This window comes from Euphorbia lathyris, chromosome 3 (genome assembly GCF_963576675.1).
Source record: "Euphorbia lathyris chromosome 3, ddEupLath1.1, whole genome shotgun sequence".
Taxonomy (NCBI): Eukaryota; Viridiplantae; Streptophyta; class Magnoliopsida; order Malpighiales; family Euphorbiaceae; genus Euphorbia; species Euphorbia lathyris.
In genome coordinates this window covers 35,092,056-35,164,144 of record NC_088912.1, presented here as the reverse complement: position 1 = coordinate 35,164,144, position 72,089 = coordinate 35,092,056, and the positions used below count along the sequence as shown (strand labels likewise).

General features: G+C 38.3%; 2 protein-coding genes, 1 long non-coding RNA gene and 1 other non-coding gene across 7 annotated transcripts; 2 read left to right on the top strand and 2 right to left on the bottom strand.

Moving 5' to 3' along the window:
* Positions 1–7,409: 7,409 nt before the first annotated feature.
* On the bottom strand, positions 7,410–7,516 carry LOC136225121 (small nucleolar RNA R71). Its single transcript, XR_010686855.1, has one exon. It is a non-coding gene; the product is annotated as a small nucleolar RNA R71 (small nucleolar RNA).
* Positions 7,517–43,656: 36,140 nt separating this feature from the next.
* LOC136224045 (uncharacterized) lies at positions 43,657–47,208 on the top strand. 2 transcript variants are annotated; one of them, XR_010686261.1, is made up of 4 exons: positions 43,657–43,905; positions 44,584–44,675; positions 46,432–46,474; positions 46,614–47,208. It is a non-coding gene; the product is annotated as an uncharacterized lncRNA (long non-coding RNA). The 2 variants fall into 2 exon arrangements; XR_010686260.1 differs by lacking the exon at positions 44,584–44,675.
* A 7,251-nt stretch (positions 47,209–54,459) lies between these two features.
* Positions 54,460–57,003, top strand: LOC136223842 (NEDD8-specific protease 1). Of its 2 annotated transcripts, none has more exons than XR_010686157.1 (3): positions 54,460–54,743; positions 55,587–55,751; positions 56,182–56,322. XR_010686157.1 is itself a non-coding variant. In XM_066012011.1 (3 exons), exon 3 carries the CDS (start codon positions 56,133–56,135, stop codon positions 56,847–56,849), a length of 717 nt encoding a protein of 238 aa, XP_065868083.1. In that variant the 5' UTR covers positions 54,462–54,743; positions 55,587–55,751; positions 56,083–56,132; the 3' UTR covers positions 56,850–57,003. The 2 variants fall into 2 exon arrangements, 1 of the variants encoding a protein (XP_065868083.1); XM_066012011.1 differs by having other exon boundaries at positions 54,462–54,743; positions 56,083–57,003.
* Positions 57,004–58,164: 1,161 nt separating this feature from the next.
* Positions 58,165–63,888, bottom strand: LOC136222399 (arogenate dehydratase/prephenate dehydratase 2, chloroplastic). Of its 2 annotated transcripts, none has more exons than XM_066010132.1 (12): positions 63,498–63,888; positions 63,324–63,391; positions 63,139–63,231; positions 60,438–60,638; positions 60,274–60,354; positions 59,887–59,982; positions 59,726–59,803; positions 59,537–59,626; positions 59,382–59,446; positions 59,153–59,234; positions 59,007–59,083; positions 58,165–58,470 (listed from the first exon to the last, which is right to left on the bottom strand). In XM_066010132.1, exons 1-11 carry the CDS (start codon positions 63,778–63,780, stop codon positions 59,024–59,026), a joined length of 1,197 nt encoding a protein of 398 aa, XP_065866204.1. In that variant the 5' UTR covers positions 63,781–63,888; the 3' UTR covers positions 58,165–58,470; positions 59,007–59,023. The 2 variants fall into 2 exon arrangements, with proteins under 2 accessions (XP_065866204.1, XP_065866203.1); XM_066010131.1 differs by having other exon boundaries at positions 58,165–58,477; positions 63,498–63,887.
* Between the last annotated feature and the right edge of the window lie 8,201 nt (positions 63,889–72,089).

Sequence of the window (72,089 nt, the reverse complement as noted above, 5' to 3'; positions counted from 1 at the left end):
GCCCCTTTGAGCCTTATTTACTCCTTTTCTTTGATCGACCAAGTTTCAAGCCCTTAACCTTCATAAATATCCTTTCTCACCTTAGTTAATTGACTTGATTCCGTTTAGAAAAATACTTGGGCACACACCCTTCGAATTTCTGTTAGCTATAACTTAAAGGTTGTCATTCTATATAGAAGAAGTAACCCACTCGATTGACCTTTCGTCCCCTCGTCCAAATAAAAAAAAATATAAATAAAATTTCATATGGTTCGAAACTAAAGCCACATAAATTGTAGAGGAAAGGATGGAAGGTGTACTTCAGTTGCTTCCCATGCTAAAAAAAACCTTGAGCTTTTATCTCGCACACAGAGCGGAAACGGTGCCAATTTGCCAAATTCTAGCTAGTTGAGTCATTAACTTTTTGCCTAAATTCCCTTTTTCCTACCCCAAACCTTAAGCCTATGTTACAACCCTTAAAGACCTATGATCTTGTTTAATTGTGATGATAATTTCGATCGGATGGATGATGCAATCCCAACGTGACCATTTTGTGTAATAAACTGTCGAGCGTTTACCATATACAAATTCTCCCTAAACACTTGAGTGTAAGAGCGACCACTTGTGAGCTAGCAGTCCTAGTCCTCGCCGTTCGTTTCTGTAAAGTGTTGGTCGATAAAATTACTTGATGAGTTTTGGAGATTGTTTTTGAGGTTCATGTCATTTTTTATTGCAACTTGAGTAGACTGAAACCGTACGGATAATAAGGGCGCAATGGATCCTTGTCCATGTACGGGAGCTATTTGTTGATGTTTCACTGCTTTTGATTCTCTCTTGCTTGAGGACAAGCAAGGTTCAAGTGTGGGGAGGTTGATAGCTCCCATTTGTATAGGGTTTTTAGACCGTTTTAGCTCATTTTCGCTTTAGTTCCTCTCCATTTTATCATCGTTTTGTGAGCTTTCAGTTGATATTAGTAATTTCGATTACTTACGGCCGTTTTTCTGTATTCTCAGGTATTTTAGGACCATTGGAGCATTTCCGGACAGTTCGGGGACAGTGAGAGCAAATTCTGGGATCCCAAGGATCGAGACGGAGAATTTCCAAGAGGAAGCCCTTTGTTCAGAGCCTGTCTCGCCGAGACAGTGCTTGTCTCATCGAGACAGGCCCTCGTCTCGTCGAGATGTAGCATTTCTTGACGAGACGAGGCGGGTGATGGCTCCCAAAAAGGGAACCATCACGTGGTGTCTCAACGAGATGCCCATGGTCTCGTCGAGACACCCTCTCGTCTCGGTGAGACATCCCCTGTCTCGTCGAGACGAGACGCTAGGAAGCGATTCCCAGCGTTTTCTCACTACCTGGGCGCGGATTCTAGCCTAAAAATATCCTAAAAGCCCCTAAAAACACCTACCACTATAAATAGAACATTTTGCCTCTTTTGTTAGGGTTGGCTTTTCTTTTCTAAAATAGTTTTAGCTCTCTCTTTTTCCTCATTGGAGATTAGAGCAGTTTTTCACCATTGTTTTAGGAAATTGATTTGCTGGAAGTTCTTGGAAGATGAGCGGAGGAGAGGACTGTCTTACATTTGTTTTGTAATCAGAATCAGACACAACCGGGTTTTAGAACTCTAATTCCTTACATTGTCTTTCACTTTTGTTGCTGGATTGAATGGAGATTTATGCTAATGAACTGTGTTTAATCCACTTGGTGCGTTTAATTATGAACTAATCCCCATCCTATCTGGGATGGGGATGAAATTGATTGCTTGACCATGTGTGATTAGGGATTTTGTGTAAAAGGTCACTTAAATTGATTAGATTGTGCAGGCTTTGTAACCTAGATTTCTCAGAACTAGGATCATGGCTAGAATGAGACTCGATGATATCAACTAGCCGGAAATTTTGGAACCTGACCCCTAGATTCTGGGACATCTAGTGTCTTAGATAGACCATAACCTGACCAGGGTGCTGCCTAATCCAAATTGGCACAATCCAACCTCGCTAGAGACCACTAGAGTGCGGTTTAAGGGCTGGGCTACGGCTTTGGCTCAAATCACCATCGATCTTAATGCTTTGCATGCACTAGGTTTTCTGCCAACTCAAGCTGTTAACCTAGAGCATGGAATTGGCCGCAAGCGATTGACCATATCCTTGCGGTAACTTAGGTGATCACCGTCAATTGACTTTAAAACCTACAACCGAATCCCAGCTTGTTACACATGGGATGCAATTAAGAGCATCCCTGTCCTAGATTTCTTCCCAACTGAACTTTCATCCAACTCTTTTATAGCTTTTTCCTTTTGTTTTGTCACTTTAGCTTTGATAACAATTCTACCCTATTTATTCAATCTTCTGAACGATTACGTCTCTTCGCTAGACTAATTAGTTGTAGCAAATAGTCCTTGTGGTTCGATCTCGTGCTTAAGCACTATACTACTTGTTGCGATAAGATACACTTGTCCTATTTATTGCTATATATTTTGCGAGCATCACTAACTTGACTGTTGGAGTATCCATAAGGACCATTCTCGGTGCATGAGGAGAACCAGTGGAAGACATTGCCCGAAAATCTCATAACCTTATTATAACAAACTTTGATATTTATCTTGGTTTTTCGCGTACGAATTTGAGATAATTGGATAAATTATTCCCAAAGTCGATTTTTGCATCAAAAATAAAACTTCGATTTCACATTAATTTTGTGTGATTTTAATATATTAAATTATTCAAAAATGTGCATAATGTAATTAGTTGTAGCAAATGTTGTAGTTTTGTTTTCGATCTTTCTTTATTCTCAGATCTTGCGCTCAATTTTATTTACCTACAATTTGGAAAAGAAGATCATTGTTGAGGATTTGAAGGTGAAATTTCTCTAAGGGTTTAGAAATATCGGTTGCATGTCCATCGTTGTCCTTAGCTTACAAAACATATAAAGAACACGTCTTCCTCATTGTGATTGAATCATTGAAATTAAATAACTAAATGAACACTTTACCATATATTTGAGACCATCTTGTAGTTACTAGAACTTTTGATATATGAAAAACAATGTTCAATCTTAATAATTTTTTAAAAAAGATACACACTATTTATATACAACCAAAAGTATGAGTTTTCCACATCGGCTAATAAATCTAACAATAATTACTGCCAAAAATAACCAACTAACTAAACTAACAAACTTTGATATTTGCTTGGTTTTCCATGTAGGAATTTGAGACAATTGGATAAAGTATTCCCCAAACTCGACTTTTGCATAAAAAATAAAACTTAACTTTCACATCAATTTTGTATAATTTTAATTTATTAAATGATTCGAAAATATGTATAACATGATGCATTTCGCAAAGTTTCTAAAAAATTGATCTAGATCCAATGCATAAACAATTTTGGAAAGGTTGTAAAACTGAGATTTCATCGCATAAGCATTCAAGTTTCATAAAAAAGATTTAAACATTTCCCTAAATGATTTTTCCAAGTTCTTTTTTAAGATGAAAATGTTGTAATTCATTGTTTTCTCCAAATTGTTGTTGCAATTCTATATGAAAAAGCTCTCTACCCAATGTTGCACACAAAAAATACTAGATATAGATTTAATCCCAATGTTTAAACTTGGAGAATTCTCATATGGTTGAAGATCTTAAAGGACGAAGTTGGTACATCTTTTTGCATGCAATTCACAAGTCATATAGTGACTTCATTGAACATAATTGTTTCTTCCAGTAAGAACAATACTGATGAAAACTAAGCTTCAACTATCAGGAACTGATGTAGTGACTTCATATCGATCGTGTGCTCAATTTGATTTATCTGTGATTTTAGGACTTGGTTAAAAAGATAATTGTTGAGGATTGAAGGTGAAGCAAATTGATTGCTCTGATGATTTGGAATATCCATTTCATGTCCATAGTTGCCCTTAGCTTACAAAACATATAGAGACCGTTGATAGGGGTAAAAAAAAACCCCTTTATTACGGTTTTAGGGATTATTCTGTATCTTTTATTGTCTATTTAGTTATTTTAATAGTAGTTTATTATTATTTTGTCAATTTTAGGTTTTTAATTACTTTTTTATTATTTTGTTAAATATTTCTAACTTTTGTTAAGTATTTTATCACTTTTAATAAATTAGTCTTCTATATGTTATTTTGAGCTTAATCTGTACCCAAAATTAAGAAATTAACCTACAAAAAATAAATCAATTTCGACTTAGTAATTAAAAAGGATTTTTGGTAGGATAATTAATTAATTTTGGGTGAATTATCTAAATAATATTTTATGAGATTATGTAGATTTTTAGAGATAAATGTGGAGATTTTTAAGGTTCAGAATCAGGAGCCTTTCTGACCAGATTCATTGGACTCAGCCTTTTTGACCAGATTCATTGAACCTACTCAAGAGTTCAAATTCAAATAAAAATCCTGCTGATATACTTTGGCAGATTTTTAGAGATTATCTTCAGTTTCTTTTTATATATATTTTTTTGGTAGGAAGTTTCTTTTTATATTTAAATAATTGGATTTTCCATCTTCAGAGATTAAATAGTTTTGATTAGATAATTTTTATTAGAGAGTTAGTTTTTCATTAGAGTAGTTTTTCATTAATTAGTTTTCATTATAAATAGTTTTTATTAGTTAGTTTTTTTGCTAGTGTAATTTCACCTCCCCTTACTTTGAAAATCCAATTTCCTTCTGTCTTCTATTGAAGAACTCCACCTCCAAGCTTCAAAGATTTACAAAGTTCTATCTTTCAGTCCTAGGAAGACGACTGGTTGGTTGACAGATTTCTATTCTCTTTTATTTCCTATTTGCTTTAGAGTTTTCCTATGTATCCTAGGTTGATTGTATCTTGTGACATACTTTCTCCATTTTTAATATAATTTTCAGTATTAATTTCTCAATTGATTGTTATTTGTTTTTTTTATGTTTTACCTAATTGATTTAAATCATTCAATAATCCAAATATAATCTAGGTTCACATTGCGAGTCGAATTTGATTATCCCTAATCGAAGAACCTATGAAATTGACGACCTCATAGTTGGTAAGACCCAAATTCCTGAACCTTAGAGCTAGCTCGGCCTATAACAAAGGAATAGCTGGCTAGGAACCCTAGAAGGATAAGTAGGTTTAATCGCCTTAGGCCTAAGCAACTCAGATTAGATTATCAATTAATTGTTAAATTAGGTTGAAATTAGTATTATCGTATCATTCCATTCACTTCCGAGTTCAATTGCTGTTAAGCCCAAAATATACCTAAAATATCATATATAAATACGTTAAATTTACATTGAAATCGTGCTAATTATATTCATTTAGAATATTTTTACGTCTTTATATACTTCTTTGATGCAAGGTACTTAATTATTTGGTTAAATCCAAATAGGAGCTAAAACGGAGCTAAAACGAGGGAAAAACCTAAGTTACATGCCAAAAATACGTATTAATCAGAAGACCGACTCAAGGAGATAAGAAGCGGCCGAGAGACGGGGAAAACGTCCATGTCTCGACTAAGATTCTCAAAATCTCAATCGCGACACGCTAACCTCAGTCACCAAAAATTCGACTTTCGTCAGCCTTCTTCCGTGCCCCCTGTCGCAACTGAGATTCTCAGAATCTCAATTGAGATAGCGAAGAATTCTGCACAGCTTTCACATGTCAGAAATCCAAAAAACACGTCTGTTCGTTTGGATAAAAGCGACCCTTCACCAGCGGACACGACCCCTCAATTACAACCATTCACCAACTATAAATAAGTGATTCATTTCAGAATTCAAGAGTTGGAAAAGTTGGAGAAATTATAGTTTAGAGAGTTGTTATTATGTTCTGATTTAGAAAAGAGTTAGAAGTTTAGATACATTTCTGTAAAAACAAACTTGATGTACACAAGTTGTTCTTAGATTAGTTATAAACACAGTAGTGATTAGTTTAGTTTCAAAGATTGTTCAGAGACAAATTCTCATTCTGGTAGTGGACCTAGCGGTCTCTATTCCGAAGATTCAGCGAGAAGAACTAACGGTTGAAGCGCAAAAGGGTCTGACAAACCTACGGAGTTTGAGGGAAAGATTGACAACCCGGATCTCAAAGTTTTCGTCAAAATGCTATCCATGTTTCTTCCTTTCTGTTAACTTGTGAAGATTCACAATTCATTAATAATACATTTATCTTATTCAATATATTCTTCCTGTTGTTATTTTGATGTTGTTCTGACAAAATGATTTTCAAAATGATAAACTGGTGTTTTTATTAAAACGTTTTACACAATTATATTTACAAAGAAACTTTGTTGAACACTTGAAAGAATTAGTTTTTACGGATGGTATGATCGTTAGCGCGGCTTATCGGATATAAAATACTAATTTGATTAAGGTAGAAATATGCTCTGATCCAGAGAGATTTCTACAGTTCGAAGCCATTTAATTACATAAATTCTTGAATTATTACATGTTCATAATCTTACCAAAGTTATAGTTGCTTTCTTTGCTTAATGCGAATAAGTTTTATACATATTTGTCTTTCACGAAAGCTTATGGCTTGTGATTAATTCTCAAGACAGAATTGTACTCTAAGTTAATATAACATTCTCATCTAATCCTAATTAATCCAAACCAATACAATTAATTAAACGATTTTCTTAAGGTTAAACCTAAAGACGTGAATAAAACTGAATTAAAATAATTTTACTTAAAAAGCGTTCCCTGTGGGTTCGATATCTTTTATTACTACAAGCGTATACCGTGCACTTGCGAAAATCGCTCAACAAGTTTTTGGCGCCGTTGCCGGGGAACGCCAAATTTTTTAACAAAAATTTAAATTTTTCGTGTTTTATTTCGAATCTAGGTTTATACATATTTATTTTAACTTTTGCAATTTATTAATTTTAATTTACTAACATATTTATTTTTCAAATTCTGTTTTGAAGGTAGTTTCGGTTCGTGCACGATTTCAGGTTCATGCGCAGTTCTCGAAGTTCAGGCATTGCACCAAACCCATTAGACCCAGAAATTGAAAAGACCATTAAAAAGAACAAGAAAAACAAAAACAAAACTCCATTAAAGACAAATACCGAGCCAGATATTATAGCAGACCCACCAACACTTATGGATTACGTTAGGCCAGGGGTGGCCGGTGTAACCAATAGTATCGTTAGACCCAGAATCACCGCAAACCAATTTGAAATTAAGCTAGCATTGCTTAATATGTTGCAAAATAATGTAATATTTTACGGGTTACCTAACGAAAATCTAACACCCATTTGACAAATTTCCTTGGAATACCAGATGTGACTGCCGACGCAATCAAACTTTGCCTTTTTCCTTTCACTTTGAAGGATAGAGCCAAAGAGTGGTTAACTTCAATGCCAGGCGCAACGTTTGCAACTTGGGAACAATTAGCCCAAGCATTCTTATCAAAATATTTTCCTTTAGCAAAAACCGCAAGAGTCATAAAAGAGTTAACATCTTTTTCTCAAAATGATAATGAAACCCTTTATGAGACTTGGGAATATTTTAAAGAACTTCAACATTTATGCCCACACCACCAATTGCCCGCTGAACTTCTAATGCAAACATTTTATAATGGACTAAATCCTACAACTAGAGGTTCATTAGATGCTATGTCGGGAGGGCTATTTATGAAGAAGACATCAGCCTAAACGAGAGAACTTTTGGAGGAAATGGCAATCAACAGCAGTATGTGGCCCGCGGAACGTGGACATATACCGGTGGCAAAACCATCATCCTCAACCACATCATCGTTAAAGGTATAGTGAACCTTGATCCAGCCGCGATGTTACAAGCCCAATTTTCTACCTTATCGCACAAAATTGATAGGTTTATGGCACCGTGCGATACCAATGGTAATCCGATCCAAACAGATGTGGACTATGAAAATATGAGTGAGATCGAACAGGTAAATTTTGTCCAAGGGCAAAACCAAACTAATAATCCTTATTCTAATACTTATAATTCTGAATGGAGGAATCATCCTAACTTTAACTGGAAAGATAACAATAATAATGCAAATGCTAATCAAAATCGTACCAGTAATTATCAAAATCAGTCAAGAGATACGATTAGAACTTTATCTTCTAAAATCGACAAATTTATAGATGCTATCAGTGGAAAAATAAGTAATCACGACGATGGTTTTAAACGGATCGAAAATAAATTCGATCAGCTTATTAAAAACCACTCATCTAGCATCCATAATTTGGAGGTCCAAATTGGTCAACTTGCTAAATCAATTCCATCCCGAAAAGAGGGAAGTCTTCCCAGCCATACGGAAGAAAATCCAAAAGAGCAGGTAAAGGCTATCACTCTTCGTTCAGGGAAAAATTATCTAGGTCCGAAAATGCCCGGAGATGCAACATTACTAGGAACTGATTTACCAAAACCCAAAGAAGATATATCAAACATAAAAAGTTCACCAATTGACTCAAGTACAAAAACTTTTGTACCCAAGCCACCTTTTCCGCACAAAGTCCGAAATAAGGACCATGACAAACAACTTTTAACATTTCTGGATAAACTTAAAAATTTGCACATTAATCTAACATTTATGGAAGCAATTACGCAAATTCCTAACTATGGTAAGTTCTTAAAGGATTTAATTTCGAAGAAAATTAGTTGGGAAGGAATTTCATCTATTTCGCTAACTGAGGACTGTAGTTCAATAGTGTCGAGTACTTTGCCCACTAAACTCAAAGATCCCGGATGTTTTACGATTCCGTGTGAGTTGGGAGATATTGAATTCCCAAGTTGTCTTTGTGATTTAGGAGCAAGTATAAACTTAATGCTGTTGTCTATTTTTAACAAGTTAGGTTTAGAAGAAGATATCAAACGTACCAATATGGTTTTGCAATTAGCGGATCAAACCACTAAGAGACCATATGGTACAATTGAGGATGTTTTAGTTAAAGTCGATAAATTTATTTTTCCTACCGATTTTGTTATATTAGATTTTGCATATGACGTTAATTGTCCACTAATTTTTGGTAGACCGTTTATAAACACGGGACGTGCTCTAGTTGATGTGTCGGAAGGGAAAGTAGTTTTAAGGATATGAGAAGATAAGATCGAGTTTAATATGAACAAAGCGATGAAATATCCTATGGAGGAATTCGCTTGTATGAAACTTGACTTAGTTGAAGAATGTGTCAATGATGTTATTCAAAATGAAGAAATAATAGAACCTATAATGGGTGAAGAATTAGAAGATAAGGACCCAAAGCCTTTGATTCGAGAAGATGGACCAGTTCCGCCTTCGATTGTAATATCCCCTAAATTAGAACTTAAAGAATTACCCAGTCATTTGAGGTACGCTTTCTTAGGCGAAGGCGATTCTCTACCTATAATTATCTCTAACAAATTAACAAATGATCAAGAAGAAAAATTGAAAGAGGTTGTTAGAAATAGGATAGGAAGTATGGGATGGCAAATTTCAGACTTAAAAGGAATTAATCCTAGTATCGTAATGCACAGAATTCACTTAGAAGAAGATAAGCCACCTAAAGCGGATAGGCAAAGACGCTTAAATCCGAACATGAAAGAAGTAGTAAAAAATGAGATTACTAAACTTTTAGAAAATGGAATCATTTATCCGATCTCGGATAGTGAATGGGTTAGTCCAATCCATTGTGTACCTAAAAAGGGAGGCATAACTGTTGTAAGGAATGAAGAAGGTGAATTAATACCTACGCGAACCACCACCGGTTGGAGGGTTTGTATAGACTATAGGAACCTAAACAAAGCAACTAGGAAATATCATTTTCCTCTACCTTTCATTAATCAAATGATCGAAAGGATAGCCTGTCATGCATTTTATTATTTCCTAGACGGTTATTCTGGATTCTTTCAAATTTACATTTACCCGGATGACCAAGACAAAACAACCTTCACATGTCCTTATGGAACATTTGCATATAGGAGAATGCCCTTTGGTCTATGTAATGCACCAGCAACATTTCAACGTTGTATGACAGCCATATTTAATGATTTCATTAAAGATATCATGGAAGTTTTTATGGATGATATCTGAAAAAGGTTTAGAAGTGGATAGAGCAAAGACTTCAGTTATAGAAAAATTACCCCCACCAACTACTGTTAAGGGAGTAAGGTCATTTTTAGGTCATGCAGGTTTTTACAGGAGATTTATAAAGAACTTTTCTGTAATTTCCAAACCACTTACTAATTTGCTTATGAAAGATTCAACTTTTGATTTTAATGAGGATTGTTTACAAGCTTTCAATACATTGAAAACAGCTTTAGTCAGTACACCTATAATATCGAAACCCGATTGGAATTTACCTTTCGAAATTATGTGCGATGCAAGTGACTTAGTTGTAGGATGTGTATTAGGTCAAAGGAATGATAAGAAACTTCATGTTATATATTATGCGAGTCACACATTGTCCGGTGCACAGTTAAATTACACCACAACTGAAAAAGAAATGTTAGCGGTAGTGTTTGCATGTGATAAGTTTAGGTCGTACCTGCTAGGATCTAAAGTCATCATTTACACCGATCATGCAGCTTTAAGATATTTATTTGCTAAGAAAGATGCAAAACCGCGTCTTATTAGATGGGTCCTGTTATTACAAGAATTTGACATAGAGATTAAAGATAAAAAGGGAATCGAAAACCTTGTCGCCGATCATCTATCAAGTCTTGAAGATGAAAACGGTCCCATCGGTGAAACATTAGGCATTCGAGATGATTTCCCCGATGAGTATCTCATGCAAGTACAAAGTGTCATAGCACCATGGTATGCGGATATAGCCAATTACTTAGCTGCTCATGTTGTACCAGATGGATTAAATTCTCAGCAAAAGAAGAAATTCTTTTCGGAAGTTAGGAGATATTTTTGGGAAGATCCATTTTTGTTCAAAACATGCGGCGATGGAATGCTTAGGAGATGCGTTAGTGAGTTTGAATATGACTCTATAATGTTAGAATGTCATGCAAGCGCTTGTGGAGGTCATAAAGGTGTAAGCAAAACAGTAGCTAGAATATTAGAATGTGGATTCTTTTGGCCTACCCTGTTTAAAGATGTCCGTTCATTTATTATCCGTTGTGATAAATGTCAAAGAACCGGGAATTTAGGAAGGAAAGATGAGATGCCTCTCACAAACATGTTGGAAGTTGAAATCTTCGACGTGTGGGGAATCGATTTCATGGGTCCTTTTCCTTCTTCTTTTGGCAAAAACTATATATTAGTAGCCATAGATTATGTTTCAAAGTGGGTTGAAGCAATTGCAACTCCGAAAAATGATTCTAAGGTAGTTGTTAAGTTTTTAAATGAAATATTTTGCCGATTTGGAGTCCCTAGAGTTATGGTAAGCGATGGAGGTACTCATTTCATAAATAGAAGCTTTGAGTCGCTTATGAGAAAATACGGAGTACACCACCGTGTATCTACGCCATACCATCCTCAAACGAATGGTCAAGCGGAGATATCAAATAGAGAACTCAAATGGATACTTGAGAAAACATCTTCGTCTTCTAGAAGAGACTGGGCACATAAACTTAACGATGCGTTATGGTCATACCGTACTGCATTTAAAACACCTATAGGAATGACACCTTATAGACTAGTCTATGGTAAAGCTTGTCATTTACCAGTAGAGTTAGAACGTAAATCATATTGGGCTATAAAAACCCTTAATTATGATTTGCAAAGCGCAGAAAAAAAGCGTTTGTTCGACTTAAACGAGTTGGATGAATTACGCTATTTATCCTATGAAAATGCAAGGGTTTATAAGGAAAAAGTTAAAAAATGGCATGATGCCAGAATTAGAGTTAAAAGCTTTAATATTGGGGATAAAGTTTTACTTTTTAATTCCAAATTAAAGTTATTTCCAGGTAAGCTCAGGTCTAGATGGAATGGACCGTTTGTGGTTGTTAAAACATTTGATTATGGAGCTTTAGAGCTAGAAAATTCCAAAGGCGATCAATTTAAGGTCAACGGTAATCGATGCAAAATTTATTACGAAGGAGCTCCAATTCAAGCAATTGAATTCGTGGATGAATTCTTTGAAAATTAATTTATTTAGTTTTCATATTTTTAATTTTTAGTTTTTCTTATTATTTGTTCATAATTTTTATTTTTCTTTCTTTTTAAATTAATCTATTTTTATTTTAATTTTTAGGTTAATTTATTTTTGTTTTTATTTTTATTTATTTTTATTTTTGAATTTGTGTACAAATAAGTGGTTGTAAAATAAAATTCCAATTTAGTCATGTTTTGAAATATTTTATAAAGTGTTAAGTGTTTTTGAGAAAAAATATATATTTAGAAATCTCTATGGAGATTCTAGAAATCTCAGTTGAGATTCTCCATGTTTTAAAATTAGGGAATTCTCAGTACAGATTCCAGAAATCTCAGTTGAGATTTTCAGTATTTTAACATTTCAAAATAACTGTAAGAGATGACAGAAATCTTAGTTGAGATTTTCAGTCAGTTTTATCCAAAAGGTATCAGTTTGACACCTTTTCATTTTCAACAGACACAACTTTTCACTTATGTAACCTATATATTCCTGTAGATTCAGAATTCTTTCCTTACATTTCATCTCTTTCAGAATTCTGAATTTCTTTCTTCATTTCTAAAGGCTACAGACACAATCTTATTTCACAAACATGACCAAATCTCTGAAAAATTCTAGGAAAAATACTTCTGCTCGTAGCAAGCGTGTTGATATCTCTTCACGCTATGGAGCATGGTTTCCCATCTACAATGAAGATGAGGGAAGACGATATTTGAAAGTTTAGATATACACAGTTTTATGGAATGCTGTATATGGACGAGTTCCTGAATGAAGAACTCAGGATAAGCGATGACATGAATCGCTATCTGACAAACTTGGGATGGACCAAGTTTGCATCCATGAAGTTTCCTATTATTGGAAACTGGGTTCTAGAGTTTCTATCTACTGTTCGTTTCGTCAATAAGAGGCGTGTTTGTCTCAGTTTTCATTGTGAGGGTAAAATATTCACTTTTGGATATCCTGAACTTCATTCTTGGTTTGGTTTTCCACCACGGGACACCACTCCGCACCATCCTGGCAGAGATATGACTTCTACAGATATATGGAGAATGTTGACGGGATTTTGGAGATTCAATCCACATCTTGCCTACAATGAATCAATAAATTCTAACTCCATGCTGTATCTTCACAAATTTCTCTGTCATAGCCTGTTTGGTCGAGTCAGAAGCAGTGTTGTGCAGGATACAGATTTATATGTGCTAGGTGATATTTTCCAAGGTAACACAGTTAATTCCTCAGATTTTGATGGAGGGATTAGTTGCCGCTTCCCGTTCGAAGAACCAGAAAATAGGGTTTGGGAATATTATATGTAGAATAATTCTAGGAACCAAGGGATCAGTTTCTGTTCCTTGGACTGATAAGGAACCCTTTCCTATTCTTAATTACGAGTTTTTGGAAAGTGAGGGACTTGTAAAGAGAGAGTTTCGTTCTGATCCAAAATTTCTTTCTTCTGGAGAAAGACAAATCTTCATTCAAGCGAAGATTGACAGGGCCACTGCACGCCGTATTCCAATTCATAGGGATACTGTTTAAATTTCTATTGTTTGATTGTACATAGTGTAAATATGTTTGTTATTTATGTACATAGATGTTTTGTTTTTATGTATATATCTAGTAAGGTATTCAATGTAATTATCTTCATTGTGATTAATAAATTTTCATTTTCTTTTTTATATATTTTCATTAAGGCAAAACCTTAGGTTTTCCTTCAAATTAATGTTTCAGTTTTGTTTTCAGGAATTAAACTTAGCATTAATGTTACTTAACTACAAAAGGAGTTGAATTAATCATGTTGATATTGTAAAAAATATCCAATTTTTAGCCAGCAGTTCCGGAATCTCGGTTGAGATTCTGAAATCTCAGTTGAAACAGCGAAAGACCCAAGTTTTAGGAGAATTACATCCCCTGGAAGGCTTGCTGTCGCGATTGAGATTTTGAAAATCTCAGTCACGACACGCGACCTGTATGACGGGATTTGGGCTGAATTTTGCATTAATTCCTTTTCCTACTCTAATTACATACCTATTAATCTACCCTATTTAATCCCTATAACTTACACCTATATACATCACCTCTATTTACACCAATCAATCATCTTTTACTCTTCCCGAAACCAAGATTCACTCATCTTTCCAATATATCTTTACCCTATTCATCTTCTTCTTCCCTAAATCACCACCATTATCTTTACTCTACCATTTATCTCTTTCAAATCTCTTCATCTCTTTCACCAAATCACACAAACATGCCTAGAGAAAAAAGAGTTGCTAACAAAACCAAAGCCACTGAAGTCAATAGATTACGAGTTCAATATGGAGCCCCGTTCGATATTGCGACGGAGGCAGAGGGCCGTAAATTTCACCACTTTTCTCATCACAAGATCGAGTTCATCGACATGCCTTTTATCGATACTGACACGGTAAACGTATTTTCTTTTACCAAACGTATTGATGAATTTTTATCCGTTCTTGGTTGGACAAAATTTGCTAGTATGCGTTTTCCTAGTAGTAAATCGCATATTGTGGAGTTTTTAGTCACTCTCAATTATGACAAGCACCGTGGTATTATTTCTTTTCGAAATAATGGTATTCATTTTGAGGTCGGGTATGCGGCGATGGGCCGATGGTTTGGTTTTCCTACTCAAGATTTTTATTCAAAACCAAAGACTTTTGATGCACACATGGTTTGGCAATCTTTAACCGACTTAGATGTTTTTCATCCAAAGAACACGTCTAGCAAATTAATTAAGGATAATTGTATCTTTTTCTTTCACAAATTTTTATCCTTCTCTTTATTTGGTCGGGTTAAAATTTCAAAGGTGCAAATCCGTGACTTGTTTGTGTTAGATTGTATTTTTAAGAATTTGACCATTGATAGTATTGGAATGATATTTACTAATTTGGTCCGAGCTTCCGCTTCACGTAATAAGCAAGTGCCAATGGGTAATTTAATTACCGGCATTGTTTTGGGTGCTCGGGGTGAATTAGCGGATTATCAAAATTTGCCTCATGTTGGTTTGCCTTCCTTGGATATCACGGCACTTCAAAGAGCCAATTTGTTGAAAAAATTAGGACCACCCGCATTTATATCATACGAGGATCGTACAAGACGTATTTTTGCGACTTTGGGTGGTGAAGCTTCAAGTTCTCAAGGATTAGGTGCCCACGAAGATGATGAGGAACATGATGAGGAATTTGATGAAGAGGAGGAGGAGGAGAATGTTGATGCAAATGCCCAAGAGCAAGCAAATGAGGAACCAAATATTGAAGAACGGGTTGGATGGCAACGTGTTTTGACACAAATGAACGAGAATAACTGTCAAATGCATTTGCGGTTAGATGAAGTCGTTGCCAACAATACCAAAATGAGTTCGAGGATAAACACGGTGGATGCCAATATCACTACATTGAGACGTGAGTACAAATCTACTCGTCGTCGGTTGCTATCTTTCTTCCGACGCCAAGGAGTTGAGACTACGCATTCACCACTACGTTCACCTTGATAGGTTTTATCCTTTCCATCTTTAACTCATTTTCGTTATTTTTATTATGTTGTGTTCAGTTTGGTACAATATTTCTAATTATTTTTGGTACACTTATATTTATTATTATGTTTGAATGTTCTCGTACCATATTTTTAATTCACATTCGTATGATTTAATTTCGTACTATTTTTCGTGTTTTATCAATTTTTGCACCAATGAGGACATGGTCCAAATTAAGTGTGAGAGGAGATATTTCATATTCGTTTTAATTTTAAGTACGAATGAATGCAATGAATGAGAATAATGTTATTTATTTAAGTATAAATGCATGTTGTTATTAATGTTTGAGTAATGTACATAATGCAACATTTTCAAAACAAAAATGCAACATTTTTATATAAAGTGCAACATTTTTCATAAACATAAATTTTTGTTAAGACTATATTTCATATGTTTCAACAATTCAATTTTCAAAATAATGTTTAAACATATTTTAAGGTTATCATTATCGTTAGAAATAATATTTCTATACGGGCAATATCTTTTTGAAATATTTTTACAAATCTCCGAAACGATAAAACGTCTCGAGTAAATATATAAAAGTAAAATTTCTTTAGTTTCAAATCTCTATTTTATATCATGAGTAAATGATAAATATAAATCTTATTCTCAATTTTCAATTAGGTTTATAGGCATAAATCAAACTAACAACTTTAGCTTTTTAGCTCGGTATGATTTTCGTCTTACATTAAAAACGAATTGAAGTTTTTAAGGAAACTTTAGCCATAATACATGTTGAATTTCAAGTCAATATAGGATGAATGTGCTATTTTTCTTTCCCAATTTTATTTACATGTTAATTAAATCAAGTAGTCGTATTCTTAACTTTTAGCCATGATTGAGACCAATCTTATCACAATCGAGGTATGAAAGGAAAGAAAAAGTAAACAAACGGTTGTAGACACCGAGTCGGAGGACCTGTGACGAAAACCTGTAACAAGACGGTCGAAGCGGTTGATTCCGGAAGTTTTAAAACAAAAATATATAATAAAAAAGGAAGAAGTTAATGGGAGTCGGGGTTGTCGAGTGGACGGCTCGCGAGTGCTCAGCGACGTGGTGCGAACGCCTAGCGGCAGTCGACGCGCGTCCGACGATAGTTGGACGCGTGCTCGGCAGCGCGGGGCGCACGCTTGACGTCCGCTGGGCGCGCACGCCCGACGGCCGTTGGACGAGCGCCCAACGACGTAGGGCAAACGCCCAACGTAGGTGGGGCGAGCGCCTGACGTCCGTTGGGCGGACGTCCAACATCCGTTGGGCGAACGCCCAACCTGCGTTGGGCGCGCGCCCAACGAGAGTTGGGCGTTCGCCCAACATTAGTTGGGCGTCCGCCCAACTAGGTTGGGCGTCCGCCCAATCTTAATCGGGCGTCGCCCAAAGTCTCTGGGGATCCGTGCCTATAAAAGGCACGGATCCCCATGCATTGAGGGATGAAAATTTTTGGAGCTTTCTCACTCTATACATTTTTAGAGAGAGAAAGTTAATTTTTTGGAGAAAATATTTTTTTCCCAAAAAAATCCAAATTTTCCAAAGTTGAATATTTTATCGAAAACACAAAAAACACCGAAAAATCATAACTCGTGGAATCAAACGACTTCGACTGTCAGATACCGATCTTAAGGTATTATCCGAGGACTAGACTCATTTTATTTTATTTAAATTATTTTTCTTTATTTATTTTTATGTTATAGTTTTTTTATTTATTTCGTCTTTTATTTATCACGTTTTATTTATTATTCCGTATTTATTTAATTTTCGTCACGTGTTAAATAAACGTTCGGTTTTGTTTTAAAATAAAAACCTCGTTTTAATATCCCAATACGAACCGGGATTCGATTTAAAGGTAGTTCGGGAATTAAAAAACGTTGTAATTATAAGTTTTTGAAAATATTTCTAAATAATGTTTTAAAAATAAAACGTCGTTTTAGGGATCTCCGTTTTAGACTATGATCCAATTTTGGTAGTTCGGGGACCCAAAACGATAGAATAGATCTAATCTAAAGCTTTTGAATAAATCTGGAAACTTCTGGACTGTTTCTGTAATTCTACCTTTTCTGTCGCTAGCAGCAGATTGGCGACGGCTTTTCCGTCAGTAATCTGCTGGAATCCGAAAATTCCATTTTTAACCCTCTTTTCTCTTCTTTTTTTACATTTCTACTTGTATATACACGTATTTAATTATGTTATGTATTTGTAAAAATTATTTTTGAATCCTATAACTATTAATTACGTATCATGTAGCTATATATTTCGTATTTGGGTTTAATTCATTTGGATTTGGTTTTGTAAGGTATGATATTCCTATATATATAGTTTTGGCACATTTAAGTTATATTAGCTATTATTTAGGGTGAAAATTATTTTCTATATGTTTATTACTTAAAACCATTTGGAACTCAATGTTATTCTTCCCATTTAGGAGTTTGGTTCATTGTTTTTACATGTTTTGAATTAGAATGAATAGGTATTATATGTAGTACTCTTTTTCATTTTCTTTATTATATCATATAATATTTCTTACTCCTTTTTATCTATAGGTATATCCTTATTTTTAGATAAAATTATATATATATATATGTATTTCTATTTTATTTTTGTGTATATGTATATATTCCAAATGAGTTTTACTTGGTGAATTTTGGTTTAATTGGTTCATTAGTGTAATTATGTTCAAGTGGAGGATAATTGAGTGAAAAAGGGGAAAATAAAAGACAAAAAGAGAATTTAATTTGTTTGTTTAAATTAAAGTTTTTCTAGATATTCCTAAAGTGTAAATAACGTTTTCTTGACGTTTTTTAAACCATTTCCAAAATATCACGTGTTGAAACCTTAATCCGTTCCAACGACGGATTAGGCGAACCTTGTAATTAAAATCGTTTTCATTGTAAATAATAGAGTTTTGAATCGTTTTCCTAACTAAATGGTTTGTACAAAATAAATGGACTTGTATGCCTAATCACGTTTTTGGAGTTAAAGTTTTTATTCCACATTTTCAAACACTCGAGTCGTTCCAACGGCGATTCGAGTCGATGTCATGTAAATTAACGGGGTTTTAAAACGTACCTAAATCGTTCCAACGACGATTAAGGTACGAACCATGTAAATAAACTCGTTTTGGGGAATGAGATTAGCTTAGAGTTAGTGTATAATTGATGATCCGCGAAGCCAAAACGGGCCGAATCATAAACACGGGCCCAATCTACACTTAGACCCATGGTCCAAGATCAAACGGGCTCCGAATAAAGGAAGCGGGTAAAGCGAAATAACCACCCCGACATCCTAAACGGAGCATTAAAACTCCCACTCAAACACGTTTGTTGCCACGTAAGGGACGTGGCCTAGAAGGAGTAACCACCCTCGGCGGTTACTTCAGAACACTTATAAAAAGCCATAAGGCCAGAGGGGGAGGTACGTTCATATTTTTCCAACAATACTATTATCAATTTACCAACCCTCCTACAAAAACTGACTTGATCGTCGGAGAGTTTTCCCGGAGATCATGTCTCCGGTTCTGTTTTGCAGGGAACTACGGTGGAGATCATCTAATCGGATCCAGCAAGTTATCATTGGTGCGGTGAAGGTGGACCTTTTTTACCAACATTTGGTTAAAGGTACACAATGAACATGTCAGAACCATCACGAACGACCGGCGTTACAACCAGATCAACTAGTATGAACTCAAGGGGTCCACGGATTGCGAATTCGCAGCCTGCGAGTACACAACCTATGGTGCCTAGCTCGACGAACCCTTCGGGACAATTGAGTCCATTATTGGAAGTCCAAGTGCAAACTGAGATGGAGATGTCCAATAGCGATTTCGTCCAAATGGCAGGACAAGTCTTGGCTTCAAATATGAGCCAAGCGGCGGGGGATCGAATGATTAGTTTGCTAACCGCAATCGCTGATCACAATACCGCCGTGGCGGCTGCTCCTCAACAACCTGTTGTCATCTCCACACAACCATCGACTACTGCCACCATATCTGCGCTTCCGCAGCCATCTCGAGAGCCAAATCAGATAGGACAGAGTAGTCGCATGAACCCACACAGCCACCCAAGCAACTACTCAAATCACGATCCTAGTATGACGATCCATCCGACCTGGCAAACATCCCAACCGACGTCGGGAATGCCAGGAATCCTTCCGCTATGACAAACGGAGCCCTTTGTTCACGGATATTCAGAGTTGATGACGTCTGGGGCGAATACGTCTGGACAGGAACACGCTTGGAACTTTGATCCTATAACTGGACGGCGGCTAGAACCACGGCGGGAACAGCTTTCAACACCAATTGGCGGGTGGATGCCACCTAGAGTTCACCAGCAGCGGATGGAAGAGGATCGGCGAATACCCCATATTGAATTGAAAGATCAACTGCGGAGTATGATGGAGCGAATGGGGTACACACCAAGGGCGAGAGCAGAGGTGCAGAGCGATTCGCCCTTCGCTCCATCGTTGCGGGAATTTATTCCAGATCACAGGATAAAAGCGTCGGCGATACCTAAATACTATGGGGACCCAAATTCTGATCCTGAAGCACATGTCAGGAACTATAGAGAATTAATGGATGTTGCAAGAGCGAGTGAAAGCATAATTTGCAGATTATTCTCGACCACTTTGGGCGGAGCGGCATCTGATTGGTTTCGGTCTTTACCTACTGAATCCATTCACAACTGGAATCAATACAGTCGTGATTTCTGTGCAAAGTTCGTGGGCTGTAAAGCAGCGGATGTGACGGATAGGCAGCTGAAGGAGATCAAACAGAGAAATTATAATTCCCTAAGGGAATTTGTTGTCGCATTTAATGATATTCTGGTGCGGTTACAGAACCCGGATATAGTGAGCATTCGCAATATCATGGCGGATGGAACCACGGATTGGAGCATGCGGGAGGAAATCATCCGGAACAAGCCACGCACCGTGGCTGAACTCATGAAAATAGCAAAAGAATTCATGGAGGTGGACGACGTTAACAGGGAGCATAGAGCTCAAACAAGGCGAGAAAGGGAGGTGGCTAGATACACTTCAGATGGTCGACGGCATCAAAACCAAACACATTACAAGGATAATTTTGTTCGAAAGGGCAATCGTTCCTTTCAAGGGGGGGGGGATACCAAACACCATTGAACACGACTCGTCATGAGGTGCTACTTTGGATCGAGAAAAGCCCCCTGAAAAAGGATGTGCAGTTTCCTGAGGCCAAGGGACGAACCAATTTAGGGAGATATCCTAACAAATATTGCAGGTTCCACAGATTGAATGGCCATGACACAAACGATTGCTATGAATTGAAGAAGGAGGTTGAAAAGCTGATCGAGAGAGGCAAACTGAGTCAATTCGTAAGAAAAGAGGCGAGTGACGAGAAAACAACGCTCCCGCATGAAGTGGATGCAAGGCCAGAAAAGAAGCAGAAAAAAGGGGTGATAAACGTGATAGCAGGAGGGATCTATGAGCCTCCAACAAAAAGGGCTCGCCGTGAACAGCGAAAAAGCAACACACATAGGGGGGATGCCCTCAATTACTCATTTGCGCGAATCACGGAGCCACATGCGGATGCTATGGTGACTACAATGGCCGTAGAAGGATGGGACGTTAAGCGGGTCCTTATTGATATAGGTAGTTCTTGTAATGTTATTACTCGGACTGCATTCAACAAGCTGGGAATTAATGACGAACGAGTGGAACATACGTTCATGGATGTAACTGGTTTTGGAGGTCAATCATCTCAAACAAGTGGACAGGTGGTGCTGGAGGCAGAAATGGGTGATAAGAATCTAAAATGGCGAGGTGATCTAGAATTCGCAATTATTGATCTCCCATTGGCCTACAACATAATTCTGGGGCGTCCGTTCCTATCGGAAACGGAATCGCTCATCTCAATGAAGCATTTGACGTTACATTTGCCAACACACCAAGGGCGAGTCATAGTGGAAGGTGATCAACTTGTATCTCAACAAGCCTATACATTGTCACTTGAACCAAGACCAGATGAAGAGGATAAAGTTGATGAAAAGTTGCCGGCGGAAGCGTTGGGAGAAACGGAACTATTCGCCATCTCAAATGACAAGAACGTACGAATAGCGGCAGGACTCCCAGAAGAAACGAAGAAAGCCATTACCGAGGTGTTGATCCAATGCGAGTCGGCATTCGCAGCTCCAAATGAAGTGCTGAAAGGAATAAGTCCAGACATAGCAACCCATCGTTTGAATGTGGACAAAGGTGCAACCCCAGTGCGATAAAAAAAAAGAGGACACGCTCCAGAGAGGCAGAAGGCGATTGAAAAAGCTGTGGCAGATTTGCTAAAATCAGATGCAATTCGAGAAGTCACCTATCCGGAGTGGCTAGCCAATGTGGTGCTAGTCAAAAAGCCAAATGGAACGTACCGAATGTGCGTCGACTTCAAAGATCTGAATAAAGCTTGTCCAAAGGATATGTATCCGCTACCTAACATTGATATATTGGTAGATGGGACGGCAGGATTTGAAGCTTTATCGTTCACCGACGTGAAATCCAGTTACCATCAGATACCCATGGAGAAGGCGGATGAAATCAAGACATCATTTATAACTCATCAGGCAACTTATTGCTTCAAGGTGATGCCCTTTGGACTGAAAAACGCGGGAGCAACATATCAGCGGATGATGAACAAGATATTTTCAGACAAGTCAGGCGAGAACTTCTCGATCTACGTAGATGATATGATCATTAAAAGCAAGAAGATGCAAGACCACCCGCAGGATATTAAAGAAATCCTGGAAGTGCTGATCAAATATGGCCTCAAATTGAACTCAGAAAAATGCACGTTTGGAGCAAGAGCAGGAAAATTCCTGGGTTTCATTGTTAGCGGCAAGGGAGTTGAGGCGAATCCGGAGAAAGTAAAAGCGGTGATGGAGATGAAAACACCGAGGAACGTAAGAGAAGTACAGAGACTGAATGGGCGGTTGGTGGCATTAGAGCGATTCATATCATGCTCAGCTAAGAGATGTCTACCTTTCTACAATGCCATCAAAAAATCTAAGTCCTTTGAATGGACGCCGGATTGTCAAGAGGCATTTGAGGGTATAAAACGATTACTATGTTATCCGCCCTTAATGAGCAGGCCGGAGGATGGAGAAGATTTATTTCTTTATGTATCTGTCACCAGTATGGCGATATGCACTGTGATGGTGTGAGAAGAAGAAGGACAACAATATCCAGTGTACTATGTGAGCAAAGTCTTGAAGGATGCAGAACTCCGGTATTCGAAGTTAGACAAAATGGCCCTCGCGGTGATAACCACGGCGGCTAGATTAAAGCCATACTTTCAGGCGCATACTATCATTGTGAGAACTGGTATTCCAATGCGAAAGGTACTGCAGAAACCTGACGCATCCGGCCGATTGATGGAATGGTCAATTCGCTTAGGAGAATTCGATATTCGCTATGAAGGAAGACCAGCACTAAAGAGTCAAGTACTCGCCAATTTCGTGAATGAGTTCACGTGGGATGACGACGAATGTCCAAAGGCACAAAAAGAAGAGTGGAGCATGTTCACAGATGGGGCATTATCCACAGAGGGAGCTGGACTGGGAGTCGTCATCAAAGGCCCGGAGGTTATTTGCCTATACTATGCGGTAAAGTTAACTTTCGAAACTACCAATAACGCCGCAGAGTATGAGGCAATGATATGCGGATTGAAGTTGCTTAATGAACTTACGCCAGAAAGAGTGGTAATCTACAGCAATTCTAAACTCATGATAAATCAGATCACAAAAAATTATCTGGTGAAACAGGAGGATCTAGTAAAATACCATAAAGAGGTCGGCAGATTGACGCAGGAGTTAACACGCAAGGGAGTCGTTTGGGAAATGGTGCATGTTCCGCGGGGCCAAAACACAAAGGCTGACGAATTGGCAAAAGCAGCGGCGAGTAGAGAACCATGGAGTCAAAAAGCATACGATTTGGAGATAAGATCGGCACCAGCGTTCGAAGTCGATCAGATTATGGTCATCGAAGAACTGGTAGATGATGAAGATTGGCGGATGCCCATTCGCCAATATTTGGAACAGGGAGATTTGCCGGTTGATAAAAGCTTAGCCAGAAAGCTAATTGGGCAGTCAGCGAGATACTCAATTCGAGATGGAACTTTGTATCGGAAATCGTATACATGTCCATGGTTGAAATGAATTAGCCGCAATGAAGGAGACTACGTGCTGCGAGAACTACATGAAGGAATTTGTGGCGCACATGAAGCCTCGGCGGCGTTGGCAAGAAAGGTTAAGTTGATGGGATATTACTGGCCCAAGGTGGTGGATGATTCCCAGAAGATGGTTGCGGAATGTCGCAGCTGTCAAATCCATGCGAATGAAAAGCATGTTCCCGGAGCCGAACAAATCACTATAATGACGGCATGGCCATTCGCAACATGGGGAATCGATATAGTGGGCCCATTCCCAGAAACGACAAAGAAAAGGAAGTACTTGATAGTCGCAGTTGACCACTTCAGCAAATGGGTAGAAGCAGAGGCAGTAACCGCTCAAACACCTGAGCGAATGATCGAGTTCTTACGAGAGAACATTATCATGCGATTTGGAATCCCACAAAAGCTTATAACCGACAATGGCACCCAGTTCAACTGTGTCGAATTCAAAACATACTGCGAAAGCATGGGAATCAAGAATCATTTTTCTTCTGTAAATCATCCTCAATCGAATGGTATGACAGAGGTTACCAACAGGGCCATGATTCAGGGAATCAAGAAGCGGCCAGGTGATAAAAAAAACAGGTTGGGCGGATGAGATACCCCATATGCTATGGGCATACAGAACTTCTGTAAAAGCAGCAACGGGCGAAACACCTTTCTCGCTGGTTTATGGAGCCGAAGCGATAGTGCCTGTTGAAATCAAGTCGCCTACAGATCGGATAATTTATTATTGTGACACATAAAATCCTATCAATATTAGGGATGCATTGGATTCTGTTGAAGAACGAAGGGAAAAAGCTTATATGCAAATGGCAGTGTACCGCAATAGAATCAAGAAATATCATGACAGAAGGGTGCGAAAAGTGATAATCAACGAGAACGACTTGGTCTTGAAAAAAGCGGATAAAATACAATCCAGAGAAGGCAAAGGCAAATTAGGCGTCAACTGGATCGGACCATACAAAGTATCCAAGAAGCTAGGACCATCAACTTTTGAAATAGAAGAAATGAGCGGCAAAAAGCTCCCGCGCACCTGGAATCTAGAGAATCTACGCCTATATAAACAGGCCGAGTAGTTCAAGGAAATGACGAGTACTCTTTTTCCTTTTATGAGTTTTTCCCAATGGGTTTTCTGATAAAAGGTTTTAATGAGGCTTTGATCCCACGCAGTTTATGTACCCATGTAATAAGAAGCCTTTTTTTCTTTATCAATAAAGGTATTCAATTATTACATTTATTCAATATACTACGTCCGAATGCGGATCCTTTTCAACATGATCATAAAAACACATAAATGTGTTGCCTATTAAAGAAAGGCGGATGCATGATTACGCATCACTCGCAAAACCTTATGGTTAATCTTAAAAACACATAAATGTGTTGCCTATTAAAGAAAGGCGGATGCATGATTACACATCACTCGCAAAACCTTATGATTATTTTCGAAAGAAAAATCATAAGATAAGGCATAAAATTAAGCGAATAAACGAGTACTCAAAAAATTGCAAAAAGGGTCTGGCCACCCTAGCGAAAACGAAACTAACTACAAAGAATTACAAGGATGAAGCTTAGAGAAAATTTTGAGCGAGAAGGGAACCTCCAAACAATCCGCCAGAAATTTATCCAGAGTTAAGTCGGCCCATCCATTGGGATGCAATTGACCGGGTGCGATTCCGTAACCGCCCAGGACGGAAGCAATCTCATCCGCCAGCGGATACGTGAAACCGCAGATAATCTGGGCGACAAAAATGGTGAAATACCCCTTTGGGTAGTCGCCCGGTCCTCTATCCTCCCCGGGAATGATGGTCTCGAGACCTTGAAGCCAAGGATACTGCTCCCGCAAATCATCAATTGTCTCGCGACAAACTAGGCTTCCTGACCGATCCTTCTTCGGTAATAAACGGGGGGTTGGGACAGGTGGCGGAATCAACTTCTTAGGGTCAAAACCTAGACCCTCATCGGTTGTATTCGCTAGGTGGAGGAAGTCGGCGGGATGGGAATCAGACCCAGGAGAGCTGGTTGAAGCTTCATCAACCATCTCATCGACCCCATGAGACACCTCACGGACGTAATTTTCATCGAACGGTGCGAAATCGAGGTCAAGGTTCGACATATTGATGAAGAAAAATGAACAGAAGTAAAGAGCCGAACGAATTACAAGTAACGGAAAGGAAAACTTACATGTGGCTATAACATGTGAAAAGACCCTAAAGGGCTCTTGCCAAACTAAAGGGGAGGCATGTGATGATCCGCGAAGCCAAAACGGGCCGAATCATAAACACGGGCCCAATCTACACTTAGACCCATGGTCCAAGATCAAACGGGCTCCGAATAAAGGAAGCGGGTAAAGCGAAATAACCACCCCGACATCCTAAACGGAGCATTAAAACTCCCACTCAAACACGTTTGTTGCCACGTAAGGGACGTGGCCTAGAAGGAGTAACCGCCCTCGGCGGTTACTTCAGAACACTTATAAAAAGCCATAAGGCCAGAGGGGGAGGTACGTTCATATTTTTCCAACAATACTATTATCAATTTACCAACCCTCCTACAAAAACTGACTTGATCGTCGGAGAGTTTTCCCGGAGATCCTGTCTCCGGTTCTGTTTTGTAGGGAACTACGGTGGAGATCATCTAATCGGATCCAGCAAGTTATCAATAATATAAAGCATAAATCACGTTGTAAACAAATCAATTCTTTCTTCTCCCCCTTCTCTCTCCTATGTATTTTTAATTCATGTAAATGGGTGATTCTTTATTAAAGTGGCTTTTAATGACATGCTCAAAACGGTTTTCAAAGCGAGAAAGAAAAGGTTTCAAACGAATTTTAAACTTAAAGAAATATGCGATTAGTCCATTATCGCCTAACACGCTGAGTAGGAGGCCGGTGGTTCATAACCGGGCGATGTCGGGGTGCCTAGTAGCCTTTCTCCGGAAAGGAGCTAGCCTTCTCGGCTCGTACCTAAGTTTCCCGAACCCTCACCGGTCTCCCGCAAGGGATCGGTGTTCATTTTCCCATTCGTGGGTGGCGACTCTTCCATACTCCGAGCTCCGATCCTGCCGAGCAGCTTGATTCCACGATTGGTTGCTTTCGGCGCCAATCACCGCTTACGTCGCAATGAGGTGTCCACCTTCCGGTCCGCCCGGGTGAGGCCGTTCGGCACCTTGTCTAACAAGTGGCGACTCTGCTGGGGACTCGAGAAATTTGATTCCGAAAGGCGTGTATTAAGCCCTTAACGGGGACGGATCGTATTATTTCTTTTCGTATGCATTCATAAGCATTATTGCAAACCTTTTGTGTAATTTCCGCGAAACCTCTAGCGAGAGTCCATTCGTCGCTCGAAAGAGGCTAGTGTAAGTTCTCCCTTATAGTAAGGCGCCAAAGGGTCCCCATCCATTCGTTAGGGGCGAATTTGTGCGGTCCTGTGAGGTCCCGCGATCAGCCGTGTCAGCATATAGTAGCCTTAGAAGTTGCCATAGGATTACCCGTTACTATTTTTGATGTGATGAATGAATCAGTTCGTGTTTTCAAATTGCCATGATACGTGTCTAATCCTAAAATATGTAAAGAAAATGAAACGATGCGTTAATATATACTCTTAAACCGATATATAAACTACCCCAAAACATCGAAACGATTCGAACTAAAGACGACTTAGTCATCTCGTACGAATGAACTTGTGCGACCCGCCTGGTCCCTTTCCGTGTCCCGAAGAAGGCACATGTTCAGGAAATGCGTTATGATGTAAGCACGTATTAGTATGAATCGGTTTGGTATTAAGGATAGTTATATCTCGATTCAAAAGACTATATTAACAGTAGCCGTTATTCACATTCTTTAAATAAGTTGGGATAAAACGAGATTATGACAAAACGAAAACAAAGAACATTTCTGTTTCGAACGACCCCGTTGTAACGTAAAGAGATTCATAAACGTGGCCCGTCCCTTCCGAATGAAAAATGAGCTCTTACGTTACGCCTTGTGTTGTTCTTAAGAGAAATGGATGTATCCGCAAAAGTGACTAAAGAAAATAAAAGAAAATGAAACGACCAAAATCATTCTGTATCTACGATATATATCCATCCCGAGGGTAGTTAAAGAAAATGAACCAATGCCGTTAAATACGTGCCTCGAGTCAGTGTATACGCCATTTAAAATCGTAAAGCCGAATTAAGCTAAACCGCATAATTGCGCCATATGGACGAGACTGTGGGTTTGACTAATGGCTCGATCATTTTGACCGTTACCAAAACTACAAGAAGTATGGCCCGATCTGCGTGTTTGCTGGACTCGTGCCTAAATGAAAAAGAACGGTAATATCCCTGCTTCGAATAAGCATGCGATTCAACGAAACGTTGATTTTCTATAACCACGCTAGGGTGATATATCCCGTAGATGGGAAGAAATAAAGAGTTGTTGCTAGCCAAAAGATTACCATGCGCTCAAATAAGACTCGCCGTCTTTTCATGTAGCAAAAATAAGCAAACTGATTCTTAACGCTAAAAACAAACACGTTACGCGATGAGTCCGTTCCCTAAAAAATAAAAAGTGATTTCATCACTAAATAAACATGTGGTTACGTCTCTCGATAGATCCAAAAGATCCCATTGTAATCCAAAAATCGAGACACGAACCCATGCGAATAAAAGGGAACGAGTCATTGTCAATAACGAACGATTAAACCAGAAAAATAACTCATACCACGTCTAAATCCGAGATACGCTCAAAAGGGAATCAAAACCCGAACTAAAGCGTCTCGTGAAATAACGAAAGACGAGTTATTCGAAAAGACAATCCATTTGGTCGATATCTTAGTCACTGAACGTTGATATGTCAAAACGAACTGTATTGTCTGATGGATGATTTACTTTTCCGCAATAATCGTCGGCATCACGCGTCCCCTGGACCGCAATGTGAGCCTCAAACCAAAATCCTAAGAAAGAGACCTGGACCATCGAGTGTGTGGAGGAATAAGGGTGGAAGAGAGATGTTGTGATACGTGTAATTAGACTGACGTTTGTTCTTCTTATCTTATATATCCGTAAATAAATAAACGCACACACCATGAATCATGCATATAAAATCATGCATACATACTAATGGATGCCGTTCGCACAGACTTCATCATTAAGCGGTTGTGGTTTCGCGAGAGTAACCGGCTAGTCAGGCAGTTTGATCAGCTACAGATTGACAGTTCCGAATCGAGAGTAGTGGCTTCTGAATCATCTTTGTTCAAGTCAGCTTGATATTCTGTCAGGATGTCTACATCAGATGAGAGGATTGCTGGGTTAGAAAGAGTCGTAAACAATATCAGCGATCAGTTGACTACAATTTTAGACCAGCTAACTGGGCTGGCACTGAAGGATAACAAGAGTGGGAGTAAGCGTACTCGGAATGACGTGAACACTGGTCCCCGCTTTGGGAATAAGGATGACTATCAAGATTACGTCCAGAAACACCTTGAGAAGGAGAAAGTTAAAGGAGAGGAATGGAAGCAGCACATCACTCAGGAGGTGCAAGATTTGCATGGAGGAAGCTCCGGGGGTCAGGATTTTTATGATTTGAAGAACTGTTTATCGGCAACGGCTTTGCCTTTGAAATTACGGATCCCGGACATGGAGAAGTTTGATGGAACAGGGGATCCTACCGCTCACATGAATCAGTATGTTGCTGTGATGAAGCACACGATCTTGACTGAGGAGCAAGTCTTGGGGCTGTTTAATGCTTATTTGGAGGGAGCTGCCCTCATGTGGTTTCATGCGTTGCCATTGGTAACAAAGAGAAATTGGAAGGAACTAGCAAAGGCATTCATTACCCGATATAACTTCAACACTATGTTGGAGGTTACATTGAAGGAGCTAGAGAGCACCAAGCAGCAAGCGGGGGAGTTCTTGTTTGACTTTGTGGGCAGGTGGAGAGCCAAGGCGGCAGTTATGAAGCAGGAGCCACTTGAGCAGGATCAGATCCGAATGGTAATTGGCAACACGTCGCCATATATTAAGGAGGAGCTGCGGTATGTGCCTTTCACCAATTTCAATCAAATGTACTACTACGCCTTGACAGTTGATAAAGAGCCGAAAATACCTCAAACTAAGCGGAGAAAGTTGGGGAATGGTGCCGGAGGGCCGAGTGCTCACGTAGAACCCGTCATAGTAGGAGTGCTTGAACTCAATGCCATCGAGAAAACTAGCCATGGGATGAGCGCAGTCAGATCTGGACTGGAGGAAAATTTTGTGGTGGGGTCATTCTGTGAATTTAAGGAGGAGTTGTTGGACTCCGATGAGGAGAGAAACGTGGGAAATGGTTTGTACGTGTCTGTTTTGGAGGAAGAGCCAACGGAAGAAGTGATGGACGATAGAACTAAAACTGAGGAAACCGAGGAAGTATCATCTCGGAGGATCATGCCTGTGTTGAAATTGTTTAGTGGGGTAGAAGATCCCGAAGCTCATTTGTATGGATACGTGTGTGCTATATTTGGGGAGCCATACAAAGTGGAAAAGGTCGCTCCATGGTTCTATCTTTCGCTGGTGGGCGAACCTTTGAAGTGGTTTCAATCGCTACCTGACTCGACTAAGCATGATTGGTCACTAATGTCAAGCTTGTTTTTGATGAAGTATCGAAGAGATAAAACACAGGCAGGGGAACATAGCGCGATGCAAATTGGGCCTATCAAATGTCCGTTTCCGATTGTCAGCAAGTATAACGAAGGGAAGGACCCCATGGAGCACCTACATTTTTATTTGTCGGCTATGGATCCTCTAGGTTTCAAAGAGGAGGAGATTACGAGCTTGTTTTGCAACTCATTGGCAGGAGGGTCACTGGTGTGGTACATGTCTCTTCCAATGCACGTTAAAGCAGATTGGGCAAAAATGACTAAGAGATTCATCAAGAAATACGCTGCATGGGAATGTCCAGAGGAAATGCCTGCATTACCCGAAGAGGAGACACCTGAGGCAGTAACAACCATGTCTAAGTATAAGGGAGATGGGAACCCCGTTGATCACATAAACCGTTTCCGTGCCCACATGTTTGACGCGGGACTCTACCGAAGTGAGTTAGTCCAGCATTTTCCAAAGACACTCATAGGAGGAGCTTTGATGTGGCACTGAATGCTCTCGGCAAAGACAAAAGGGGACTGGGGATCCCTCATGGAGGCCTTTATGTAGAGGTATGAGATGTTCATTCCGTGGACAGGGTCGTTGGAAGATTTAGAAAGGATCAAGCAATTCCACGAAGAAGCATTCGTGGACTATGCTAGAAGATGGAGGTTCAAGTATGCCTCATGTCAGATCACCTTGTGCGATCAGGAGCAACTCATGTGCATCCGGAAGGGTGCTATTCCACTCGTGGCTAGAAGAATGAACGGAGTGTTCCTCAAGGACTATGAAGAACTGATAGGCTGGGTTCGGTATGGATCGTCGGACCCTTCCTACGTAAATCCGAATGTCCCTCACATGATGGATCTGATGGTCGTGGACATTTGGGGAAGTTCTTTCGACGAGGAAGGTATCAATCAGAGGGTTCCGATCAACATCTGGGATGAGTCTGATGATGAGTCGGCAATGGCTGCTAGCGCCGAAGGAAAGATTCTGCCAGGTTTTGAGATCTTCAATGATGTTACCGACTGGGGCAAAGGAAAGGCAAGCTGTTTCGTCGAGGAGATCATGATGTTAGATCTAAATGTCGAGGAGCAGGTCATCACTATTGAGGCAACTGTGGGAGTGGTGGACGAGCCCAACAGCTCCAAGGCTTATGAGAAACCCGAGAACCCCGATGATGAAAATTGTATTACTGCTTTATTTGAATCCGATGATGTACTCGCCAACACTATCAATGAAATGAATTCTGATTTTGCTTACTTGCTTGATGTTGATTCTGATCATTCCATGCATTCTCATTCATATAACATGCCTACATTTGAAATCAATACAATAGAAATGTCAACTTTCAATCTTGGCACGGATGAAAATCCTTAACTTATACAAATTGCTCAAGAATTAACTACTGAAGAGACGAAAGAATTTGAGAGAATAATTAAAAAATACGAAATAGTGTTTGCTTGGACATACGAAGACATGCCAGGAATCGATCAATCAATCGTAACTCACCGAATTCCAACATACCCCGATGCTAAGCCCGTGAAACAGAAACTCCGATGCATGAGGCCGGAATGGGCAGATAAGATCAGAGAAGAAGTGAAGAAACAGTTAGAAGCGGGGTTCATCGAAGTAATCGACTATCCCCCTTGGGTCGCAAATGTAGTGCCCATCGCGAAGAAGGACGGCAAAGTGAGAATGTGCGTCTATTATAGAGATCTTAACAAGGCGTGCCCCAAAGATGAATTCGCATTGCCTCACATCGACGTATTAATCGACAGTGCAGCATCGAGCATCTTGCACACAAATGTGGACGGCTTCATGGGCTACCTGCAAGTTCAGATGGCAGAAAAGCACAAGGCAAAGACCTCGTTCACAACTGAGTGGGGAACATACTGCTATAGGGTAATGCCGTTTGGTTTAAAGAATGCCGGGGCAACTTATCAACGAATGGCTACGGCACTGTTCCATGATATGATACACAAAGAGGTAGAAGTTTATGTGGATGACATGATGGTCAAGTCGGAGACGAGAGAAAGGCATTTCGCTGCACTCGAGAAGTTTTTGGCCCGAATTGCAGAATTCAAACTAAGGTTGAACCCGAAGAAGTGCTTCTTTGGCGTTTCATCGGGGAAAATCTTAGGCTATGTAATCGGTAATAAGGGAATTGAGGTAGATCCCGACAAAGTGAAGGCCATACGAGAAATGCCGACACCAAAGAATGAGAAAGAGGTGAGAGGGTTTCTGGGGCAGGTTCAGTATATCAGTCGGTTCATAGCAAGACTCACTGCAATCTGCGAGCCGATCTTCAAGTTGCTACGGAAAGATCAACCAACGGTTTGGAATGATAAGTGCCAGCAAGCCTTAGAGAAGGTCCGGGACTACTTATCTAATACACCAGTCCTGAGACCGCTTAAACTTGGAAAACCGCTTCTCCTCTATGCAGCAATCGAAGAGCGATCTATTGGGGCAATGCTGGCCCAAGAAGGGGACACCGGTGTGGAGCACGCAGTGTATTATCTGAGTAAAAAGTTCCTAGAATATGAGCTTAAGTATAACATGATCGAAAAGACGTGCATGGCAGTAGTATGGCTAACGAAGAAACTACGGCACTATTTTCATTCTTACAAAGTGATCATTATTTCTCGGATGGATCCCGTGAAGTATCTATACCGAACTCCGTCTCTAACAGGGAAGCTAGCCCGATGGCTGTTGCTCTTGTCCGAATTTGATATCGAATATGTAATGAAGAAGGTTATTAAGGGGAGAGCCGTGGCGGAATTTCTGGCCAATCAGCCTCTAAATGCGGAAGAGGAAGAGATAAACTATGATTTCCCCAATGAGCACTTGAACGCGATAGAAGTTATACCATGGAAAATGTTCTTCGATGGAGCGGTTAACTCAAATGGAGCCGGAGTAGGAGTGCTACTTATCTCACCAGAAGGAGAAAGGGTCCCAATGGCAAAGAAGTTATCCTTCCCTCTCACCAATAATATGGCCGAATATGAAGCATGCATCTATGGGTTGGAGTCGTTAGCAGCACTAGGAGCATCATATGTTGAAATCTGGGGCGACTCAAAACTGATTATCGAACAAGCGCAGGGAAACTGGGAAGTAAGGGAAGAAAGGTTGCGTCCATACCTAGACCAATTGGAGGGACTGGCGTAGAGATTCAGCGAGTGTCGTTTTTATCACATTCCTCGAGCACAGAACCAGGCAGCGGATGCTTTGGCCACTTTTGGTGTCAGTATGGGATAATCCTCGGAACCTTGCCTCGAAGCCTTTGGTGTTGAGAAGGTCCCACAAGCCGTGCTACGAAGATGTAATGCTATTGGGGGCAGATGAAAAACCTTGGTATTTCGATATCGTGAACTTCATGAAGAGTGGAACATACCCGACGGAATCAGAACTTAGGGATCAGGCTGTGATTAGAAGGTTAGCTCAGCAGTTCGTCATCCACAACGACTTGCTTTACAAAAGGCACGCCGATGGTTTACAACTAAGGTGCTTGGATGCGGGAGAAGCCCGTGAGGTAATGGAGTCAATACACTCGGGAATTTGTGGGGCCCATATGGGAGCAGCAGTATTGGCAAAGAAAATCATAAGGCAAGGCTTCTATTGGCTCACCATGGAAAGAGATTGTAACGAATATGCGAAGAAATGCCATGATTGTCAAATCCACGGAGATTACAATCATTTACCAGCTATGGAACTGCACGTGTTAGCACCCATTTGGCCGTTTGCGGCTTGGGGCATTGATATCATCGGAGAGGTGAGGCCTAATGCTTCGAACGGGCACAAATTCATTGCAGTCGCTATTGATTACTTCACCAAGTGGGTAGAGGCAGAATCATTTAGCAAGTTGGGGTCTAAGCAGATGAGGAAGTTCATTGAAAAGCACTTGATCACCAGGTTCGGAGTGCCTCATCACATGATCACGGATAATGGGGTCCAGTTTCAGGGAGAGGTGAGAAGTCTCTTCCAAGTGTACGGTATTGAACATCATAGGTCTTCTCCGTATCGTCCGCAAGCTAATGGCGCGGTAGAGGCGGCTAATAAGAACCTTAAAAGGATTCTCGTAAAGATAGTAGAATCGCACCGGAACTGGCACGAACAGCTTCCGCTCGCTTTATGGGCTTATCGCACGACAGTTAGAACATCAACTGGGGCAACGCCGTTCTCCTTGGTATACGGTGCAGAAGCCGCTCTCCCGATTGAGATTGAAAAGCGATCGTTGAGAATCGCAGTAGAAGCAGAGATTCCCGAGACGGAATGGGTGAAGAAGCGATATGAGCAGTTAGCATTGGTGGACGAGAAAAGGATGGAGGCCCTTTACCATGTGCAGTTATATCAGAGAAGGATGGCCCGAGCCTTCAACAAAAAGGTAAAGGCCAGCCCTATCAAAGAAGGAGACCTGGTGCTGAAACAGATCCGAGTGACGCACACCGACCCTAGGGGCAAGTTTAGGCCTAACTGGGAAGGACCGTTCTTCGTGAAGAAGATCCTGAGCAAAGGGGCGGTGAAGCTTACTACTATGGACGGCATGGAGTTCTCCGAACCTACCAATCTGGATAGGCTTAAGAAATACTTTTCGTAAAAAAAAAAAAAGAAGAAACGAGAATTCCCGATAGGTTGAAAACCCGCAAAGGGCGGCCTATGCAACAATAAGGGACATCCCAATGGGTGAAAACCCGAAAGGGCACTCATTTGAAAATTCCGGGATAGTAAAAGGAGAGATGAAAAATCGCTGGGATTTGAAAACCGAAAAGGCGGGTCCTGGTAACGATAGTTATATCTTGAACAATTATAAAAATAATGTATAAGCAGCTAAGTATTTCTATTGTTTGTAAATAAATAAAGGCATGTATATATTTGAAGAGGATGATTGGAATCATTACAATCTACTGAATGCATGGTAATATGAATCGTGAGTTATACATTTCTTATCTCTCTTTTCACATAAAAAGCCTACGTACTATCCACCCCTCTCCCTATACACAAGCTATACATCGGGGTAATTCTAATAAAAAGCTACAAAGCTATAAATAATGAGCCTAATAAGGAGGAAGATCCCAGTAATCCTCAAAGTCCCTCAGACGGGAAGCCCGCTCCGCAGATAAGGCCTCCTCGGCAACTCGAAGTCTCTCCTCGGCGGCAAGGCGCCCCGCGGTCTCCATTCGCGCCCTCTCCTCTGCAGCAAGATGCCCCTCGGTCTCCGCTCGCATCACCCCGGACCAATGATCATTTCTCTCCCGATAGACCTGGCCGACCCTGGCATCGGCATCCCGCTGCGACTCACTCCTCCTCTGATCGTTTGCATGGAGATCGCTCTGTAAAAAAAAAGAGAAAAAGAACATTGAAACGAGGCAACAATAGAAGTCATACATATATATGTGCATACATTTCACTACACTAAAATAAAATAAGAACACTCACCAGGTGACTAGTACAGCGCAGGTGGAGCCGCTCTCTGAGATAACCGGACAACCCCACGTAGTCAGTGCACGTCTCCCTTGAAGTCTAGAGGGCGTCCGCGGGATCAAACGGTATCCTCGATGTGAAAGCAGGAGGAGCTATCTCAACACCGGCATAGGCCACTCCGGACTCGTCGTAGTGAACTGTCGAGAAGTCCCTCCCAAAGTCGGGGATAGGTACGCCTAAAGGGGGCCACTCCGGCCGGGCGGTGCCCGAGGACTCGCCCGCATAATAGGAGGGCTCGCCCGCGGGCGTTCGAGCCTGGGCACCATCAAAGAAGTCAGACATCTGAGCACTCCTCAAAGAACCCTCCTGCATATGAAGACACAATGAGTATCCCTAACCACCTCGCAAATAAAGAATGAAAAGGGTCAAGCACTCACCGGGAGCTCCTCCCTACCAAAAACCGCCGCGACAGCCTCGGCTGAAAACACGTCCGTCCTAGGATCCACCTCCATCGCAACCTCGGGGGCGTCCGCCGGACTCAATAAGGTCGATAAATAGTGAGCACGACCCCCCGCATGGTCCCACACGTCTCGAGGGGCAAACTGGCAGGTCAGGTCGTGACGAATGTCCGACAGAGGCAAGGTGTCCAATGCGAGGCGCTAACCCCGGTAATGCCCCGATCGCCCAAGTACCATGCCCGCACGCAGGGGCCTGTAAGTATGCACCGCTGCCCCTGGATGCAGGTAACATACGTGTAGTCAGGACCAAAGTCGAGGTCATCCCATCCGAATCGAATCTGAAAACAAAAAAAGAAAAAAGTCAGGTCTAATTAAACGGAAATCTAACATAAGGAGAAGATGTTCACCTGCCCCAAGGTCCGCGAGTCGATCCACGCTAGGAATCGCACCACTGTCCGCCTCTCCTCGGCGCCTAGATCAAACTCACTCCACCGAGCCATAAGTGGAGGCCTAACCACCGGCGGCCTGCGCCGACACGTGCATGGAAGAATCCGCCTCTCATAGGCCCAAACCTGCTCGTAGAAGCAAAGGTTACTAACAGAAATCGCGAAAAGAATAAAGAAACAAGCCAAGGATGAACGACGTACCAGGAGAGCAAAGGTGTAACCACCGAAATCCTTGCACTTCCGGCAAGTCAAATCCAAAAACTTGTACAGGAAAGCCAAGCCAGCTCCTGCCCAATCATAAGACGACACTGCGTCCAAATCACGGAAGGCCTGAATAATACCCGCATGTATCGTCCCGCTCTTGGTGCGGAAGATCATCTCGCCCAAGGCGTATAGAAGAAAGCTGCGAACAACCTGATCAGTGTTGTCTAGCCCGCAAGAGTCCCTACGACTCAATAGTCCGGAGGTGGTAATGAACTTCGCCGGGGAAGACTTGACATCCGTGTAGACTCCGGGCCCAATCAAAGTAGATAACTCGGCGTGGTCGACCCGGGGATGCACCATGTCGAAGAAGAGGGGAATCGGGATACTGCTCCCCCATAATCCAGTCAACAAGGAGAAGTCACGGGGCGAGATCGTCATCTCCCCAAACGAGAAGTGGAAGGTGTGGGTCGAGTCTACCCATCTCTCACATAAGGCGCGAAGGCCGAATCGGTCACACACTCGGTTGGCGTGAGGCAATGCCAAGATAAAGGGCTCGAAGCCCAACTCTCGCACCCGGGCTTTAGCCGCCGGGCTAAGCATGTCATACCAGACATGAATCTCCTCAGTGGTCCCGAAAATACCAATGACCTGGAAGGAACAGAACGGGTAAGTTTAAATCTCGCTCCTAGGCTTGTGTCTAATAAAGGTTTGTTAACCTAGTTGTTCTTTCGGTCATGCTTAAGTCTAACCTAGAGACTCTTTGTCAATTAGGACCGTCATTTGGTGAAATTTTGTTCTTAGGGTCGTTTGTATAAGATTTGACTAGTTCATTGTTCTTTGGTGGTCCACCCTCCCGCGTGTTGGCAAAGAGATTGATCCAATTTTAACATTTAATTTGGTCGTTTAGGCTTTTTCTACTATTCGCGTGCACTATTCACGTTTTACTATTCACGTGCACTATTCACGTTTTTCCTATTCACGTGCACTATTCACGTTTTTACTATTCACGTACACTATTCACGTTTTCACTATTCATGTGCTATTCACGTTTCTACTGTTGACATGCATTGTTCGTGTTTTTACTATTCACATGCATATAATTCACATTCTTTCAAAAGATAAATAAAACGTTGCTTATGGGCGTAGAAATTCGTGTTCTCTAGCTAAAGTCTTCTAAAGCGACTTAGAGGTTAGCATGCAAATCGTGTTCAAAGTAGGGCTACTAAAGCCTAGAAGTCTAGTCAAAAGGACGAGAGAGTAGGAGAGTACTTACCTGGTTAGAGTGGGTCCGGCTCAGATGTGAAGCAGGATCCTGAAAAGGGGCCACTGTAGTCAGGTTCTCAAAACCCGCATCCACGCCCTTCGTACCATCGTATTTATCCAAATCCATCACGAGAATGATCCAAATTAGAAGTTAGAGAGAGAGAGAATAGAGAGAAGGTGTGGGGTTGAAATGAAACCCCACCACCTTATATAGGAAAAGGGAATGACATTCCCGTAAATAGCGAAAAAGTACGATGTGACATAAAGGAAAAAAGTAAATAATTAATTACCAGGGGCACAAACCTCCGATTTGCAGTCCGTTTCAGCCTGCGCATCTGCCAGACGGTGACCAATACCACGAGGATATGACTCCAGACGACAGCCAAAATTTTACAGAACAGTGGCGCCAGTCAAAATACAGACAACAGTCAACGGAAAAATAATTGTTAGTCTGAAGCATTCCAGATGAAAAGATAAGGACGCTCCTATCAAACAACTCAAATACCCGAGATGATAGCTCCAGTAAAAAATACGAACGACAGTGTTTCAGAATTCAGAATTGTTAGAAAGAACTTTTTGCTTTTGAGCCATTTTACCCGCGGTCGTGGACCAGGGTTGCTTTTGAGCCATTTTACCCGCGGTCGTGGACCAGGGTTGCTTTTGAGCCATTTTACCCACGGTCGTGGACCAGGGTTGCTTTTGAGCCATTTACCCGCGGTCGTGCACCAGGGTTGCTTTTGAGCCATTTTACTCGCGGTCGTGGACCAGGGTTGCTTTTGAGCCATTTTACCAGGGTTGCTTCTGAGCCATTTTACCCACGGTCGTGGACCGGGGTTGCTTTTGGGCCATTTTACCTGCGGTCGTGGACCGAGGTTGCTATTGAGCCATTTTTACCCACGATCGACTTAGAGACCAGGGTCGCTAGAAAGAGCTGTTTACCCGCAGTCGATTTAGGCTAGGATCCTTAAGAAAAAAAACGTCTGCCGGCAGCCGATTCGAAGGCAAGGACGGAAAGGATCGAAGACGAAGCGGGAGCACGGAGCGCAGAGATCAGGTATTCTTCCTCCCACTCTTTACGTGTCTTTTACTTTAATATATTTACATTGCATGTGTTGCGTTAGCAAAAAACGTTTTCAAAACACACACATCACTGTCAAAATAGGAAAGTAGGGGCAACTGTAGACACCGAGTCGGAGGACCTGTGACGAAAACCTGTAACAAGACGGTCGAAGCGATTGATTCCGGAAGTTTTAAAACAAAAATATATAATAAAAAAGGAAGAAGTTAGTGGGAGTCGCGGTTGTCGAGTGGACGGCTCGCGAGTGCTCAGCGACGTGGTGCGAACGCCTAGCGGCAGCAGACGCGCGTCCGACGACAGTTAGACGCGTGTCCGGCAGCGCGGGGCGCACGCTTGACGTCCGCTGGGCGCGCACGCCCGACGGCCGTTGGGCGAGCGCCCAACGACGTGGGGCAAACGCCCAACGTAGGTGGGGCGAGCGCCTGACGTCCGTTGGGCGTGCGCCCAACGAGGGTTGGGCGTTCGCCCAACTAGGTTGGGCGTTCGCCCAATCTGCTTTGGGCGACGCCCAATCTTAATCGGGCGTCGCCCAAAGTCTCCGGGGATCCGTGCCTATAAAAGGCACGGATCCCCATGCATTGAGGGAGGAAAATTTTTGGAGCTTTCTCACTCTATACATTTTTAGAGAGAGAAAGTTAATTTTTTGGAGAAAATATTTTTTTCCTAAAAAAATCCAAATTTTCCAAAGTTGAATATTTTATCGAAAACATAAAAAACGCCGGAAAATCATAACTCGTGGAATCAAACGACTTCGACTGTCAGATACCGATCTTAAGGTATTATCCGAGGACTAGACTCATTTTATTTTATTTAAATTATTTTTCTTTATTTATTTTTATGTTATAGTTTTTTATTTATTTCGTCTTTTATTTATCATGTTTTATTTATTATTCCGTATTTATTTAATTTTCGTCACGTGTTAAATAAACGTTCGGTTTTGTTTTGAAATAAAAACCTCGTTTTAATATCCCAATACGAACCGGGATCCGATTCAAAGGTAGTTCGAGAATTAAAAAACGTTGTAATTATAAGTTTTTGAAAATATTTCTAAATAATGTTTTAAAAATAAAACGTCGTTTTAGGGATCTCCGTTTTAGACTATGATCCAATTTTGGTAGTTCGGGGACCCAAAACGATAGAATAGATCTAATCTAAAGCTTTTGAATAAATCTGGAAACTTCTGGACTGTTTCTGTAATTCTGCCTTTTCTGTCGCTAACAACAGATTGGCGACAGATTTTCCGTCAGTAATCTGCTGGAATCCGAAAATTCCATTTTTAACCCTCTTTTCTCTTCTTTTTTTTTTATATTTCTACTTGTATATACACGTATTTAATTATGTTATGTATTTGTAAAAATTATTTTTGAGTCCTATTACTATCAATTACGTATCATGTAGCTATATATTTCGTATTTGGGTTTAATTCATTTGGATTTGGTTTTGTAAGGTATGATATTCCTATATATATAGTTTTGACACATTTAAGTTATATTAGCTATTATTTAGGGTGAAAATTATTTTCTATATGTTTATTACTTAAAACCATTTGGAACTCAATGTTATTCTTCCCATTTAAGAGTTTGGTTCATTGTTTTTACATGTTTTGAATTAGAATGAATAGGTATTATATGTAGTACTCTTTTTCATTTTCTTTATTATATCATATAGTATTTCTTACTCCTTTTTATCTATAAGTATATCCTTATTTTTAGATAAAATTATATATATATATATGTATTTCTATTTTATTTTTGTGTATATGTATATATTCCAAATGAGTTTTACTTGGTGAATTTTGGTTTAATTGGTTCATTAGTGTAATTATGTTCAAGTGGAGGATAATTGAGTGAAAAAGGGGAAAATAAAAGACAAAAAGAGAATTTAATTTGTTTGTTTAAATTAAAGTTTTTCTAGATATTCCTAAAGTGTAAATAACGTTTTCTTGACGTTTTTTAAACCATTTCCAAAATATCACGTGTTGAAACCTTAATCCGTTCCAACGACGGATTAGGCGAACCTTGTAATTAAAATCGTTTTCATTGTAAATAATAGAGTTTTGAATCGTTTTCCTAACTAAATGGTTTGTACAAAATAAATAGACTTGTATGCCTAATCATGTTTTTGGAGTTAAAGTTTTTATTCCACATTTTCAAACACTCGAGTCGTTCCAACGGCGATTCGAGTCGATGTCATGTAAATTAACGGGGTTTTAAAACGTACCTAAATCGTTCCAACGGCGATTAAGGTACGAACCATGTAAATAAACTCGTTTTGGGGAATGAGATTAGCTTAGAGTTAGTGTATAATATAAAACATAAATCACGTTGTAAACAAATCAATTCTTTCTTCTCCCCCTTCTCTCTCCTATGTATTTTTAATTCATGTAAATGGGTGATTCTTTATTAAAGTGGCTTTTAATGACATGCTCAAAACGGTTTTCAAAGCGAGAAAGAAAAGGTTTCAAACGAATTTTAAACTTAAAGAAATATGCGATTAGTCCGTTATCGCCTAACACGCTGAGTAGGAGGCCGGTGGTTCATAACCGGGCGATGTCGGGGTGCCTAGTAGCCTTTCTCCAGAAAGGAGCTAGCCTTCTTGGCTCGTACCTAAGTTTCCCGAACCCTCACCGGTCTCCCGCAAGGGATCGGTGTTCATTTTCCCATTCGTGGGTGGCGACTCTTCCATACTCCGAGCTCCGGTCCTGCCGAGCAGCTTGATTCCACGATTGGTTGCTTTCGGCGCCAATCACCGCTTACGTCGCCATGAGGTGTCCACCCCCCGGTCCGTCCGGGCGAGGCCGTTCGGCACCTTGTCTAACAATGGTACTTTTGGCCACGATTGAGACCAACCTTATCACGATCGAGATATGAAAGGAATGTTAGAAATTAAAGCAAAATTAAACGTGTTTAAAGTTTTAAGTAACACAAAAGCAAATTAATTCATATAAAGTCACGGACGAGACCACCCTTATCACGGGCGTGACTAAGTAAATACATTAAACCTAAGTCCTTAATAAATCTATATTTGTAATAGTTTAGGTTTGGGAAAGGAAATTTTGTGCTTTGAAATGCCTTGAGACGAAAGATTCAAAAACATGCGTGCTTACACCGCCCCGAATACTTCAATATAAAAATTGAGATACAAGACGAATGATATATCTCTTTTACACTAGCTAGTTTGATACTTTGCGTATAAATTTACCATGAAAAGTTTTTCTTACCATAGATTGCCTATAGCAACCAATTTTCAGAAATCGTTGCCGTGAATCGTTGCATTATCTTGCATTATCCAAAAAAAAATTGACTGCTCATGTTTATGTAAGTCAAATGCAACGATTGTGTATAAACTGTTGCATTTGATTTATTTTTATTTGTTTAATTTGAACTAAGGCAACAATAATATGACATTTACAACATGTCGTTGCCTTTTTCAACTTGAAACTAGATAAAGCAACGGTGTACCATGTAAAAGTATTATTCCAACGTTGCATTCAATGAAAATACAATGATTATACCTAATTAATTTAATAAATTTAATTTCAAACACTTATTCATTAATGATTCTATATGTAATTTGTAAATAATTACATTTATTGACTAAAATAGTGTAAAGTATATAATATATATTTTTAATAATATTTCTTAGATAGTAATTGGGGATGGCAATGAGTAGGGTACATGCAGGTAATTCTAATCGCAAACTCTTACCCGTTTATTTTTTCATTATTCGTACCTGTTCTATTATCCTAACGGGTATATTTCATGAATCTCATACCCGTTCCATTTATATCGTGGGTACCCGTGGATCTCTACCCATTAAGGATTAATACATAAAATAAAAATAAAATTTAATAAATGATAAATTTAATAAACCATCAATAAATAATTCATCTACAAATTTAGCAAATATTCTAAATTCAAAAATTCTAAATCAATCTTAATGAATAAAAATAAATTGACTTAGTGGCAAAGATCAATAGATTAAAGACAAATATATGGCGGTACCCCGTATCCTAGGGGTATTCCCATACCGTCCTATATCCATCACATATAATTTTTTGAGTCCATGTCCGTCTTGTACCCTTTTATACAGAGTACAGATAATTCCAATAAGATTGAGTAGTGTCCGGTACGCATGGATAGAATACCCATTGTCATCCATATGCTAGTAATAAAAAATAACTAACAAAAAAAACAACTAAAATAATTTGTGTTCCAATTAATTAATATATAGAAAATTTAATCCGATTAATTAAAAATTTAATATAAAAATAATACTTTCACTCCCTACCATAAATTTTATTAAAATAATATTTCTATTTTCCACCATTAATTTCACTCTAAATTTTCATTTCCCACCATTAATTTGACCCTAACTTTTCACTTCCCCCCAATAATTTCATTTAAACTACTTTCCCTCCCTCACTTTATCGTTTGGCCTTTCTCTCTCTCTCTCTTACAGTCTGCGGTTTTCCCTTTCTCTCTTTCACTCTCTCACTGTAATCCTTTTATCTTTCCCCAGTTCTCATCTGTTAGGAAAACGATTTCTCATCGGTTAAACAATTTATCATCAGCTTATTAAATAATCGACCTTTAGTGCCTTATTCGTTGGACTTGTTACCAAAAAACGCTTTTAGGTCTTCTAACCTAACATTGCATCGACAGATTGACCGAGGCTCATCAGTTTCCAATCAAATAGGTATTGACTCTGTTTTTAGTTCTATATTCTCATTCAATGTGTGCTTTATGTCCCTTGATTGTTATAATCGTGCATCTATGATTTCATACTGATTGATATAACTCATTGGGAGTCATTCTTAACCTTTTCAAATTGTAAGGACTACTTTGTGTTTTTATGTGTTTCGGTGTTCTAGAGGGTGAGTGTTGTAAAGTGATTCTCAATTTGTTTCATTATTGTTACTTGAAATATCAAAATAGTTTATTTCTTGAAGGATGGTTAGTTTTTATGCTCTTAGATCCTGGTATGTTATTATATTGTACCAGCTATATCTTATAGTTTATTTCTAATAAGTGGCTTCCTCCAATTTTTGGAGACTATCTTAAGCCTAAAGGTGTTGAAAGGACATGAAGAATTTGACAAGTATCAATTGCTCTCGAAGTTGATATCTTAAGCTCAAAGAATCAACATGATATAATCTTACCAGGTTGTCTATTGTCTACAATGTATTAATGGTCCATTTAATTGAAAATATATAGTGCTAATCATGTTGATAAGTTAGGATAGTTAACTATGAATGGATTCGCTTGTGCCTAAGCACGGGGTTATTATCTCAAAGTTAGTATGTTAGAGTAATGGGATTAGTGCTTAATTGTTATACAGATGCTACATTAGTAAGGTTATGCTTGTCATCTGCAGGTACTATTTGGTTTTTATGGCCCATGGAATCTTCCAAATCGTTCCAGTTGGCCTCTTAAGAACTTACTTGCACTGATATGTTCAAGATTGAGGTGAATTTAAAGCAGTAGCAGCAGTTAATAGCATAGTTGTTAGAATTGCACGAGTCGTGAGTCGACTTGTACGATTCAATCCGATTCTTTCTGATTTCGAGCCATATCTACAGTATGACTTGAAATCATACAGAATTGGACATGAATTGACTGAATTGGTGGTGAATGGGCCGATTCAGTCTATTCATGAACTCTATTAAGAAAAACTGTTCTTAATTTAAAAAGAGTAAAAAACGTGTGCAAAATTAAAAGTAATTAAAAAGTTATGGAATAAAACTAGGAGACTCTTTAGAGTTTACAAATTCCAACTCTTTCTTTCTTTCCTTCTCTTTCTGTGTTTCTTTTCGTTTTCTCTTCTATTTCTTTCGTGCTCTTCAACTGTCCTTCTCTATTTATTATGTTTGCATTAGATTTGAATTTTAACTTAAGTGCTTGGTTGATAACTTGATATAATTTCTATTTGGATAATAAAATTGTATTTTTAGACTAATATTTAAAGTTAAACATGGTTAATTTTATTTTTTATGATATTTTGAATTTGATCCGAATCTTACGATTTGGTTTGATTCACGAGTCCTGATTCACAAAAAGAGGATTTCGAGTCACTAGTCGAATCTTGATTTAACAACTATGGTTAAAAGCCTTAAGTGAATATTGCCTTCTGTGATAATTACTTATCTCTAAAATCTGGTAGTATATAAGGCTTCTAAAAGTATTTTTGGACTTTTTTATATTTATCTGTCCTAATTGGTTTCTCAGGAAGCACAAGGTCGTGATGCCTATACCGAAAGTTTAGAATGCTAAACATTTTGTGTGCATTATTAATCAATTTTCTTCTATCATGTGATGATGAATAGTGCTTTTATTATTAAGGGAATAGAAGGAATCTTTATTTTATTCGTGGATGTATAACTTGTTTTAGATAGATCTTAAGAGTATATATTAAAAGCTCCACTTTCATTTTTTAAACCAATAATCTTGCTTCAACTCATCCTATTCTTGGTTTCCAGCCAACTTTTGTTTTATATATAGTCATAGGTTGTTTTTTAAAGCATGAGCTCAATATCAGGGCATTGCTAGCATAATGTTGAGTTCCATTAATAACTTGTGTAGCTCAAAGCAATTTCAGAGTTGAAACAAAGGAAAAAAGCTGAGTACCCCCCGAGGTCGTTGATCTTTTATTTTAATACATTAAGCTCTGGCAACGATTAGAGAAGTCAACTTTGAACATAAAATTTGAATAACCAATTTTTTGGCAAGAGGTTGCTCCTAAGACTCGAACCAGTGACCTCTCAGTCACACGACAATAACGATTAGAGGCTAAATGTTTCAATTGTATCCAATGAGGTTCTAGTCCTAAAAGCCGTCACTTCATCTTGTCGGGAATTGAAAGATGAAGATGATGAAGGCTGTATATAACACATCTCCTGTGACATATGCAAACTATTTTGCTAATATTTGTTATGCAATTAGCTGAAACTAATATTAGGAAAGTAAAAAAAAATGGAGCAACTTGTATTTACCTGAAATTCGGAGAAGTTTGGTTTGCATTAGTTGATATACATGTTCTACTACTGTGGAATAATATGTATTGTATAACTGTTGTAACTTTTGTCCATAAATGCATTGTGAAATGAAACTCAATGTGTAAATTTACACTCATACTTCATTTTATGTGTAAATTTACCCTCATATATGTTACACCGATCAAAGTCTTTTGTCTGTACTCTTTACCCACTTCCTCTCTTTGTGGCAGCCTAACATCGAAATCATATCATCACATTTCTCTTGCTTCATCTGTAAGTAAAAAATTCAGTCCTTCATGGCTTATTTTTTTTGTTTTTTCATGGTTCCACGGCTTATTTCCTTATCTTCATTTCTAATGTATATTTCACGAAAAATCTAATTGTGTTTTTTTCATGTGATGATCTCTGGTAGGATAATTGATCTGTTCACTGTATAACTAGCCATGATGGTATGTTCTTTTGCTGCTGCTTCATGTAAAAGGAAGTATGATGTGTTTCATAGCTTCAGTGGGGAAAACGTGTTATAATTTTACTAGCCATCTCTATTAGAGCAGCAACATTTGGGTTTGGCACAGAAATCAACTAAATTGGCCCGCAATCCTCTAGTCCAGATGTTTTAGTGCTTCAAAGCTTTTCTCTGCTGATGCAGAGAAATCTCCTAATATCGAAGGTGAGGTCTTGGTGAAGCCGTTAGGTGTAAGAAAACAAAAGAAGTTGATAGGAGTTAAGCTGCTACGTGTAAGAACATGTCTGAAGATGCAACTTAGCGATTCAAAATGGAAATCAGAGAGGAATGTGCTTAGAGGAGAACTAGCTCAGACCATTCATATGCATGTGAAGACTTTATTTATTTATGGTATTGATGGTACTTTTAGATGTTAATTTTTAGGTACTTTTCGATTTTGTTACATTGGGATGTTTGTTTGAAAAGGAGTTGCCTTCTCTAAACATCATTGTACCTGTAAACTAATGTATTTGTAAGACAAAATTGTTGCTATAAATTAAACTCCTTGCCTTTACTGTAAAACTGTGTTGCTTTTGTTAATGAAAAATAGTTGATATTGAAAACTAATTGTTGCTTTACTAAATAAAGTCGTTGCATTAGTATCACAAAAGGTGTTGCTAAAGGTTAAAAATCTGTTGCCACTACTATAAAATACTGTTGCTTCTCGACTAGAAATATTGTTGCCTTAGAGATTGAAACATTGCCTTTAATTTAAAATAGTGTTGCCTTTTCTTAGAAAGGCAACGATTAATAAATGTAAAATTGTTGCTTTGGTACATTTTTCGTTGCATTAAATTGTATCCTTCGACCGTTGCACTTTCCTGAAACAAAACGCAACGAGATCTTGGTCGTTGCAATAGAGAACAGTTTCGTTGCCTTTGAGCAAAAAGGCAACCGTGAATTAACCAACGAAAATATATTGGCCAAAATCGTTGCCTTAGCCCATTTTTGGCCATATTGCAACAGTTTTGGATGACAAACACAACGAATCAGTGTCGTTGCAATTTGCATTCTATGGTGTAGTAATTTAAAGAGGAATATATGGATATATGTTCTATTTATAAAGAGATTGATTAAAGAATAAATTCAGTGAAATTTTGCTCGGGACTAGCAAAAGCTTAAGTGTGGGAGTTTGTTAAACCCAAAATATACCTAAAATATCATATATAAATACATTAAATTTACATTGAAATCGTGCTAATTATATTCATTTAGAATATTTTTACGTCTTTATATACTTCTTTGATGCAAGGTACTTAATTATTTGGTTAAATCCAAATAGGAGCTAAAACGGAGCTAAAACGAGGGAAAAACCTAAGTTACGTGCCAAAAATACGTATTAATCAGAAGACCGACTCAAGGAGACAAGAAGCGGCCGAGAGACGGGGAAAACGTCCCTGTCGCGACTAAGATTCTCAAAATCTCAGTCGCGACACGCTAACCTCAGTCACCAAAAATTCGACTTTCGTCAGCCTTCTTCCGTGCCTCCTGAATCTCAGTTGAGACAGCGAAGAATTCTGCACAGCTTTCACATGTTAGAAATCCAAAAAACACGTCTGTTCGTTTGGATAAAAGCGACCCTTCACCAGCGGACACGACCCCTCAATTACAAACATTCACCAACTATAAATAAGTGATTCATTTCAGAATTCAAGAGTTGGAAAAGTTGGAGAAATTATAGTTTAGAGAGTTGTTATTATGTTCTGATTCAGAAAAGAGTTAGAAGTTTAGATACATTTCTGTAAAAACAAACTTGATGTACACAAGTTGTTCTTAGATTAGTTATAAACACAGTAGTGATTAGTTTAGTTTCAAAGATTGTTCAGAGACAAATTCTCATTCTGGTAGTAGACCTAGCGGTCTCTATTCCGAAGATTCAGCGAGAAGAACTAACGGCTGAAGCGCAAAAGGGTCTGACAAACCTACAGAGTTTGAAGGAAAGATTGACAACCCGGATCTCAAAGTTTTCGTCAAAATGCTATCCATGTTTCTTCCTCTCTGTTAACTTGTGAAGATTCACAATTCATTAATAATACATTTATCTTATTCAATATATTCTTCCTGTTGTTATTTTGATGTTGTTCTGACAAAATGATTTTCAAAATGATAAACTGGTGTTTTTATTAAAACGTTTTACACAATTATATTTACAAAGAAACTTTGTTGAACACTTGAAAGAATTAGTTTTTACGGATGATATGATCGTTAGCGCGGCTTATCGGATATAAAATACTAATTTGATTAAGGTAGAAATCTGCTCCGATCCAGAGAGATTTCTACAGTTCGAAGCCATTTAATTGCATAAATTCTTGAATTATTACATGTTCATAATCTTACCAAAGTTATAGTTGCTTTCTTTGCTTAATGCGAATAAGTTTTATACACATTTCTCTTTCACGAAAGCTTCTGGCTTGTGATTAATTCTCAAGACAGAATTGTACTCTAAGTTAATATAACATTCTCATCTAATCCTAATTAATCCAAACCAATACAATTAATTAAACGATTTTCTTAAGGTTAAACCTAAAGACGTGAATAAAACTGAATTAAAATAAGTTTTAGTTAAAAAACGTTCCCTGTGGGTTTGATATCTTTTATTACTACAAGCGTATACCGTGCACTTACAGAAATCGCTCAACAATTGCCTTGCTTAAAATCACTTAGGAGTAGGATTAACTTAGATAAAACCAATCAATCCAATCCCCCTATCACCTAGATAATATTAGAAGCCTAATAGCTTGACACTTGCGGTATAAATACTATGGATTCGATACTTGGACTTGTCCAAATTTATTACTTGATAACGACAGGGTACACTTATCGCTTAGTGAGCCTTTGAGCGAAGCTCATGGCGCATCAACCGTCTTCTTCATGGTGATTAAATTGTTGAAATCAAACAAATAAATGAACTCTCTATGATGGCTGTCATCCCATCTTATACAAAGCTAAAAGTTCTGATATATGAAAAACAAATTTCAATCTTATTAATTTTCAGAAAAATAAAAAGATACAGAGTATTTATATACGACGAAAAAATAGCTTCACACAACAAATATGATTTTCCACGCCAGCTAATAAATCTAACAATAATCCATGCCAAAAATAATCAATTAACTAAAACTAACAGACCCTGATGATATTTAGCTTGGTTTTCCGTGTAGTAATTTGATATAATTGGATCAAGTGTTCTATTTTTACATCAAAAATAAAGATTTAGCTTTTCATTGATGTATAATTTGATTTTATTAAATGATTAAAAAACGTGCATAACGTGATGCATTTCACAAAAGATTATGAATAAGTGATCTAAATCTACATTTACTGCACGAACAATTTTGGAAAGGTTGTAAAATTGAGATTTCATCCCATAAGTGGTTGATTTTCATAAAAAAAAAAGAGATTTAAAGACTTCTTTAAATGACTTTCCCAAGTTCTTGTTTAAGATGGATAAGTTTTAATCTATTGTTTTATTCAAATTGTTGTTGTAATTATGTCTAAAGAGCTCTGCCTAATGTTGCATAGAGAAAAACATCTGAGATTTCTTTATAATCAAGTTAACCAACCAGAAAAATACTATATATAGGTTTCAATCATACACTCAAAATTTTGGAGAATTCTCATATGGTTGAAGATCTTGAAGGATAAAGTTCATACGTAGTTTTGCATGCAATCATAAGTCATAGAGTGACTTGATGGAATATAATTGTTTCTTCCATTAAGAACAGTACTGACGAGAATTAAGCTCGGATTATCAGAAACTGATGTAGATCCAAAAGAATCTATTGATTAGATGTTGCAAAAATTGTAGTTTTGTTTTTCGATCTATCTTGATTCTCTGTGGACTGTATGCTTAGTTTGATTTGTCAACGATTTTATGATTTGGAGAAGAAGATATTTGTTGAGGATTTGAAAGTGAATCAAATTCCATCTCTTGTTCTGAGGACTTCTTCATCATGATTGAATAATTGAAATCAAATAACTAAATGGATACTCCATGATAATTCTTATATTATTGTAGAAATATGGAAGTTTTAATGTTCAATCTTATTAATTTTCATAAAAACAGAAAGATACAAAGTATTTATATACAACAGAAACAACTTCATACCAAAAGTATGAATTTCCACATTGGCTTGTTCATTTTCAAACATAAACTATGTAGTTTAAAAGTTAACAAACATGTACAATAAGATTGATTTTGTTAACAAATATAACCCAAACTGATTAACACTTAAAAAAACAATTAAAAGTCAAAGGGTAAATTTGTTTAATATTTATTTTTTTTTGAAGAAAAAAATATAAAACAAAATTATCCATTTGATAATTTATTTTTTTCCAACTCAAACACTATATTACAAGCATTTCTCTCTCTTTTCAAATCCTCTATACTTAACCTCTCTCTTTTCAATTTGAAGATTTAAAAAATTTCTATTTACCCTGAACGTACTTAAAACAACCATTTAACTCTTTAAAAGGTAGTACCTATTTATCTCTCAACTTTTTTTTAAAGTGATCTATTACCTTTAAACTTATTTAAAATGTACAAATTTCAATCTTTTCAAAATTTCTCATTACTTAACCAAGTGAATTTTAAGGGATTAACTGTTCCATTTAAATAACTATAGAAGTTAATAGAACATTTTTAAAATTCAGGAGTTGAGTGTCTTTTGTTTTTGTGTGATAAGTTAAGGGTTCAAGATTTATTAAGCTAAAAAAAAACAACTATCTCCTAGCTAAAAAAGCAGGAAGAAAATTTCAGGAGAATTTTTTTACCGTGTAGGGTTTCGATTCATGCATTTCGAGAGAATTTGTGTCGCTGACACGACTTGATTTCACGGTTTTATATGATGGTTTATGTTAGCCGATCCCGAATCATTTCAAGACTAAGGCTTTGTTGTTGTTGTTGTTGTAGGGTTTCGCTTCACAAAGTTGGTATCAACCAGTCCACTTCGCATGGTTCTCGTTGAGCAAAAAAAAAAAAAAGGTAAGATGAATGGTTACGACTACATCCTGTTGGTCCCTTATAACGTGACAAGTTAGTTCCAAGGGGGGGGATAGGAACTATTTAAAAATTTGTCCGTTAAGGCTGACTTCTTTTCTTATGAAAAGATTTACACAGCGTCACTAAGTAGATTCAAGACACAAGCTTAGTCAACTTGTGACTAAGTCTGCTTCTTTACTTGAGTCAGGAAATAGCACTTAGAGTCTATTCCTGAACTCAGCTTCTTAGTAAACTTAACTCAGCGTGAGTTCTTTACTTAGTCAGTTTTATAGCAAGCAATATATATTAAAGGAGTTTAAGGGTTAGAAAGATGTTACTCAGCAGACTTATCCTGGTTCGGCCTCTCCGCCTACGTCCAGTCCCCAGAACTCGTTCCGAGCTTTTTGAATTCTCTACTGAGCACTTTAAAGGTAGAGCACGAAACCTTTTACAGATAGAAGCTGGGTATAACAAGAGTACCTTCCTCTATACCTCTACTCACTCCTATATCTACGCTGAGTACTATAACCGAGTACTCAGCCTCTCCTTTCTATTCTTCTAGAAATGATAAAGTGTTTGTCCTAAACAATGATTGCTAAGACACTTTAGATGATTGGAAATCACTCTAGACTTTTACACAAAGTTAAGAATTGGTGTAAGGTATTTGCTTTGCTCTTCTCACAGAAACTTCAAGTATGAATTTGGTCAGCGTTTCGACTAGTTGAAGATCTGCATCGATTGAAGCAAATGGATGGCCTTTATATAGTGACACTTGAGGCACCTGGTCATTTCGAATTTCGAAATAACCATTGGAGGGAAACGACTTCCTGTCGTTATCACTTTGGGCGTGCTCAGCATCGTTGGCCAATAGGATTCACGCATCTTCTGTCTTCGTCAGTCTTCGGCAGAATGTTTCGACATTTAAGGAAAAGTCCACGAGACAGCTTCATGCGCCTTCTGAACTTTTCCCAAAGTAGAAATACTTTGTCTAGAAGTTGAACATTGTCTGCCGCTGTCCAGACTGCATTGTCGTCCAGCTCAGCAGCTTCCACTTGAAGCTTTTTCCACGAAGGCTTCTCGATCCTTCTCTTGCTGAGTCGTCGTTTCACTTGATACAGCTTCGTTTTGAACTTTTGAGCCGAATAGTCTTGATGTGTTGATTTGGGCTTGACTTCCACTTTATGGGCCTTTGGGCTTTTTTTTAATCGCAATGTCTTATAAACAATTAAACTCAACATTGAACAAACACATTAGTGTAATAAATCAAAGCATTTAAATTTAATGTGTTAGAATATTTTTATCATCATTTAAATAATTTTGTCAAATCAAAATCATGTGGAAAGGTGTTTCAACACATCCATCATTAGATCTCAATCTCTTATCTTTTCCCAGTTTTTCCTTGATTTTGCTACGTAGTTTCATCAATTTTGTACATCGAATGTTTTCGACTTGTTCAATTTTTCTTCTGTCATTTAGCACCTGTGATTTATTTTAGGCATTACCTATAAAATTTTGCAAAGAATGCTAAAATCTAAATGGAGTTGATTTTGAATTCTACAGCTCTGTCTCTGTTTGGGTTGAGACTTGCATGATAAGGAGTTGGAATGAGTTCATTAGGAGAGTAGGAAATCTAAAAGGATGTTACAAAGAAAAGGTGAGTTTTTTTTTTAATTATTTCATGTGTATTTTTATATTAGGATTATTCTTCAAAACGTATGCTTGAAATTACGCATATTCTGTTAATGAAAAAACTCATTTTTTCTTAATAAAAATTGAAATTACACGTGTAATGTAAACATTAGGATTAGAATTGGAGTATTTTGCATGTAGTCTCCTCTAATAAACATTTATCCAATGAACATATGGATACATTCTTTTAAATTTCTTAATAGAGGACAGTGGATCTAGACTCAATGTACAAAAGACTACAATTTTTTGTTTACCTTACAGTGTAATTTGAAATGTGAATAATTATGAATCTAACTATTGAGGTATATTTAATCAGGAAAATATATACAAATAAGCAGGGATAGATCTATATTGGAGGTAATAGAGGCACTTGCCCCACTGATATCTAGAAATCAATAAAATTACTATTATTCAGTGGCAGAGCCAGGAATTGACAGTTGAGAGAGCTAATTTTAGTACGACTATTGAGAGTAATTTTTCGAAGTCCAGCCTGTTAGGGTTGGACAAAATTTTTTAAACTTCCAGCACACTGAAACTTTGTCGTTTTGGTACGTTGGCTAAAAATTATAATATTTTCACACTTTTTTTATTCTTAGCTATAAATTTTTTATACTTTTCATAAAATTTAATTTAGAAATTAAGTTAATTGGTCTCAAAAATAAGAAGTTGATTTTTTGTATAGATAATAAATTCTTAAAAAAATAGATATAATAGATTAAAAAAAAAAGATATAATAAAAATAAGTTCAAATAAAACAATAAAGAGTCCAGTTGAAAAAATAAAATTTAAATAAAACAAAAAATGAGCTTGGTGTGGTTTGAACCCATGACATCTCACCTTAAAACAAAATTCTTAACAAAATTAATTACTTTAAACTATTGAAATAATACTACATAGGTTAAATATATACCAATATTACAGGGGCTATACGAGATAAAACTAACGATACTCAAAGGCGGAGCCGGAGGCTTCGGCCCCCGGGCTGTGGGCTGGCTCCGCCCCCTGCTGCTATTAGTTTGAGATATCTGGAAATTTTGCACCAAATAAAAAACGTCATTGATGGAAAAGCTGTGTTGCTGGTTTGTGCAAGGTAGGGAACGGCGTCGTTTTGTCTAACAGAAGGACAAAAAAAAAAAGTTACGTTCCTAATCCCTCTCATTTTGTCGAGGCAAAAGGAAATTAAAATCTTCAAATACTGGATCCCTAACCTTCTCTCTCGATCTTTGATTCTCTCAAAATTTCTGCCCTTAAGTTCTGCTGCTCTTCAATTCGAGTCCGGTCGTTCCCTCTGGGCATCGTCCATCAAAGTCTCAGTGTCTGCTGCCTCCTTCAACTCGATCGAAGGATTCAGAACCCCATAATGGAAGGTTGAATTGTTTTTTATTTGCTTTATTTATCTTTAATTGGGTTGTTTGTGGTTGTTTGTTGTTGGTTGCAAAAGTTGCAGGAGCCTTTTGTTTTTGCTGAAGTTATATATATTGAATGTATGCTTTCTTTGTTAAGAAGGGTTTCAACCATTTTTTTTTTTTTTTGAACCATCTGTACCAGTTTGGTATTTTGAACGAATTGAACCAATTAAGTTTAAGTGTTTTGAACCAATTTAGTGTGTTGAACCAATTTAATCAATTAAGTGTTTTGAACTAATTTAAATTAAATTAAGCAAGGGTTTGATTTGAACCAATTAACAATTTACAAGCAAATTAGCAAGAATTTGAACCAATTGAGCAATTTAACATTTGATTTAACAATTAAGTGTCTTTGGGTTGCTCTTTTCCCAATTCCTCTTCTTCTTTTTCTGTTTGGTTTATGAGAAATTTGAGAAACATAGGAATACAGTAACTTTTAAACTTCTTTGGGGCTATTCTTGTATTTGGATTTGAAGGGATCTTGAATGGTTAATTTTCAATTCATAAGCCATCCAAGTTCTGCTATGGAGCCATTGATTTGTGTGCAACTAAATTGAAATTGAAAATTCTAAAGTTGAACTGAATATTTGTGTTGTTTTTGAGCCATTGATTTGTTTACTCCACTTCTAACCTTTATGTGCAAAATTTTCTTTAAAGCCTTATTTCATTAAAATCAGCTATGGAGTATGTAATTGTTATTATGGCGTGGTATCAAATATTTCGGCTTTATAGAATTAAGATGTGAGAAGATACAAATTCTGAACTGGTATTGCTTACGGTAACTTACTTTTGTATTTGTGACAGAATGACTCAAATAGAAAGCGAATGAAAACATCTGAAGAAACAGCTGCTGCTAATAAGAAGCCAACTGAGCAAAGCAGTAAATCATCTGAGCTCCCCAAGCAAGATTATATTCATGTGAGAGCAAGAAGGGGCCAAGCAACTGATAGTCACAGTCTAGCAGAGAGAGTAATTCACTTGGAACCCTCATTTTTTAGTTATTTCTAGATACCTCTTGATACTGAGAATGGTAGTGTGCGTTTTCTGCTAAAACATATTAAGTCGTTTTTTTACACCGTATATATAGTTTGCCCATTATCTAGAGGGCGAGCCTTGGCGCAACGGTAAAACGTTGTTGCCGTGTGACCAGAGGTCACGGGTTCGAGTCTTAGGAGCGGCCTCTTGCCAATTAAATTGGCAAGGGAAGGCTTGCCCCCAATACACCCTTGTGGTGGGACCCCTCCCCGGACCCTCGCTCAGCGGGGACGCGTAATGCGACCGGGCCGCCCTTTATATATAGTTTGCCCATTATCTAAAATTTCTGGATCCGTCCCTGCAAATAAGCTGAGGATGGGAAGATCTGGAGCTGATAAAATGATACTCAGCTACAATGATGCAGTTCTCAGGCAATCGGACCTGGATATCCTGAGTGGCCCTTTTTTCCTTAATGATCGAATAATCGAGTTCTACTTCAGTTATCTTTCTTCAACCTATCCTTCAGATGATATCCTACTTGTTTCACCTTCAATTGCTTTCTGGCTATCAAACTGCTCAGATATGGAGAGTCTCAAGGATTTTGTAGAACCCCTTAAACTACCAGAAAAGAAATTAGTGATCTTTCCTGTCAATAACAATGATGATGTTAGCCTTGCTGAAGGAGGATCACATTGGAGCTTACTTGCATTCCAGAGAGATGCTAATGTCTTCATTCATCATGACAGCTATTCGGCGACAAACAAATGGCACGCTTTGCAACTTTATCAAGCTGTTGTGAAATTTATAGGTTCTTCTGATGCAGGAGCTCGTTGCCAGTATGTGGAGCGTACTGATTCGCCGCAACAGGTAAATGGCTATGATTGCGGGTTGTATGTTATAGCGGTTGCACGAGCCATATGTGAGTGGAATCAAAGGTGTGATGAGAAAAATAGAGATGGTTTGTGGTTTGCTGTTGTGAAGGAGCAGGTTAATCCAGCAGTAGTAGCTGCAATGCGGAATGAAATTCTCTCGCTGATTAGAAGTCTAATGAATAGCAATGAGGATTGTTCATCAGAAAAATTAAGTACATGATGTCTGCACTAATTTTAGAAAAAATATAATCGTGTCAATCATGTTATGTCAATCGAGTTGTCTTTGTTTATTGTAAATTAGGATTAAGGAGAGTCCCCAGGCCGATTGGGATTTCAATCATAAAAGTATGGAATATATCCATATTGTTTGTGCTTCAGCATTTAAGCATTATGCCGGCAGGAATATTCTTGTGAGCTGATTGATTCGATTCTTGCAACTTAAGATGGTATTGAAGTAACCCCTCCCTTTCCCACCTGCTAAAACTTTCTTTTCTAAGCATGTCAAAGCAGATGGAAGTAGGAATTGAATACATGACACTTTTGACGATGCTACAATTCTTACACCACTTGTAATTCATTGAAATTGCTCTTACTGAAGAAACTCAGTTGCCTCTTTATCTTATAATACTCTGCATAGCCTTTGTGAAATTATATTTGGTTAAATTACACCAATGGTCCTTAGCTTAGATTTTAAGTTTTTTATATAGTTTTTCCTATCTTCAAAACTGGACATAAAAATCTCTTTAACTTCGACTTTTATTAACATAAAAGTCTCTAATAAAAGTAAACAATTAAAATAATAGTTGATGATCTCAAAATCTAAAGATCAAAATTATTTAGAATATTTCATATCTTAGCCACTTTGAATTTTTTAAATCACAATTTTTTTGAACTTTTTCTCATGACCAAATAGCATCTAAATGATATAAAAAAATCAAAAAATCAAGAAGTTCAAGAATTGGTTTTTATTAGAATATAATTTCATCATCTATTATTACATGTTATTGGATTTGTTAAAATTTAAGAGATTTTTATGTGTAGTATTTGTTAAAAGTTAAGAGATTTTTATGTTTGTAAATCGGTTTTGAAGGTAAGGGTCTATAAAAAAGATAAGATCTAAGCTGAAGGGGTATAGATTTTAAATTATCCAATTATATTCCTAAGCTTTATCAACATAAGCTTCTGAAACAGCATTTTTTCAGAGCAAAATTGTAAAGCAGATCTTTCGGAAGACCATCTAACGAAGGGGATATCATAATACTTATTTAAAAGCATATCTTTATCTAGACATAAAATTCCCAGCAAGTTTTAAGGTATAAAAGCAAAAAAAAAAATTTGTTTGTGCACGTGTTTTGAATTTGCAATTCTAACCTGTCAAACACACCCATTCAAGTATTCACCAGTCAATAATCCGCTAATTTTCTTTTCTTAGAATTTGCCAATGAAATATATTTTGCCTGGGTTAATCAAATCAATTGATTTTCTTTTCAAGGTAATAAATCAATCTATATTTTCCATATTATGGTACCCTCAGAAACTACTAAAAAAAATAAAATAAAATTTATAACACGTGGTGCATTGCATTGTTGCACATCATGGGTCTACATCTGTAACAATGTGAATCAACAAAAAAAGGTGCCAAACACCATGGCTCTATGTTCCTAATAATTACATAGCCAACGTTGAGAACATGCTGCAAAATTGCAATGACATGGAGATAAATCATCACTTCGATTATCAAATTCAGGATCAGGGAAACTTTCATGGCAATGATCTCTCCGGAGCGGCTATCATCAAAGTAAAAGCTCGTAAAACCGAACAGGGAAACATCCCAACACTGGCTGAATCCTAACAATTGAAAATATATCAAAAAGCATATCCTGACAAACAAACATGAAACGTACCTATGCAGTTTGAATAAGATCTTAAAACACGACTAAATTTTTTCACATAATAGAGCCTAGAGTTACTATCAACAAATGTAGATACATCAAAATCTATGTTGTACAGAAACGGAAAATGGACATCAAGAAACGTTATTTCTAAAGCATAGCCTTCAAACGGACACGTAACGCAGAAACGCTACTGAAGAGGCATTTCCGTGCAACGTAGAATGAAAACGAGAGTCCAAAATCAATAACCAGGACTGTAGTCCAAATTATTTCTTAAAACCAGGAGTTGAAGGATACTAACAACAATCCCAAATTAATTCTTAAAGCACTAGCATAGGAAATGATGATTGCTGAACAGTTATGTCAGATTCGAGTAATGTGCAGATCATGAGAACTTTGGAGAATTTATGTAACAATCTTCAAAAAAGAATCTTCTTTCTAATGTTGGTTAACAATGGACCAGTTTTAAGATGTTAGGTAGTTACCACGTGTGAATATCTTCTCATATCATGCTAGTGTCAACTGGATAACTCCCCAAAACTCGCAAGAATGTAGCAAATTCCTGTCACAGAAAATCTCCCTTGTCAGTAATACTTTATGCCACTCTAGTACAGTCGAGAAGAACACAGACCTTCAGGTGCTTGAGGGCATTCTGTGCCTTCTGCTCTGCCATTGATGCCTCAAAATCCACATAGAAAAGATAATCAAAATATCTGCAAAATACCATTTTAATGAATCAGACAAAAAAAATTTAACCTATTTTGGCAGACAGAAACAAGGTAAAGCATGTGGGAAATTCTAACTGAAGCTAGTATAAAAGGTGCTCTAGGAATAAAATGTCAATATGGTAAATTATTTACTTTGGAGAACAGTTATTGCTGTCATATCCTCTCAAAGGCTGCTTCCGCAACGGACGACTCTCAATCTGTTAAGAAAGGAAAAGAATCTAAACCACAAATCCACAAACATAATTCTGCAAATACAGTTATATACCACAAGACGAAATGAAACACACCTTAGTAAGGTTGATTTTCCGCAAAGCAAAAACAGCAAGTGCTTTGAAAAGCACTCCAGGACCCTCCTCCAGTGAAAAGACAATGCTTGTCTGAGATTTAAAAAAAAGTCAAATCAATAAAAGCTTGCAATAGCAAAATTGACAGGCAAAAATACATGTCCAGTATTATTGTATAACAAAAGGACAAACCTTAAATGGCCTGTCTGTGCCAGGAATAATCGGCTCCCTTGCCAGCATCAGGAATCGAGTAACATTATCAGAATCGTCCTGTCAGAAAGAAACCAATGAGTAATGCTGCATATCTAACGTCAGTCTAATTATTTCACTATACAAAGACATGTAAATGCAACCTGAATATCTTCAGCTAATATATCCAAACCATAAATAGCTGCAGCAGCAGAACTAGCAACAGCTCCCGCATCATTCAATTGGTGAAGTGCAACATGCTACATTGAAAGTTACTTGAGCCATGAGTACTTCCAACACATTAATTAACATAAACCAAGAGTCCTTATTTTAATCAACTAAAGAAGAGTTTAAAAATGTAATTTATATAACAAGGTTGATATGTTTTTTGTAGTTTGCACTTCCAACAAAACAGGTGTGTAATGATGCACTTTTTGGAAATGAGGTAAAAAAGTACCCCCACCATTTCAGAACTTAAAAATCAGGCATTTCACAATCTAAAACTGCCAAAAGAAGAAAATTCTGCTAAAGAAGATCACATATATTCCCACCTTTGCTGCACCAGCAGTGTCATCAACTGCTTCTCTGACCAACCCCAAACTCGTTAAAGTGTGCTCACATTGAGCAAGGGCCTGTAATTTGAAAAGGCAACATCATAACACCACACACCACGAAAGTAGGCAGGGGAGTAGGGGTGAGGAGTATTCTACGATACCTGTGGATGACTTAAGACCCTCTTCAAGTCTTCAACTTTAACACCATGATTGGCTAGTAAGCAATGGTGAACAGCATATTTAACTTCACCTACGATATGCAGTGTGTGACGAAGTAACAGGTCATAATTTCTGTGGATGCTCCCACCTAAAGAATTCTCAATAGGTAGAACTGCTCTATCCACAAGCCACCGCTCCACAGCCTAAATGGAGTTGATAAAAAAGAGTATACATGAACATTTATAAAGAGGATCATATTTTACATTCAGGCATTCATTACAAAAAAAAATCTACAAACAAAGAAAATTTTAAAACTAAAAGCTTTTTATTTGGTTCTTTAAATTATTCTCAGCTACTATGCCAAATAGGTTTGAAAAAGTGATACTTCACAACAATAAGAAACTACCCAAAGTACAACAAGGGAAAGGAATGTGATGGCATGCTTGAAATTTAGGCACCTAAAGGGACAAACACTCCCAATGGGATAAAAGAAGGAGATGATGCTAACTATTAGATGCGTAGAAAAAATGTTGTATCTGCTTTTCTTCCATGCCAATGGCTTTTCTTCCCAACTTGCAGCTCCTTTGATGTAGAAGCATCAAAATCAAACTAGAAATTTACTTAAGTAATTATTAGGATAGTTTTTAGCCTAAAATTAAGATTTATCTCACCTAGTATAATTGGAAAAAAATAATCAATTTTCTATTTTTTCTCTCACTTCAGAATTTTGTATTTCAAATTTTTCTTAAACATGATACATTTTCCATAATTCCAACCACAATCACTCAATTTTAGCCGTAAGTGATATTAGAATAGTGGTTGATAGAGGTAGATTCCATGTAGAGGCAATTGACCCCAATAAACAGGGTCTTCTAAGATGCGAGAATAAATTAGGACTGCACGAGAGCTGCATAAACCTTGCAGTGTTAGAAACTTGTTGAAGCCATAATGAACCCATAAGATTACCATGAAATATTTTACGGAGGAAGTTGAGGGGAGGGTCTTTTTGAAGTTAAACCAGCAAAATAAGTGAGATAACGTAGAGTGGAAGAGTTAGACTGCATTGTCTTGCTCAAAATATGAAGGCAGAAAATTCAGGTCTACTTGTTAAGAAAAAGGACATACTTCATCCACTTGTCCATAATTGAGGGTCATCAAGTTTTTTATGTATATGACCAGGAGATTGAGAAAATTGATATTCGTACAAAGGGTGATACCAATTATGAACAAAGATGAAGATGAGGTCTACATGAAATTGTACAAATGGATGTTGAGCATATTCTTTTTGTAAGACCTTGATCATTGAACAATAGTCATAAGACAAAGCCTAATACTTCCTCCTACAAAGATAATAAAAGGCCTAATTCATATCTTCCTAAGAGACAAAACAAATGGCAATTAATAGTTTCACAATTACAAAAGAAGCATTTAACTGCTAAAAGAATTGAAGCTCGGAGTAGGGACGGGATGTATGCCTACATTTACTACCAAAGTATAACTTAGGAAATTATTATTCGAGAGCATACAAACCAGATTAGGACCCCTTTTTTTATTTTATTTCATTCTCTTGATTTGAACGAAGGAGGCAGCAATTTTTGGTATGGTCTGTTCTAGTTGTGGAGAGATGAGACCCACTTTATTCACTTGCGACTTGTCCATAAAGGAAGGTGGATTTAGAAAAGTCTGAGGAAGAATTGAAACTATTTTGTTAGAATATTGTGGGTGGGAAAAATTATTGTCTATTTGGCTGATGGTATGAAGGGTACTGACAACAAAATCAGATGAAGCTTTATTGGATAACTACACAATTTTTGGGGTATTTCTATGCTGTGTGACGTATCTAACCTCAAATTCACTTTGAAATACTTGGAACTCAAAAAGCACAACTGTTATGAAATACAGCATTGCTCTTTTCCCATAATAGAGTTAGATATTATTGCCACGACCCTATAAATGGTGTAAAACTGAGCTAGGAGGCAACTACCATACAAAACCAGAAACATGATGGCCTGGCAACATAATCTAAAAGGCAATTTTCAAGGCAACAAAATAATGTTGGACATAATAATAATAGACAAACTCATATGTTTGAAATAGTACTGAAGAAGCTGAAACTTACACAGCAAGGGACTTCAGGGACTCTAAATTCTTAATAATTGCAATCATACCAACCAGATATACCAAGAATAGTATCGATACAGTTATGACAGAAACAGATTTCACTTGAAACTGAATTTTCTCTCAAACAATAATCCTGTTTAAGCACTTCCTGTTGTAGGGAATCTTATATAGCAATAGCTCATAAAGCAACAAAAACAATGATCAAAGGTCTAGCTTCCCTTCCAATAACAATACTGAAACCCCCATTTCCAACAGGCAAATCACCAGTCCACCATGACTTCACCTTTTCTAATCACTGTATTCAATACAATTACAAGATCAAAATGCAATCGCACATTGGCTTTATTAATTTTGACTGCAGGCATGTTCAATGCAATGGACTAGACAACTACCAAAAGTTATTTCAGGAAAAGTACATCTAAGTATCTAACCGCAACATTTTAAATTAATAATCAAGCATCCAACGGAGAAAGTTACTACTAAGAGAAAATGACACCAGATTTAAATTTTGAAGAAAAGCATAATAGCAAATGTATAGAAAAAAGTATGAAGAGAGACAAAAGGGAGGGTTGAAGAATTCACTTCAAAAGCCGTGTCAAATTGCTCGCATGGCACTGCTTCACAGTTCGGATATGCCTTCTCCGCAGCTGACTCGCTGTAGGCGCCTCGAACTCCCTATATGAATATCTAGAACCTATCAATGATCGTAAATCTTCATATTCATTGCAAATACAAAAAAATAAAAATAAAATAAACTGATTAATCACCTGATAAGCAACGCGAAGACGAGACCCCTCAGATACAGAAGTCGATAAATCAGAAGATGATAGAGGCCCTAGGCAAACAAATCGAGGCAAAAGTAAATCAATAAATGAAATTATTCATCAAATTCAAATGTTCGTTAGTAATTAATATATAGAGAGAGTAAACTCGGTAAATACTGGGAAGCAGCGCGTCACGTGAAACGACGTCGTACGAAGCATCCAGGTTCATTTCGAGAGCTACTCGAGCGCTGTTGTTGTTGTTCTTCTTCTTCTCCACAGCTTCGACAGCTCCGTCGTTTTCTCCGCTGATAACGCCTAAAACGATTGCAACACGGCGTCGTTTAAGTGGAATCAACGGCGACGCAATGCCTATACGTTGAATCTGATTGGACGGCAAAGGTTTGACAGTAATTTGCGCCGGGAGGAGATTTAGTGGAGATCTGGACAAGGAAGAAGCCATCAAATTGGTTGCCCGAGAGAGAGAAAGAGAGAGATTAATGGCAGAAAAGCAGGGGAAGTTATGTTTTTTTTTTTAAAAAAAATAAAAGAAGGGAAAGGGTTGGTGATGGAGGGTGTGAGTGAGTAATTAATTACGTTTGTATGCTTTCACATTATTACATCATCATCATTTTGTGGCCGCATACAGTGTGTTACAAATTTCAAGCCGTGGTAAAATTACACTCACATCAATTATACGGCACGTACTTATAATGAGACAAGGAACATGTTTGGTAAATAGGTTAACTCATAGTTAGTTATCCCATGTTGAAAAACAGTTTTTTTTTTTACAACAAATCCAAACGGCAAATAGCAACATTAAATATAAGATAAATAAACACTAGGTACTTCCACGTTTATGCTTCTGAAAGAAAGCGGCAAAATAGCTTTAAAGAGCTTCAGACGGAGGCAGGTGAGAGTCGCTCGTGGGGTAATGGATTAGAAGAGTTGTTAACGGACTACTTCAAAGGCATTTTCACCAGTACAGAAATTGATGACACTGTTATCCTAGATTGCGTCCGCTCCAAAATTTCAGAACACAGTAAAAATATACTTGCCCGCCCCTTTTCTGCACTGGATGTAAAGATTGTGTGCTTTGCAATGCAGCCTGACAAGAGTCCGGATCCTGACGGACTCAACCCAGCGTTTTATCAAAGGTTCTGGGATGTAGTGGGCCCCTCTGTCAGTGCGGAGTGTCTCTCCTATCTCAGTTCAAATAATTTGCCCCAACAACTGAATGAAACACTGATCATCCTCATGCCGAAGAAGCAGAGTGCAAAAATAGTGTCAGACTTAAGGCCCATTGCTCTATGCAATGTACTTCTAAAAATACTGACAAAGATGCTGGCTAACCGATTTAAACAAGTCCTTCCAGATGTTATCTCAGCTAACCAAAGTGCTTTTTTGACAGGTAGACTAATCTCTGATAACATCCTGGTTGCTTATGAAATCATACATAACTTGAAAGGGATGAGAAACGGTCAGAATGGCATGTCAGCACTGAAGCTCGACATAAGCAAGGCATATGACCGCATCAAATGGAGGTTCCTTGAACACATGCTTCAGAAATTGGGATTTCCCACAATCTGGATCCAATGGATTATGATGTCGGTCTCTACGGTAACCTACAAGATTTCTCACGACGGAAGAGTGCTTGGCACTATAATTCCTCAACGTGGCCTTCGTCAAGGAGATCCGCTGTCCCCGTTCCTGTTCTTGGTTTGCGCGGAAGGACTATCCGCAATTTTATCTACAAGAGAAAGGGAGGGCAGAATTCATGGTGTCCGCGTTGCTCGTCAGGCCCCACGCATATCGCATATGCTATTTGCCGATGACAGTCTGCCGTTCTTCCGAGCCAACAAAGTCGAAGCCCAGTGCGTTCATGAGTGCTTAAACAGTTATGCAAAGGCTTCTGGACAGCAAATCAACACCCAGAAATCCTCCATATTTTTCAATAGCAATGCCAGTCTGACAGGGAGGGGCGAAGTGCTCAATGAACTCAGGGTAAACGAAGTTTCAGCGTTCAATAACTATTTGGGAGCTCCAATTGACGTTGGGAGAAGTAAAATGAGAGCCTTTCAGTTCCTAAAAGATAGGCTGTGGTCAAGGATAAATAATTGGAAAGAGAAGTTTTTGTCAAGGGCCGGTAAGGAAGTACTAATCAAATCCGTATTACAGGCGCTTCCTACATACATTATAGGTTTATTTTTGTTGCCAAAGGAGTTTTGTGAGGATGTGAATAAATTACTGAACCGTTTTTGGTGGAAGTCTGCTAGGGTAAATCCATCTGGTATACATTGGAAGAGTTGGGATAAATTGAGTATACCGAAGTCTGACGGTGGTATGGGATTTCGTAATATCCACCAATTTAATCTAGCTTTGTTAGCAAAACAGGGATGGAGGATTTTACAGAACCCGACATCATTGGTGGCTAGAATCTTGAAAGCACGATATTTCCCCTAAGGGGATTTTCTACAGGCTACTTTAGGCCATAATCCGTCCTTTACATGGAGAAGCATCCTCGCTAGTCGCGAGCTGATCACTGTTGGGCTGCGTCGTAAAATCGGGTCAGAAAGTTCGTCAAACATCTAGCTTAGCCCCTGGTTGCCTGATGCTGATAACCCTTATCCTACTAGCTGCCAGTTGAACGAAGAGAGGGTGGAGAAGGTGGAGGAACTCTTAGACCAGTATGGAGAGTGGCGGAGGGACAGGATCAACAGGATATTCAACGCAAGAGATGCGAAGTTGATTCTGTCAATCCCGTGTGGTCGCCCAGGGGTGAGCGATTCTTGGTATTGGCAGCAGACTACTAATGGTGATTATTCCATGAAGAGTGGACACCTCCTAGGGGTTAGTCTAGTTGAGGAGCAAGCTAATACGCAGAACACGGTCAATTGGAAGTTGCTTTGGAAGTTGGACGTAGCTCCAAAAATTAAGAATTTCCTATGGCGGATGTTGTCGAGATGTCTACCGACTATGACCAACCTCCAGCTAAGACACAGTTCGCATCCGAATATCTGTCCGATCTGTAACACTTCCGGAGAAGACGAAAGTCACATCTTCAATTCTTGTCTTTTGGCTCGCCAAGTCTGGGGAATTTTCTTCTCTGACAATAGAATGGACGGGGTAAACGATTCTTTGGTCTGGTTTAATCACTTACTGGAATTAGGGACCTCGTCGGTTGAACTGATAGCAACGATCCTATGGCAATTGTGGAAGAACCGTAACCAAGCAGTATGGGAGAAGAAATTCAGCCTACCTGATTCAGTGTTGACAGCAGCGAGTATCGTACACCAGAATTGGACCGCCTCTAGACAAGATCGGCAGGCGAAGCAGCATTCCGACATCGTTGTATCAAGTAAATGGGAGAAACCGCACCAAGGTAGTTTGCTGTGTAACGTCGACGCTGGAATGAATGAAGATGCAGGCTTCAGTTCGTTTGGTATGATAATTCATGACCATAACGGTTACTGCTTATTAGCTCGTAACGCTGACCTCCCAAATTTAATTAATCCATCCATGGCCGAGGCAGTGGTAATTAAGGAGGCATTGAGTTGGATTAAAGCTTTGAACCTCACCCGAGTGGAAGTTCAATCTGATTGCCTCGAAGTGGTACATGCAATTCAACACCAGCGCTTTAACCGTTCATATCTATCTGATGTATTACATGATTGTTGCGTTTTACTTAGAGATTTAAACCTAGTTTCAATCTCCTTTGTTAGACGGTCAGCGAACCTAGCAGCTCATTCATTGGCGAAAGCTGTTAGTTCTAAGTCTGATCAAGGTGAGTGGGCATGTCCACCACCTTTCCTTATCGATGTTCTCATTTCTGATTCAATTTAATTCATTCATTCTTTCAAAAAAAAAAATAGTAGATAAATATTTAAAGTGGTTCAAAAATCTAATTTTATTTCAAAAGCTTTTTACTAAACAGAGCCTATATCTAAATTTAAATGCAAATGTAGCTCTAATGTATGAAATAGTACATATTTAATCTTAATGTTTTCAATCAAGATCAATTTTAGTCATACACTATCAAAAATTTGAAAAGACTGGTTAAACTATTATTTAACTGTCACATCAAACATTTCAAGCACGTTTATTGATAAATTAAAACAGTTTTATATTTTTTTTATTATATTAATAACACATTAGACAATTTGACAAAAAAAAAATATAATTATCTTATATGTATTAGATTTAGTTTTTAACATTTTAACAAATAAAAATTATCATATTGTTAGTAATACACTAAATATCTTATACATAATTGTTATTTGTAAGATTTGGAGTGACAGTTAAATACCAGTCAAACTATTTTTTTTTTCTAATTTTCGCTAACGTGGGATTAAAATTGATCTTGCTTGAAAACATTAGGATTAAATTTACATTATTTCATATATTAAGATAAAATTCTACTTCTCTTAAGACTTTAGGGCTAAATTAAGTCTTTGGACCCGTTTGTTTCAGCTGCTCCTGTTTGCTGTTGTTATTAACTGTTTGCTGATTGCTGTTATGGATAGACAGCAGATATTAGTTGATTATTGTCTAAAAAGCAGTTGTTTCGAATTTTTACCAAACGCTTTTTGTCTGTTGTTTAGACTTGAAAAACTCAAATTCTTCAACGTTTGAATCTCATCCCGAAGAGCTTACTACAAAGCTCAAGCTTGCTTCCGAGAACCACCTTGGTTAACATGTCTGCTGCATTTTTATCTGTGTGGACTTTCTTTAACAGCAATTCTTTCTCTTCAATCACATTCCGCAACCAATGATATCTGATATCAATGTGCTTGGTACGAGCATGATACATGGCATTCTTGCTCAAGTCCATAGCACTCTAACTGTCACAGAATGTCACATACTCACATTGCTTCAAACCCAACTCTTGAAGAAACCTCTTCAACCAAATCATCTCTTTACACGCTTCCACAACTGCTATATACTCTGCCTCAGTAGTGGACAATGCTACACACTTTTGTAGCTTGGATTGCCATGAAATGGCTCCCCCTGAAAATGTAAATACATAACCTGAGGTAGACTTTCTATTATCAAGATCACCAGCCATGTCTGCATCTGTATATCCCTCAAGAATCGGTTTGCCACCTCCATAACACAAACTCAATTTGGAAGTACCACGCAAATATCTGAAAATCCACTTAACAGCTTCCCAATGAACCTTACCTGGATTAGATAAGTATCTACTCACCAAACCAACAGCCTGTGCAATATCTGGTCTAGTACAAACCATAGCATACATCAAAGAACCAATAGCAGATGAATAAGGAACAGAAGACATACTCGTTTTTTCTTCATCTGACTTAGGACAAGCTCTATTACTCAACTTGAAGTGAGCTGCTAAAGGTGTATTAACAGGCTTGGCATTCTTCATATTAAACCTTTCAAGCACACGTTCAATATACTTTTCTTGTGATAGCCACAACTTTCCAGCTTTTCTATCACGAACTATCTCCATGCCTAAGATCTGCTTAGCTGGACCCAAGTCTTTCATGTCAAATGACTTGGACAAATCCTTCTTCAAGTTGGAAATCATCCCTGCATCTTGTCCAACTATCAACATATCATCCACATATAAAAGAAGGATAATAAATTTACCTCCAGGGAAATTTCTAAAATACACACAAGGATCTGCTGAAGTTCTATTATAACCATTTTTTGTCATAAAAGAATCAAACTTTCGATACCATTGCCTTGGTGCCTGTTTGAGCCCATAAAGACTCTTCTTCAGCTTACAAACAAGCTTTTCTTTTCCCTTCTCTTCAAACCCTTCAGGTTGCTCCATATATATCTCCTCATGCAAATCACCATGTAAGAAAGCAGTTTTCACATCAAGCTGCTCCAACTCCAAATCAAGACTTGCAGCTAAACCTAAAACAGTTCTTATAGATGTCATCTTGACAACAGGAGAGAAGATCTCATCAAAATCAATGCCCTTCTTCTGATTGCAACCCTTTACCACCAATCTGGCTTCGCGCTTTACTATCTTATCACCATCTTTCTTGTTCTTGAAAACCCATCTGTTTTTCAAGACCTTATTGCCTTTAGGAGGCTTCACAAGCACATATGTTTCATTCTTTTTCAAGGAATTCATCTCTTCCTTCATAGCATCAAGCCAAAGATTTTTGTCTTTACTAGACAACACTTCTTCAAAGTTCTCTGGCTCCCCCTCATCAGTGACAAGAATAAACTCCGAGCTTGGATATTTTGTAGAAGGTTTTCTTTCTCTAGTTGACCTTTGAACCGGTGCTTCTTCCACCAAAGGAGCAGGCTGCTCCCCCTGCTCATGAACATCCTCTATATCATTCTGATCATCATGTGGAACATCATCAAATTCTGGTACACCACCACCATCATTATCAAATTCTGGTGCATCACCATCTTCATTTGGTTGTACCTCCTCAACACCATCAAGTGTTGCTTCAACATTCTCATTTGTTGGCTGCTCAACAGGAATAGGAATAGAAACAGAAGACACATCAGTAGTATCAAAAAACAACGTAGGAGTAGGATTGTACCTTGTACTTAGAAGTTCTGAGCCCATCTCGTGCTCAAAGAATACTACATCTCTGCTTCTCACTACCTTCTTCTTCTCTGGATCATAGAGTCTAAAACCATACTCCTCATCACCATAGCCAACAAATACACAAGGATTAGTCTTGGAATCAAGCTTTGATCTCTGTTCTTTCGGCACATGCATATATGCCTTGCATCCAAAGACTCTCAAATGTGAATAAGTAGGATCTCTACCCTTCCATGCTCTCTCGGGTATCTCAAGGCCAAGAGGAATCGATGGTGAACGATTGATCAAGTACACTGAAGTATTAACAGCTTCAGCCCAAAATGTCTTTGGAAGATTAGACATTCTAAGCATACATCTCACTTTCTCCACAATTGTTCTGTTTATTCTCTCTGCTACACCATTGTGTTGAGGGGTGCCGGGCACAGTTTTTACATGTCTAATGCCATGGTGTGAGCAATAATTTTGAAATTCTTTAGAAGTGTACTCACCACCATTGTCAGATCGAAGACACTTCAATTTTCTTTCCGTCTCCCTTTCTACCATGACATGAAACTTCTTGAAAGTTTCAAACACTTCACTCTTTGTCTTCAACATGTAAACCCAAGTTTTCCGAGTAGCATCATCAATAAAAGTGACAAAATATTTACTGCCACCAAGAGACTCCACCTCTAAAGGACCACAAACGTCAGAGTGTATCAACTCCAACTTTCCTTCCTTCTTTGTAGACTTCTTAGAAAAGGAAGCTCTATGTTGCTTTCCTGCTAAGCAATAATCACAAGGGTCAAAAGAAACAGATTTATCAACAGGAATAAGAGATTTACCTGCCAAAAGCTTTAACCCTTTATCTGTCATGTGTCCCAATCTTCTATGCCACAAATTTGGAGAGTTCATTTCTTCAACTGCATTTAGCTCACCAGAACATACATTCAAGTATGTTTTATACAAAGAGCAACACAAATCACCTCGAGCAACTGTCAATGAACCCTTGGACAATCTCCATTTGCCATCTCCAAAGGTATGCCTGAAGCCTTCTTGATCAAGAACATTTGCAGACAACAAGTTAAGGCGTAGATCGGGAATATGGCGCACATTCTTCAATATAAGCATGCATCCAACACTTGTCTTCACCCGAATATCACCCATGCCAATAATGCTTGCCGAACTCTGATTTCCCATCTTGACACTATCAAAATCTCCTGCTTTGTAGTTGAAGAAGTATTCCTTTCTAGGAACACAATGATAGGAAGCTCCTGTATCAACAAGCCACTCTGTGCCTGAACCATCAACATGATGACACTCACTAGTTGCACAAATCAAAGAAACACCATCATCACTTTTAGAAGTGACAGCTGCAGTATTTTTATCATCTCCCTCCTTCTGAGAATCTTGCTTCTTGCCTTGTTCTCTTTTCCAACGGTAGCAATATTTCTTTATGTGACCCGGTTTGTTGCAGTGATGACATACCATAGGCTCTTTCCCATCTCTGGACTTAGACCTACCTCTTGAGTTACCACGCCTCTTTGGACCTCTACTCTTGCCTCTACCTCTGTTCTCAACAACAAGAGCTTGTGAATTATCAACTCCCATCTCCTTTCTTCTTATCTCTTCATTAAACATACTCTCTTTAATCACATCCAAAGAAAGTACACCATCTGGAGCAGAGTTACTAATAGTCACAACAAGAGTTTCCCAACTATCTGGCAATGAACTCAACAGAAATAAAGCCTGCAACTCATCATCAAGAATAATCTTCATAGTGGTAAGTTTGTTGATTATATCTTGAAAATCACTAAGATGTTCAGAAACTGACTTCCCACTTTTCAACTTCAAATTAACAAGCCTCTTAATCAAAGAAGCCTTGTTATGAGCAGTCTTTCTTTCATAAAGACCCTCTAATTTCTTCCACAAATCATATGGGTCGGACTCTTGAGAAACATGGTTGAAAATGCTAATATCAACCCATTGTCTGATAGTCCCTAAAGTCTTTCTTTTCAACTTTTCCCATTCTCTATCTTCCAATGTTTCTGGTTTGACTGGTTTGGACAAACTACCATCCTCTTTGGTTTCTGCATCAATTGGGTCATACAAATCTTTGCAAAATAACAAATCTTCCATCATAGGTCTCCATATAGAATAATTGGTTGATGTCAATTTGACCATGGAACTATTACTGCTATTAGATTCCATAGCTAACTTCAAAAATTAACCTTGCTCTGATACCAATTGAAGGACCC

Coding starts and splice junctions, on each gene's coding strand:
- LOC136222399 (XM_066010132.1), bottom strand. CDS start 63,780: ATGGCTTCTTCCTTGTCCAGATCTCCACTAAATCTCCTCCCGGCGCAA. Junction 60,639..63,138: donor AATTTGACACGGCTTTTGAA/GTGAATTCTTCA, acceptor AACTCCATTTAG/GCTGTGGAGCGGTGGCTTGT. Junction 59,084..59,152: donor ATGCCCTCAAGCACCTGAAG/GTCTGTGTTCTT, acceptor TTTCTGTGACAG/GAATTTGCTACATTCTTGCG.
- LOC136223842 (XM_066012011.1), top strand. CDS start 56,133: ATGGGAAGATCTGGAGCTGATAAAATGATACTCAGCTACAATGATGCA.